This window comes from Mesoplodon mirus (assembly GCF_964341445.2).
Source record: "Mesoplodon mirus genome assembly, chromosome: 5".
In the NCBI taxonomy this organism is placed as follows: Eukaryota; Metazoa; Chordata; class Mammalia; order Artiodactyla; family Ziphiidae; genus Mesoplodon; species Mesoplodon mirus.
In genome coordinates, this window is record NC_138980.1 from 47,905,040 (window position 1) to 47,977,128 (window position 72,089).

The window sequence follows — 72,089 nt, forward strand, 5'->3', positions numbered from 1 at the left end:
ATTTCTTCAACAAATCTTTACGGAGTACCAACTACATGATAGGAGCTGGGACTACAGTAATGAAAATGACAGGCATGAGTAATTTCCAGAAGCTTCTATACCTAGGAATGGTAGAGAATACATGTTCGCTACATAAACAAGTAAACAAAATACACACACCTACTATGCATTTAATCTATCACAGATTTTCTCTGAATTCGATGATATCCTCAGAGTCTATCCAAAACCTCAGCAGAGAAGTGAACAGAAACCTGCATGCCTATGGCTACTAGCATCCATCCAGACCAATGTGTTGTAATGTCCCTGTTTTTCTAAGTAAGCCCCAAATACCTCAGGAGCTGTATTCAGGCAGCAGAAATCTGGCTGCATATTCCCAGGTCGGTACCATTCAATCTCAAACTTAACATGGTTCCAATGCAGTTCTCATTTGAGAGAGTGAAAGACAGAGGAGAAATGTGAAGGAAGAAGCAAGCTGCAGGGGTCGCAGAGAAGAAAGGTGATGCAAACAATTGAGGCAGAAGAATGTGCAGTACTTGATGAATTGTTGGGAATTCAGAAGCCTCTGTGACCTTTGAGAAACTTCACCAAAATTCTAATCTTCAGAGATAGGCAATATATAAGACATCTGTGAAGGTCAAGACACTCTCCAAGCTCATAACAGAAGGGACCCTTTCTCCCTGCTGGTCCCTAGCCTGACACTGCTCACGAGGAACTAACCAGCAGCCATCAAAGATCAGCTCCAACATGTCCTTTCCGCACAACCAGGACTGCTGGGAGGTGGTGAACTTCATTTTCTTATGTTTTTGTGGCTTCTGAGTGTGGATTTCCATTTGTGTCAAGCCAATGAATGGTAAATATCAAGTCCTTGACTTTCTCAGACCTGTGGGACTGGTGTAGAAAAAATAAAAGGGCTCTCAATAGTTTTATGCTCCTTTCTTAAGCTGACCTCTCCTCTCTGTTTAGAGTTCTATTGCCTGGTGTACAGAGAAGTAATAAAACACGGCAGAGCACTGTACAAGGTTAAGATGTCATACATCCACGTTGGGGAGTATTATGAAACGGTTCCATGAGACTCAGAAGCCTCAAACCTCAAACCTGAGTCCCTGGCTCCTCTTCTTCTGTTTAAATTACTGCCCTAGCATTTTGTAAACTGACACCATCTGCCCTAGGAATATAATTTATATTATAGTCTCCAGCATCAAACTGTTTTAGTTGAAGTCCCAGCTGAACAATTTAATGTGTGATCTTGGAAAAATCACTTCGCCTTCAGAAGCCTCAGTTTCTTCATCTATAAAATGGAAACCAATAATAATGCCTATCTCATAGGGCTGCTTTAAGGATTAAATAGGAATGAGCTTTAAAGCTCTTAGCATAGCGCCTAGCAAATAGTCAACATTAAGGCACGTTTGCCGCTATATTTATATACGTACACATGTACACACATAGCTATGTCCTGCAGGGAAGAAGCTCAAGAAGGTTGGTCAAGAGCTTGAGTAATACGTGTATACACACGATTGAATGAATACAGGTACATGTATGTGTGAATACCACCAAGCAAAGCATACCCTGGGGTGAGGTAAACCACTGGCATCTGGGCCAAGGGATGCCAGCTGAACTAGGAAGCAACAGGTCTATGAATTTTTCTTCTGCATCTGCCTAAATCTCTGTGAGTTTTTTGCCTACTAGATTATAACTTATTTTACCTGTGTTATATAATTTGCCTCTACCTTGGACATATATTTCTCTCTTCCAGAACACGTCGTGGTGTCTCCTTAAATGACACCTCACACTCTTTCCTGCTGATTCCCCGCAAACCGTCTCCATACCTGGCACCTGATCACATGCTCCTAGTAACAACCCTCCCACAAGTCCACTGGGGGTCTGTGTCTGCCGAGTCCCTGGCAAAGCAAACCCCAGTGGGCTCTCGGCTTTGCCCCAGCTCTGTGTTCTTCTTTCACATCCCCCACTGCTTCCTCCTTTGGTGTTCTTCCCACAGCATCCCATGCACCACACCCCATGTACACATCTGTCATCAACTTCTTTGGTCTCACAATTGTTCTGTTTTTTCTCAGTAAACTTGTGGCTCATTATAAAATTAGCATTCCCTAAACCCACAAGCATGCATTTCCATGTGAACACGCACATACCCATACACACGCAGAACTTGGCTTTACTTTAGAGAGAGAATAACTAGGTACAGCATACATAGAACAAGGAAAGAATCACAAATTACAAACTTTTTTAAAATTCCGTGCTGTGGGATCAACACATAGGCGAAGCCAAATCAGAAAGTAGTGGCTTCACTGTTTCTTTTGCTCAACAGACCCCTTTGAGAATATTATGAAAGTTATGAGCTCCAGTCCTCAGGAAATGCACATGTGCGTGAGACTTTGCATATAACTTCAGTGCAGGAGGATGAGTTTAGGTCCCTTATGTCTTTAAACCCCAGGTTACGACTGTCTGCTATAGAGATGCATTGGATGCTATAGGAAGTAAAAAAAATATAAATAAACAAGCAGTACACACCCGACTTGTGCCAAGAACTTCACATGCAATGCCTCTGCTTTTCTCAATATCCCTGCAACTTAGGTAATACTGTTCCCATTTTGTAAATGAAGAAACAAGGGCTCAAAGAAATTAAACAATTTATCTCAAAGCCAGTCATCTGGTAAATAACAGAGCTGGGATTTGGTCTAATGCATGCCCCTCCCCCAGCCCACCCTGCCCTCTGGTCTTTGGACCTCAATTGATCTCCAGGTTGGCACCATCAGCTATCCAAGCCCACCTTATACTGAGTCCCTGAGCGTTTAGAGAACTGATTCAAATTACAAGCCTTGGTTTAATGCCAGGAGGATGACTAGAATTAGCTGCAGATAGTTCTATACTAGCTGTAGTCATAAGCTCTGACATGCCACTCAGATCAGAGTTGTATGTTGCCTCCAAAACATTCTAGACAATGCGATTCCCATGCACCAAATCCTCCACATAATTTATGCAGAAACAGCCCTGCATCTTGGTTTGAGTTTTCCACAGACTTGTCTCAATAGAGTTAGAAAGCTTTGATGCAGTGCTTAATTTTCATTTCCTATTGTCTTTTTAAAAAAGAGCACTCACAAGTGTAGCCCGACACACCTTTGAAGCTGTCATCGTGTCAGCATTCTGACATGTAATGACCATAAGATTTGTCTTCCAATTCTAACTATTTCTACTGGAGGAAGGAACTTTACACAGTGGGAAAATATGTTGCCCTTTGCTTTGTTTCCTTCCCTTCTGGGGAAGAGTTATTCATGTGTGTCTTGAATACAATAAGAAATAGCACACGCCACTATCAGGATGTTCTCGGAAACATTATTTTGTGCTTTTGTTCTCATAGCTGGATTCCACTGTAATTCTCACGTGGCAGAAGTAAACTATTAATAGGATTCCAACATTTTTTTTTTCTAGCAAACCCTGGAGAAGTCTCCTTTGCCATGTGAGTGAATGGCAGATTGGATCTTGACGTGACACATCGATTTAGTTTCCAAAACAGTAACTTCACTAAATAAATCATTTCAGCGCTTGACTCTTATTTATACATGCAAATCTGGTTTTCATTTGTTGGACCCGGACAGGAGTAAAGCTAATAATCTCATCAAAAGCTGAATATTTTCCATTTTGGAAATGGCACAAAGTTCATAATCACATGACCTGAACTCTGCCATGGGCGGGTAAACCAAACACCTCCCTCATATGTCCTACAGATACACAGCACTGACCCAGGAGGACTCTGGGCAGCTTGCAAGCATGAGTCTCAACTCAGGCCAATGACTGTTGACCTTCTCCCTAGCATCATGTTATCCATTTCCAGCAGAGATATACTAAGAGGAAGAAAGGGGGGAAAGGTGAGAACAAAAACAGACAGTTTAAAATCTTGGGCAATGCACCAGTAATATGAGCTTCAAAATAAATTAAAGGAACTGAACTTATAAATTAGGTTCCTCTCATAGTAAGAAACCTGATTATATCTGGAAGAGATTCCAACTTTATAAGCTGGGATATATAGGCTCTGAGAAGATACATCTACCTCTGGTAGTCCCCACACTGGCATCAAAGTCCACCCGTAATTCCTTAAGCACTGTCCTCTCTTGTATAATTCTCTTTTAGTGTATAAGGAAATAGCAAGTTCCACACATCTTTGGTGGCCGGGTGGGTTCTCCAATCTCTTCCTTCCCTCTGATCCCCTTTATCTCATTTTTGGCGGGAGGGAGGTCTTCTAACATAATAATGCATCAGTTATGCTGAGGGAACAAGAGAGAAGCTTGTGAGTTTATTGGTGTACAGTTATTATTCTGATATTCTGAGGATCTGGAGCAAACTAACCTTGTTGGCTACAGAAGAAAGATACTGACCTGAAATGGGAGTGTCTCTATAACAAGGGATATGGCTGGGAACCTGGGAGAGTGTAAAAAGGATGCAAGGAATGAAGGAGGTCAAGGAGGAACACTCAGGGACCCAGGAAGGGTAACTTGAGGGAAGTAGGAAAGATACCTTTGCACCCTCCCAGGCACGTCTATCATTAGCTGTAGGTAAAAGTCTATCTTTCCCGTTGGTGGACCCATCCTACAAGGCTTCCAGCTATCATGGGACATGCCAGCAGCATTACTTCTTGCATTACATGGCTTCTCTTCCCAGACAGCTCTCACCTCACAGGCTGAAGCTCAGAAAGAGTAAAGAAGGAAGAAGGGGGTCCTAGAGTGGGGTGTAAAGGAAACTAACATTCCTTGTCTACACCAACCTTTGGTCCAGAGCTGGCCCCATTTGGAAATTTAAGTGAAGATCTTCCTTTTGCAGAAGAGGAAGGTTTTTTTCTTCATCCTCCTGGAGAAGTCCTTGGGGGGCTGATTCCAGGCTTTGGGGGCAACCTTCCACATTTAGAAAATACGTCAGATATCAGACTGTGTAACTGTAGCTTCAGGTGTTCACAAAGCTTCTAAACTTGTGAGAAGATGGCTATATGGCCCTAGTATGGAGAGCATTTGGGTTTTACAGGCAACTGAAGAAGGCAGGGTAACTTTGGTGTCAAGATCAAAGATGGAGGATGCTTGGGCACCCTCTTTGGCAGTGAGATTTGGAATTTCAGAGCAGTGTCCTCTCATCTTCCTTGCATTTGTGTGGTCGTTTTCTGCTTGATTTTATATTGCTACTTTCAGTTTAATTTGTTCCAGTTCTAAGAGGATTATGCTTTCAGTACCATCCTTGTGATGATTAATGTGTACTAATTGTTTTACCTTTGAATCAAGACTCTTTGGAGCTGTCTAGGCAAAATCTCCCTTTTGTAGGAGGCAGGGCTGATGAGCAGGAATCCCAGGGAGACCTCTACTCTGCTTCAGGTTGATGTAAGGAGAGAGATTAAAGAAAGTGCAGAAAGTAGCTTCCTTTTTGATTGCGCCCCAATGGAAATCATGTTGTCCCACACATTGTATTAACTATTCTGGTGGCTGAAAAAATAGAATCAGTCTGAGTAGTTAAAGAGGCCCTAATGAGAACCTTTACTGCTATGCGGCTTGCTTTTGTCATATTATAGGAAGCAAGGCTGTGATTTCTCATCTCTGTGGCCTGGCTCGGCCAAGAGAGCAGTGGTCTAAAGAGCAATGTAAATCCAATCCCCTTCTGGCCACTGTTTCTCAGGTGGATGTGGACTACGAAGGCATGAGAAGTAGGAGACCAGAAGGATGATGACAGTGGAAGAATAACACAGCTTGGGATATCCTTTGCTAGGAATAAACCCAGAGATCTCTTTCTTTCAAGCTTTTGTTCAAGCCTCATGTCCCTATAGACACTAAGTGGCAAATGGCCTTCTGAATTTTCAGAAGGCATATTTAAATTCACTTCAAAGATCTGTAAGTTTCATTCTATGAACATTTCCTAAAATTGTCGCCAATGTTCACATGAACTACTACCATTGAAGAAAAGAAAGAAAAGGAAGAAGAAGGGAGAAAAAGAGAGAGAAGGGAAGACAGGCAAAGACGAGCAATTTTGCAATTTCGTAAGGTTCTCTTTTAACAGTATAATTACAATTTTAGTTGTCACTCAGGCTGAATGACATATTCTAGCCAGTTGCTTCTGAAGCTGGCAGCATGTCAGGAATACCTGGGGAACTTTAAGAAAAGTCAAAGTCCCTTGGCCCCAAACCCACTCCCCATTCCCTATGCACACCTGCTTCCCAATACAGGCATTGTATAGGACCCAGGAATTTTAATTTTTTTTAAAGGGCCCTAGGTAATTCCTAATAGACAGTTCGAGACCAGCAGTGTATAACCAGTGAAGAGGCTGAAGTGTCTTTAAATACATATAGCTCCATGGGCGGGTTCTAAGACCTGCTGCCAGGTGCCTGTGCTGGGCTTGGTAGCAGACAGAAAAGAAGCAGAAGTAAAAGTTTACAAGGTCTTCCTGTTTGCCTTTCTTCACAATCAAGGGAAAGTATTTCTGAAAATTTCCCATGGACATCTTCAACAGTGGAAGAAGAAAAGAATATCTAAGATGTACCTGTGGTTCTCTTAATTTAGATGTTTTAATGATGGGGAAAAAATATCACAAGACAAAACTGACACATTGTTTACTGATTTGCTAGGAAAACTTAGGGGCCGGTAAACTTAGTACAGAAAAAAATGCACAAAAGCACATTTTGGCAGTAGATAGAGGCTTGAAACTAGAGTGACCAAATTGTCCCAGTTTTTCTGGGGCTTCTCCTGTTTTAAAACTGAAAGCTAGGACTGTTCCGGTTTTAAAACTGCAAGTCCTACATCCCAGGAAATCCCTCAGTCCCAGATAAATCAGGACCATTGGTCAGTCACCCTACAGGACACCATCTGGATCAACATGATAAAAAATGGGTCATTTCTGTTGACCCAACCAGTCAATTCATCACAATCAATTGACCTGTTGCCTAGATTGGCTGACTGCTGTTTTGTTGCTGCTGATTGGTCAGTGCAGAACAAATCATCAAATACCTTGGAACAAACTCACTAAAGAGTGTCAGAAGCCCAAGACCAGAGTTCTGACATTGCCTCTTCTTGCTGTATGATCTTAAGCATCATCCCTGGGCTTAAATTCCATCCTCTGACATAATATTGGTATAAACATGTAAGCATTGACATTAAATTTTTATAATACACATGTAAGCTCACTCTAATGTTTAAAGCTCCACACAAATGATTAAACGTACACAGATCATAAAACCAGAACCGTAGTAGGAGAATTCTTTCACAGGGATAGAATACCAGAATGAATGAAGCACAGTTTTTGTGTTGAACAGATTAGGACTGCATGCCCAGGTCTTAAACAAATAGCTAGGTTTCCTTAAGCACACTCCTAGAACTGACATCCTCCTTGGTTTACAAAATCCTAATTTGATCAGATGGCTCTGGGTGCAGTCTGAGGGGACAAATCACAATTGGGCTAAGCCAGCCATGGGTTCCCTATTACCCTTTCCTAGAGACTGGTATATGTATGAGTCATGTGATCCACAGCCAAAGAAACATAGGAGCAGACTGCTGCTTGGGAAAATTTTATCCTGCCTAATAAAAGAGATAGTAGCCCAAGCAGAAAGCTTTCTTTGCCTCTCCTTCTTCCTTCCGGCTTTGGACACTGCTGTGTAAGAATGCAGTGATGACCATGGCCACCATCTTGAATCAGGAAGAGAGACAAATGCTGAGGATCACAAATTGAGAGATGGAAAAAAATTGGGTCCTTGATAACATGGCTGAACAGTCAAACCTGCCTACCTCTACATTAACTGTTAGGTGAAATAATAAACATCTTACTTCTTAAAGCACAGCTACTCAAAAGTGTCATTCACAGAATGGTGTCATTCCATGGACTATTTGTTACTGATCCATGTTAAGTACAGAAATTGAGAATGTTTATGAACATTTACCACAGTTTGATGGAGTAATTTTATGTCTATTGAATCCAGTAATAAAAATGTTTTTGAATATTTGCCTTTTTATTTCATCCTCTGTTAATTCATTTTATTGTATTTTGCAAAAGTATCAACTCATGATATACTGGAACTTAGAGGAAAAATTGTCTGGTTATTGGTCACAAATAGCTTGAGAAGCATTGCTTGAAGCCAGGTTTCAACAAACTATGACCTGCAGGCCAAATCTAGCCCAATGCCTGTTTTTATAAATAATTTGTATTGGAACACAGCCATAACTTTTGTTTACATTTTATCTATGGATGCCTTCTTGGTACAATGGCAGAGTTAGGTGATCCTAACAGAGATGTTATGGTGAACAGAGTTCAAAATATTTACTATCTGGCTTTTCACAGAAAGAGTGTGCCGATCCTTGCTTTAACCTTTAATTTTCAATTGCATATTCTCCTAGTTTTAGTTGAATTCTAACTTATACATAATTCATACTTCTAGGTCTCAGTGTGCTCACCTATAAGATGGGATAAAAATCACACTGGCTTGTTGAGAGTACTGCATGAGATAATACATATAAGGTTCTCAGGAAAGTGTGTGCCTTACAATATACACATAACATGTAAAAGTTCCCTCCTCTCGCTTCCCTGCCACCAACCTCTGATTAAGTAGCTACCGTGTCAAAGGCCAACAGTTTCTATTTACAAACCACGGGATGTAGTAGCTCATTGATACTGCATTATTGCTCGCCACTGTCAGTTGGGAAAACTTCATCATCAGCTAGGAAGTTTGACCCAATGGTTGAGAATAATACACAGACAATAACCAATGACTAGATTTTAGGGATAAACTACAAGCCTTTTTAATAATGCCCAGCTTAAGGTTCCGAGGACCTGACATAATAAAAAACCTTCTAAGCAGAGAAGAAAATGGATTGAGTGCTCCATTTTTACTTTTTAATATTTCATGGGGGCTGATTCCCTGTGTTCTCACGTGCTGCATTTCAAGGCTATGCATTCTTGAACTCTTACTGGTAACAGGAAACTAATGGGATTTTTTTTTTCTTTTTAGGAAAGCTAACAATGATTTCAGAAGTGTGTGTTTGTTATCAGATTTAGGGCGCTTGTCACATTTTGGCCTGAAGGCAAGCCAGGGGAGGGTTTGAAAAAAAATATCCAAGAACCGTCTTCATTGCTCTTTCTCTCTTCTAATTAAAATGCAATTCATCTTACAGATTCCAGAGCATTTTGGGTTTGTGGTTGCAAGCATGAGGTCATTTTTCCTGCCTATATGACCACAGTGAATTTTTAAAGTCTTTAGTGTTTGGTAACAACAGACAAATAACTGTAGAAACCTGAGAGCAGAGCTCAAGTTCTTTCCAGAATGTTCCCATTATTCCTCAGCATGGGGTAAAAACGAGTCCACCTCACTGGGCTAGTGCCAGGATCCCTGGATGCCCTGGACTGTGAGGCCAAAGTATGAGCCAGTACCCCCAAAGAGGTCGGCCAACCAGGCAGTGCAGAGGTGAAGAGCATGCCTCTGAGGACTCTTGGGCCTGAGTCTATGTTCTGGTTCTGTCAACCTTGCCAGGGACACAGAGCAAGTAAGTGATTTAACTTCTCTGCGTTTCTCTTTCCTTATCCATAAAGAGAGCAACCTCAAAGGGTGGCTGTTAAGATCAAATAAGAAGATACATATAAAATGCTTAGCACAGTCCCTGGGATGTAGAAAACTGTAGTGAACATATTTGGCTCTCCTTTTCTTTATTTCTAGCTATTCATCCTTCCATCAAAACTCAGCCTATGAAACTCAGGGGAAGCTGGTACTATCCCCCAAGTTCAGAGATGGTTCTGGTTTGACTAACAGATCACTGAAATGAGATGTCAGTGATTGGATCAAAAACTCAGACTTCTGAAAAACAGCCAATCGATGCGTGTTATTATTCTCAGGGAAAGCACATGACTCATGTCGGCCCAATAAGAGTGGCTGGAAGAGAGTTATTTTTTTTTTCCCTCCCTCGCTGGATGTGAACAAGAAAGCATGTAATTTCAGCTATTTCTGTCAGTCATCTTGTGACCACGAGGGAAGCCAGTCTGAGGAGAAAGATGAGATACAGAGTAGGTCAGAACCAAGAAAATAACAGAAAAACAGAGCTGGGGCCCTGATTGCATCACTCCTGGAATCTCTCCTTTCTTTGGATTTCCTGTTAGGTAATAGAGTTTCTTATCATTTACACTGGTTTGAGTCAGGTTTTGGTTACATGGAGTAAAATCATCTAACTGATAAGAACTCAGTAAACGTTGGCTATTAGATCTCAGACTGTACCCAGTAAACTACCCTGCTGTGGATCCCAAGAAGCATGGAAAAGAGGTTAGGGAAAAATACAATTTTATTTTATCTATTTATTGGGCACTTGGCATTTTACATGCATACATTATCTCTTTGAATCCTCCTAATAACTTTATGAAATTGTTATATTATTAGTAACAAACTGAGGCACAGACAGATTAAGTGATTTCCCCTAGGTTTAACAGCTAGCATGCAGCAGAGCCAAGATGCAAACCCAGGTGTGTCTGGATTCATCACCTGTGTTTCTGCCACAACACCTTCTGTGTTTCTGCTACCTTCTATGCTGCCTCCCCCTGTCAGATCTTTGTTGCAAAATCACCCTCTTCACCAGAACTATTCCAAACCTGCATTTGGATGGGGAGGGAGAAGCTGCAGGTTGTGCTCTCCAACACAAGGACGGAGCACCTCGTAAGGCATGGGGTACTACAGAGGAGCCTTTGCTTTCAAACAAAACAACAACAACAACAAAAAAACCCTTAGGAGATGTTCATAATATTATCCACCACATCAGATAAGGTAGGAAATGTACTCAAATTCTGCTGCCCCAAATCTCTACCTAAAAAAAAAAATTAAATAAAAAACTAACAATGATTAATGAGAGAGTCCTCTAATTACCAGTTGCAAGTGTGATACTTATTTGTGGGCACAAAGAGAAGCAGGGCAGAGAAAGTGACTGCTGAAGTGTGAGAAGCCACTAACAAGGGAAGAGAAGTCAGAACAGAAGTTGGACAACATCCTGACTAGCGTCCTGACATCTGCATGTCCCTGCCAGGGAAGCATCCCTGTTGTCCCTTAGCTATGCACACTTTAATACACGCCTTCCTCTGGACCAGTGGTTCTCAAACTTTGGAATGCACCAGAATCGTCTGGAAGGTTTATTAAAACACAGGTTGCTAAGCCCCACCCCCAAAGTTTCTGTACAACAGGCAGTGGGTGGGGTCAGAGAATTAGCTTCTCTAACCAGTCCCCAGATGATACAGCTACTGATTGTCCAGAGGCTGCATTTTGAGAGCCCTAGCCTAGACTAGTTACGTTGTGTCTATAGGAAGTAATACCTGGTCAGCCTCTCTTCTGCACTGACCTTTTGCTTCAAAAGGTATAGAACACTGCACCTCATTCCCAGTGGCCAAATGCCTACAGATTCCAAGAGTGGATCTTTCTCTTCATTCCCCCAGTGCCTCAGGCTCTGGCTGAGAAACAGCCTAATAGCCCATTTCCTCTAAGACCTGGATCTTAGTTGACTCTCACAAGTCCTCCCCCAACAGGAACGGTGTCCTTGGTTCCCAGTCCCTGCTGCCAACAGCTTGATGCTGCTGATGCCAATTACAAGCTGGCACCTATATTTAAAATGCTAACACCAGCATCAACCATTTTAAGGGCTTCTGTCTATTGAATACTGGTTGGATACTGAGAGCAGTCTTCCTGTGAGTGCTGTCGGGCTCCACTAAACCTCTATGAGTGGTCACCCACCACACCATCCACCCCACACTGCATGACACCGACCCTGTCTGTCCTGCCCTATGATAAGGTCCACCCTATGGCTGGTTGGCTTAGTCTCAAGGTCCACTTGGGCCAAGTCCTGCTCCAGATAAAGCATCTCTGAGATTTCTGTCTGTAAGAAGGTATGTCTCTAAGAAAAATGACCTAACTGACCAAAGTGTCTACTGTATTTCCAAAAAGTGAGGCACACATTCAGTGCCATGGCAAGGACTGGCTTGCTTTCCTTCGATGAATTAAGACTGTATACTTTTCGCTTACATTTATCTAGGAAATAACGTTGTATACCCAAGTGTGGGAAACGTGCCACCAGTGGTTTGTGGATGTTTTTATGTGGTATGTTGACATGACATTATATACACTGTATTACACAGTGAGGAAAGTGTCTTCCTTTTCAATTCTCTTTGAAACCAAGCAATAGAATCAAGGAAAAAGTCTCCATTTGGTGTTAGCATATATTTTTATTCTACCTCTTGCTAATCTCTTTTTACTATAATGGAGATGAGGTCACAGGCTAGGAACTCCAGTAGACCAAAGTGATTATCAAGCACACAATAACACTGCTTTCTTACTATTCTATTTACTTCTATGTATACCTTCAACTTAGGACAGGTAATACTGACCCTCCATTTACAGTGGTGATTTAAAGTTCCATTTATAAATAAGTGTTTAAGAAAAAGAAGATTTTGTTTAAATAAGAATAGCATATAAACTAGGATATGGGTGTTACATGTGTGTGGCAAAAATCATTACGGTTGTGTAATAGTGAATTGTATATGTCAACTTGACTGGGCCACTGAGTGTCCAGACATTTGATCAAACGTTACTCTGGGTGTGTCTGTGATGGTGTTTCTGGGTGAGATTAACATTTGAATTGGTAGACTTAGATTTCCCTTCCTAATGTGGGTGGGTCTCATCCAATCAGTTGAAGACCTGAATAGAACAAAAAGGCTGAGTAAGAGCCAGTGCCTGAGTGCTTGAGCTGAAACATTGGTCTTTTCCAGTCTTTGGACTTGAACTAAAACATTGACTCTTCCTGGATTTCGAGCCTGCCAGCTTTCAGACTGGATCTCCTGCTTATCAGGCCTTCAAGAGGGGACTGGAACCACACATTGGCCCTCCCGCATCTCCAGCTTTCCGACTGCAGATCCTGGGACTTCTCAGTCCCCGTATTCACATGAGCCAATTCCTCATTATATACATATTCTGATTCTTTGAAGAACTCTGACTAACCCTTTCACTCATGAATGACCCAAACTTGGGAAACACTGATAACAGAAATGCACTGAGCTTTTTACCAACCCACCATGAGTGGGAAAGACTTAGAGCTGCATTTCTTTTTTTCTTTTGCCAGTAGTGGGAACAAATTGCAAGGAGCAATTGTATTTCACATCTAGGTCCCCACTACCTGTGTCCTCAGCAGGGACCCAGCCTGCCTCCTCACTTGTCTCCTGCAAAGCTCCCTGCAGTTCCCCACGCTCCTGCCATACTGGCCTTCCTCCAGCTCCTCAATATGTCTCATCCCTTCTGCCTCTGGGCCTTTGCGCACACTCGTCTCTCTCTGGAATGCCTTTTCCCCTCCCACCTTTTCCCTTTTCCCTTGACTAAGTCAGCCATTGGTTTAAATGCCTTAAATGGTGCTTTTTTCTCAGAGAAGCCTTGCTGCCCTCCAGGCCAGATGAACATCCTGCCTTATGACACCCCATTATTCTCCTCTGAATCATTCTCCCCAACTGTAAACAAATAACCATTTAAGCATCAATTTGTCTAATATCTGTCTCCCATGCTGGATTGTAAGTTTGTGAGAGCAGGGAACTTGCCTCATGGTTGGTTCTCAATAAGTATTTTTTGTAAACGACTGAATCATGACCCATCACAGAGTATTATGTAGGTACCAGGGACTTACAAAACACTTAGGTGACTAAATGAAAAGAACAGAATGATTTTTACTCTTAGGGATTGAAGTCAGGTACCTCTGACTACCAGCCATAACAAGAGGCCAAAAGTATCTGTGCCTCGAGTGAATCAAATGACCCAAGCACGCAAACCTGGTCCTCCAAATTTATTGCTTATAAAGACAAGAGATTGGGGACATTGGTTGAAGCCAGATGTTCCGTAGGCTGGAGCTCATTGTCCTAACACTGCAGATTCTCATGACTAGAACTACGTGTGTTTGAGATGCTGGGACATAAGATCCAACCCAGAAAATATTTTGAAATAATGTTGTTCAATTACTTAATCGTTGTTATGTTAGTGAATAGAACACTCTCTTATATACACCATTATAAAAACATTATGCCTGGGTCTCAAGTTCTGCAATATCCAATTACAATAGCTTTTTTCCACTTTTGTATTCTCTTTATTTTATTTAATTGCCTTAACATTTTCAACAGATTTATTGTATATGACAGTGAGCAACCTGAGCCTGTGTAAGAGCTAGCCATGCTGTTTCCTGCTCCCCACCCACCATTTCCCTCATGTCACTCTGTCCTGCCTTTAAAAATCCTCATGAGCCTAGCCCGTTCCCTGTGTGGACTGGGGACTGTTGGAAAGGCGCTGGGTTAGAAGAAAATGTCCTCTGGTGGACCCCATCTCTCCATCTCTGAACTGACCTGAGCTTTGGCTGATAGCAATTTGTCATCTTAACCTGAATCAGTCTCTAACATGGGGACTATACAAAATGATCTACATTTCCAGAATGTCCCATCAAGGAATAATAAGGGGACTATCACTGAGTGTTCAGCTTTAAGAGCATGTGTTTGTGTGTGGATGTGCAGCACAGGATGACTCTGGTTCAGCGTATGTGTGTGCATGTGGGTTTACTGCTCCATTTTTGTCATTCGACTGGTCTACTGAAGCCCTGGGAGATAAAGAGCCTTAATAAATGAGACTTTGAGTCACCTGCAGCTCCCCACGTCCTATCGTGGACAGCCTGCCCAAAGTAGGAGCTGCAGAACTGAAGGCATGACCATATCAAACATGGCAGTGGTGGGAACAAAGTGGCAAACAGATATGGGTAAGATGGAGACACACAAATCATCAAGAGCCCATTGCTGGTGCACTGTGAGCATGTCGTAAGGGTTCCAGAGCTCCAGACATTCCTTCCCCCTCACTCATTTTGACTGGCCCCATGCTCAGGAGTTCTGAAGATGTCAACAGTTAATAACTCTTGCCATGTATTGAGTATGTTCTATATGACACATAATAAGCCCAGTGCTTTATGTGCATTATTTCATTGAATCCTCCTAATAACCATTTGAGGTAGGCACTATTACTCTACATTTTACAGATTTGGAAACTGAGACCCAAAGGGACAAATTAGTAATTTCAGAACTGAAACCAAAGTCTTTTTGATTCCAGAGTCAGGGCACTTAACCATCATGTCATACAGAACATTTTGTTACCTCTGTTCTCACCTATGATACTAAATTTGTGCAATGACTCTGAGCTTGGTCTGCTCCTCTACAGTTGGGTGCAAAGTGATTTTCTTAGGAACTTTTAAAGGTGCCCAGTTGTTTTGAGAAGAAAGTATTTTGATAGAGGAACTTAGAGGTTTCTTTTTTGGGAAAAAACAATGGAGTCATCCAGGGCTGAATGGAAAAATATGTATTAAAAGGCAAGGGCACCTGGAGTTGCATCTTTTCAAGGGAGCAGGGACATTAAGAGGAATGTGGGCAGGGAGCTTTCCGCTAGAGGCTAACTGGCAGTCTCTCTGGAAGGATGCCAGAAGTGTCATCTTGTTTGCAGCCAAGGGTATCGATTTTAATACTAATGGAGATTTGAACAGGACCTTGAGGAGTTTACAAAAGTTTCTCTCTCTGGTCAGGAAGCCATGGACTTGGCCTTCAAGAAGAGTCTGGGATATGCTTGGTGGTTGTGTAGCAAGCCCCTGTTCTGCTAGCCTGTCGCCACAATGCTTCTCCGCATCTTTTCTCTCTCCACTCTTGCGCATGAAAGCATTGTCCTGTTATAGAGAAGTGCATTTACAGCTGAAATTACTGAAGTGGCCCATTATGTTGATCAAGACAGAAAAAAAAAAAAAAAAAAAGGAGGGGGGCTGCAGTTTGTCCCAGCTGTCTGAAGAACAGCTCTCCTGGCAAATGGATGGGTTCTGAGCCATATCTTTTTTCTCTCTCTTCTTAAAAATTAAGTGCACATAGGAATACCCTTAATGACGTGACTTCAGAAGAAAAGTGGTGCTTGGTCAGAGCATTCCAGAACACTGAGATTTTCACATAGCTGCATTTTAAGGTTCCATTTGAAAGCTCCTGCCACATGTGCTCCTTTCTCGCAGCGAAGGGTATGGGGGGGGGGAATCAATAATCCCGAGGGAAGGTTTTTCAGAGATGAATTCACACCAAACAGGAATGGGGTTGGAAAAAGGAAAAAGGAGGCTGAATTTCACTGACAATGGCTAATGGTTGTGACTAATTCAGCTTTGGGAAGGTAGAACTCCACGGAATGTGGGAGCTGCAACATGGTTCCTGTTTTAATTAGTGGCACCACAGGGAGAAGATGGGCTTATAATTGAGTAGTTCGCTGGTTGGTCAACTTCAACCCATAATCAGACATGCTGAGAAGTGGACATTAACCAGGAGCTTTGACTAGCAGGAAGTCTGCCCTATTAGTATGGCTGGTGTCAAATCACGTGGCTGTCTCCCCTCTAGATTCTTTCAGGAAGAGGGCACCAAACAAACTATATTCTAGACTCTCCCTCATTCTCCATGTACCTACCTTTCTGTTGCAATTTTCCTCAGCAAGTCTCGGCTCAGGCTTACTAATATGTCAGTTGATGGGCACTTCCACTGTTCAACTTTCCCTTCAAGCCGTATTGCTGGACATTTGCTGTTGGACTCTCCCTTGCCCACACCAACACCACAACCATCACCATATCTGATGTCTTTCCTTCCATAAGTGCACTTTAATTGTTGTTTTGAGAAATTATGTCTCACTCACTTCATGGAGTCTTGATGAAACTCTAAATTAAGGTCTCCTGTCTCCCTTCTTTCCCTCTCACACCCATCTCCCGCATAGAGAACTGGGTTCATGATCCAGATTAGGCCATTTGGACTTTACCCACCCCCCAAGACTTTGAATCTTGCAAAAAATGACAGGAAAGAAAAAGTTGAAGGTAAATATTCTAGTAACGAAATAGGACCAGACTATTAATATTTTTGTCTTGCTATATAGACCCCTAAGCTGTCAGATTCCTGTCTGATTCCTACCCTGATTCTCAAGACTTTCTCCAAATCCACGAGCCCTTCACTCTCCTATGTTACATTCCTTCCTGTCTAAATTAAGCAAAGTGTCACCTGCCATTAATTTACCTCAAATGAGAGGGTATCCAAGAGAAAGCACCTGAATGTACAGCTTGATGTTCATTCTCTACCTTCCTTTTCCTGCTCCCAGTAGGAAAATGGGCAGAAGGAAAGCAAATCAAACTTGTGGTAGATGGGAGGATAAATAAATGAGATAAAAAATGAAGCATTATTACTAATGAGTCTGGGTTTAAGGCCTGGCGTGAGTGTCTTCATCCCAGATGTTCTCATGGGATCTACTTGCAAGCTGCATTCCCATGGGATTCTCACTGAAGTTTGGAACATGAGAGTGATTAGTCTGGCTCCTCTTCCCGCTCAATTTTCTGTCAGGGGACCCCACACTCAGTCATGCCCTCAACCGTGTGGGGTTGACGGCCGATACATGCATAAACGTCATACAGCATCTAGCGCAGGAGGGAGAAACGCTACCTACCCTCTGTTTCCCGGCCGCACTGGGGGCGTGGTTCGTATTAGCTTGCCTTAAAGAAGGCGAGTCTTGGCATGCCTTCAGATGGGTGTGTTGTCCATGTGTGTGTACTCTGTTGCCAAGTTACCCCAGAAACAACACATCCTCTCTGCACTAGTCTCCTGCCCAATACTTCCTTGGTGCCTTTGCAGGGGTAGAAATACCCACCTGGCCCTATGGACCCTCTAATCTTTTTTCACCTATATGTACATATCAGGCCTTGGTCCTCAGTGCTAGTCTAGGGTTTAGAGGTTCCAGCAGCCAAAGAAGCCACAATTCCCAACCTGTAGATTCCAAACTGCATGCTCAGAATTCTAAGGAGCTGAAGCATTTCCCTAGTTGACAAGTATTTATACCTCTCACCACTTATGAACATGAAATTGTGGAAAATATACATAAAGAGGGAGTTCACCAAAGCTAGATAGGGACCAGGGGAAGGAAATCCACAAAATCAGGTCAGCTTCAACTGGACCAGCTTGGCCAACGTGCTCTCATAACCACATCAATTCAGCGCTTTCACGGGTTTGATTTTCTTTCAGCCCAATCCACCAAGGAGTTGCTCATGAGTTCTGTGGATTTTCTGCACCATTACAGATTATTGCCATGGCAACAACAGAATCATGTGACAACTGTGCTACCTCAGAGACCAGGAACAGCCACTTACAGGCACCACACATCATCTCGTAATGGGACTCTGTGCCGTTGGCCTCACATTGTTTTAAGGCTAATCGCTGCTTTTTCACAGATGTAGTTTTTCCCCCACCCACTCTATTTTCATGATCTTTTAAAACAGTTTGGATTTGCTCTAAAGCAGTTCCACATTTGCCTGTGTTTATGTGGTCATAAAAAAAGGTATTATTTGGGGGGTTGGCGGAAGGAAGAAAGTGGGTGGAGGCAGATGGGAGGCAACAGGCAGAGGAGCAGATGGTCTTCTCGCCACTATGTCACTGGGTTGAAGCCCACGACGGTGCTGAGATTCTGGGCCGGCCACACAGAAGGCCACCCTGGGAAGGAATAAAACTTGCTTTCTTTCAAATGTGCTCAACTCTCCTGTCCACTTTGCAAGCACAAGGAGAAATGGGACCACTGATAATTAAGTTAGAGATGTGATTGAGAAGGGGGACCAGGTAATATTTTCTCTCTGGCAAAACAATCAATTTATTTTTCAGAAACTTGTGCACACAGCCAAACCCCAGGCTCTTTCTGCCAAACATTCCCCCCCCTTAATTTTTTAACCTCTGGGCATTTCAAGGAAAATTGAATCCACATGTTTTCAGATTCATTTGCAAATGCAGTTTGCTCAGAGCTGTTTGATGACCAGTATGCCCTTTGAGTGTTTTTATGAGCTTAAACTTATTTTCCCCCAAGCCTCTTGCTTCTGAACCAGGAAGTGGCATTTAGAGTTTGTGGCAGAATTCAGAAGTGATCATTTTCTAAAGCCTTCGTCAGGGTCTCTTGTCTCTTTCTGGACCCTAAGAAAAGGTTTTTTTTTACAGCATCTATAAGAATAATGGAGCATAACTTACTGTTTTTACAACTGAAAAGCAGATCTGATATGAACACGATCCAATTCCCAGATCACATGACTTCCCCATCTTTCCTTATTACTGATGACATTTGTATGAAAGCAGATGCTTTCTTTCCCAGGGACATGTCTCCACCTGCGACATAATTCCTTGATTGGAATTATGCTTCAGAAGCAGGGTTGGAAGTTCAGATTCAGCCATCCCCCCAGACCAAATTGCAGAAAACAATCTTTGTTTATTATAGTGAATCGTATCTGCAAAGTAGATGAGGCCCCTTTTACTATGGACTCCTGGAATTTGGGTATTCTTTTCTAACTCAGCCATATGACCCAAAGCAAAATTTCAACTTCCAAGAAGGTGGGAGTATTATATGTATGTGTTCTAGGTATGGTGAAAAAAATACTTAATAAAAAGGGAGAAGAGTAATTGGGAAAGATCAACAGAGCAGGGGAAAAAATGTCTCTAAGCCTGAGATTTTTCTGAGTTAGCTCTCAAATTTCCTTCGAGGATGTTCTGATGGATTCCACCTACATTCCGGGATGAACTTGTTAATGAGGAATTAGTCTGAGGAGTTCTTTGGATAAACATTTGTGAGCAAATAACATTCTTCCAGGAAGCTCATTTAATATGGTGTCTATTATTTTTTTCTCTCTTTACTTCCCTTCACCAGACTTATGATCCCAGAGAAAGTTGCATTAAATTCACATGCCCTATTTTTAACTTTCATCTGGACTTCCTTTCTTCCCCCCCCCCCTTTAAGCATGAGAATCAAGCAAATAATGACCCTTTGTATTGTGTCCAATGGAAGGTCACAAGCTCAGGGAATTTACTTAAATTCCCAGGAGAAGTCAGGCCATAAAAAATTCGTGTGCGTGGCCTTCATACTGTGCCATTTTGGCTGTCGGTTATGCTAAGTATTTTCACTCCCATTCTATAGACAAAAGCAACCGATGTACAGCAGGGAACTCAAACGCCAGTATACACAGGGGCCAGGTAGGTAATCTAAATGAGCGAGGGGGGCCTATAGGAATGTGCTGACCTGAGGATACCACCTGTCCTTTCTTATATGGACAGTTGCTGCTCAACTCAAGTTGATTTTTGCCATATGGGATGGCAGGCCAAGGGTAGACAGATCTTTTTTTTCTTTTCCTCTTCAATGAGAACTCATAAATTTACATTTTTAGATGAAATCTCCTAATTTTAAAATATTGGGGATGTCTTCAAACTTATAAAACTGGATAGTGGGGCTTCCCTGGTGGCGCAGTGGTTGAGAGTCTGCCTGCTAGTGCAGGGGACACGGGTTCGAGCCCTGGTCTGGGAGGATCCCACATGCCGCGGAGCAACTAGGCCCGTGAGCCACAACTACTGAGCCTGCGCGTCTGGAGCCTGTGCTCCTGCAACAAGAGAGGCCGCAATAGTGAGAGGCCTGTGCACTGCGATGAAGAGTGGCCCCCACTTGCCACAACTAGAGAAAGCCCTCGCACAGAAACGAAGACCCAACACAGCAAAAATAAATAAATAAATTAATAAACTCCTACCAACAACATCTTCTTTTAAAAAAAAAAAAAAAAAACTGGATAGTGAACTAAAGACACTAGATATATGTGTCTAGGTGCCAAACAAGCTCAGTGGAACAGCCAAATGAATGGAAATGCAGTCAACACCATTGATTTCCTGGCCATTTTAAAAACTTCTAGTCTCAGTGCCCAAGTGTGATATAAAGTTGTAATCAGAGGAAGCTGTGGTTGTGTTCAAGATGTTGGGGGAAGAATGGGAAATGGGTACAGGGAAGGGGCAGGATGTAACCAGCATCCTTCTCCTGACCTCCATCCTAACTCAGATAATTCACCCGTATATTCAGTCCATAATATTTACTGAGAACCTCCATGCCTCAGCATCACACCAGATATTATACAGGTGGTGGTGAACGAGTCAGTCATTGCTGCCATCTTCACAGAGCGACTTCTGTGTGGACACAGACACCAATCACATAATCGCACAAATAAATGTAAACTGTCCAATGCATATGTCCTCCAAAAGAGAGGTGTGGGCTATGATAATATACATTTAGAGGATCTGATCCGGTCAGGGTGGTGGAGAAGGGGAATAAGGTTGACTACGATGGCCACAAGTAGGAGTTACCCAGGCCCAGGGAGAGGGACCGGCTAATAGGCAGAGAGCAGAGCCCTTGCAAAGACCCTATGGCAGAAGGGAACACATGAAGAACACAAGATACTGAAAGGCTAGTCTGGCTGGAATGCAGAAAGCACGAAAGAGTCTGCAGAAGTGGGCAGGGGCAAGACCCAGCAGAACCTTCTAGGTGGTGTTAAGGAGTTGTGACTGATCCTAGACCTAGGCAGGTGCAGTTGAGTGATTTTAAACAGAGGAGCATAGGATCGGGTGCACATTTTGAAAAGATAATTCTGGCTACAGGGTGAAGAACGGTTTGGGGAAAGCTTAAGCAGGGAGACAAATTAGGAAGCAATTGCATTGGTTCAGGAGAGATGATGGCATTTTGGATTAGGGTGGTGAGTGGGGTTACAGAGAGAAGTGAATGATCTTGAGAGACAGTAGATAGAAATGAGAGGACTTGATGCATATGATGCTTAATTTGATGTGTCCACTTTGCTAGGTTATACAGCTCAGTGACATCACCAAGCATTAATCGAGGTGGTGCTATGAAGGTACTGTGTAGATGAGGTTAACATTCCTAAACAGATGACTTGAAGTAAAGAAGATTAGCCTCCATAATGTGAGTGGGCCTCATCCAATCCTTTGGATGCTTTATGAGGAAAAACTCAGATTTCCCAGAATAGAAAAAATTCTGCCTTAAGACTGTACTATCGACTCCTGCCTGAGTTTCCAGACTGTTGGCCTGCCCTGTGGATTTCAGACTTGCCAGCCCTGCCACCATGTGAGACAATTCCTGGTTCTACTTCTCTGGAGAATCCTGACTGATACGGCGCCTATTAAAGACTCTTCACGCCATTCCTAGATATTCTTGTCCCTTTCGGGAAAAGATAAGATGCGAACTATATCAACTTCACCTCTACAAAGAAATGTGACAGGCTCATGCGTGCACATTTTGGCAACATGAATAATAGTGGAACGAGAAAGTATTTCTTTATAGGAAGCCCAGGAGTTTGATTGAGGGGACAGGGAAAACCAAACCCTTCAAAAGGAAATTTGGAAAGTCTGAAAATCTTACAAAACAGAAAAAAAGTTTTTCTTTGACAAACAGGTCCTTTCATCCCAAAGCTTTCTAGGTCTTTAAAGAAAAGGGCAGATATCGGTTACAGGAGATGCTGTTTTATACGGACAATCACTTGAGTCTCTGATGGGTGGAGCCCAGCACTGGCCACAGCGGAGCTGCGTTTTCCCAGGTCCTGGAGTGAGGGAGTCCTTAGGCTGGATGAGGCTGAGGTCCTGGGTGAGAAAGGCTGAGGACGCTGGTACTCACCACCAAGCAAATAGGCTCAGAGAGTCCAGAGGAAGAGCAATAAATCGGCGACCTCCAGTTTCCATTACTGTGAGCCCTTTAACCCCTGGAGCCGAACACAAAAGTAAATAAAGTCCCAGAATAGAACTGGCTTTAAAAATAAAAAAGGAAAAGCTTTCTTTTCTTCTTCTGCCTTCCCTTCTCCCCACCCCCTTCCTTTTTGTGGTTCAGGTTCTGATTCAGGCCTCCTCGGGAAAGAAGCAAGTCTGCTCTCTGCATGGGCTGGCCACGCTGGGAAAGATTCTGTTGTTAGTGTGGAATCTCAATCCTTCTGCACCCCCACTAAGCAGCCCTTTCAGCATGGTCGCCCGGTGACTCTCTTGCTTGATCACTGTACCCTGGTAATCCAGCAGGTTATGAAAGGAGGAGCAGAGGGAAAATAAAGGTGGAGGTGAGTTCAGTGTTGAAACCAGTTCCCTCAGAGGAGAGAAGAGCAGGGAACTGGTACACACAGCTTGGTCTGTGTTTGCTAGATGGTTTTTTCCCCTTTTTGATCAATAAATAGACCAGAGAGGCAGAAGTCCTCATCCAGGATCTGAATCCCCCTAAGGTCTATCAGATAGATGGGAAAGCATGCTCAGTCCCTTAATACAGGATGCAGGATATCAGGCAAGTCAATTAAATTCAGTGTCTCAGTTTCTTCCTCTGCTTCCCCTACCCCCTGTCAAACAAACAAACAAAAAAAGGAATGATACTTTTCATACACTGAGGCCACAGGAGGCAACAGAATTATAATGTCCGAAGTGACTTCAGGGACTTCACCTAAATTATGTGAACTCCCAGCTGAAGGAGGAATCCTCTCTCCCTCACCTCTGACTATTGGTCACCCAGATGCTCCTTTTAACACACTTATTGGTGCAACGTGGAGCAAAGGACCTTAACCCAGAGCTCATACATTCTACTCTTGCCCAGCTCTGGGTTTTGCAAACTTATTTTCTCTACAGAGCCAAAAGCTCTCTTCGATAAGCTCCACTGAGGAGGGAGGAGGTGCTCTTGGTGGTACTTAGATCCCGCATGGTTTATTACAGGAGCTGCCACTTTACTGGACATCGTCTGTTATCAAAAGCCCTGCCCTTCCAATACAACTCGCCAAGAAGTAATCCATCAAGTATAACTAGAGAAAGAGAGAGATGCACATATATATGCCATAAACACACACATAAAATATCTCAGGAGCGAAATGAAAGCATAAAATCAGCTAGCAGAAATGGCCCAACTTAAACAGGGCATTAAGTGGTATTAATAGACTAGTTCTAAAAATGATCAGAAATTCCCAGTTGAATCAAAGATTGATATCAAAGGCTCAGAGATACCTCAAGGCCAGCATCTCCAGAGAGAATTGGAGCTGATTGGAACTCAAGCTCTATCTCTTCCCTGTGCACTTGAGTGAACACTTTAAATCTCCAAAGATTGAACTATAAAGAGAAATTAGTTCATTAATAATTCACAGACTTCAAGGAAAAAAAAAATGTCAAAACATACGCTCAGGAACAAAGCTGATTTTATTTTTCCCGTTTAGAATAGAGTGCTGTGTAGAGAAGTTGTAGTGCCAGGCTCAAAAATTGAACTTGGTCTCTTTTTTCCTTGTCTTCATGTGTTTAAAGAAATGTTTCTAATAAAATATATGTGAGCATTTCGTCTGATTTCCCTCTGCATACTTCAAGTTTTTCAAATCCTATGAGGTTTGTGGGGAGTGTCAACAGCAGAATACTTTATCCAGGACATGAATAATTTGAGATATTTTCATGGTGAAGTTATTAGCCAAGCATACTTAATTGGAGTTTGTGAATTCAAGGCAGTATACTCAAGAATGGGTATTAAAAGAGAGGGGTTAATAAAAATCTGGATTTAAAATGACTCAACTAAATCACTAAATAACCAAGTCACTCTTTGAGAGAAACCTCTTGTCAACATAAGGAGAGGAATACATTTTTCCAGGAATCTACTAGACTGAGATGTCCTGGAGGACAAGAATTCTACCTAATTTTTCTTGCCATCCCAGGGCTCACTTGTGAGCCATCTACTGAACTGTCTCAGTTTCCCCAATGTGGCTGAAAATAGGCTGGCATGAAGAAACACAGATGGGAACAATAAGAAGCACACCTGAACTCTTCCTGGACAGGTTAGCACTCACGCATAGAGTGGCCTTGACCCTCCTCAAAAGAAAAGCTCTGTGCTGGTAGAGGTGCATAGATGTTCACTGCAACCCACCCCCTCATATCTCCACCAGGATATTGTTCCTACAGTTATCCCCTCTCTCTTTTGCAAAGTTTCTCCATCCAGTGGATCACTGCCATCAGCTCTGAAACCATCTCTTACCATAACAAAATCTTTGACCTCAATACTCCTACACCTTTAACCAATTCTATCTGGCATCCCTGTAAAACAAAACCCATTTTTAAAATTTGTCTTACATTGCTATTTTATTTCCTAACATCTCATTCCTTCTTGAACCTATTCTAATCAAGTTCCTGTCTTTACTACTCTACTGAAACAAATAATTTGTCATTATCTGAAATTATATATTTGTTATTTGATTTGTTCATTATTTATCTTCTTTATTAAAATGTAGTCTCCATGAAAATAACTTAGTTTTGTTTATTATAGAACATTATTGTTCATGACTGTATCCTCAGCACGGGGTTGACACACAGTAGGTTCTCAAAAAATACTGTTTGTATGAACGAATGAGTAAAAAGAGATCATGTTCTTTTATAGGAAACCCACGTGTGATCCAAGCTATAGTCCCTTCGATGGTTAAACAGTATGTTAACACATAAAATTACCGCCAGAGAAATCCCTCTATTAACAGTCATTTTTTGAGAAATGACTGCTGGAGAAATCTTTCTCTTCAAAAGTGGAAATTCAGGCTCAAAAAATCTCATCATAGAGGATAGTATAGGTATATGGTAGGCAGTTTAAAAAATGTTGAATTGATACCCTTGCAGCATTGACAATTACCCAATATACTGCTACAGCATTTTTTGCTAAGTAGTATAATTTGGTGCAAAGAGAATGCACTCTGGACCTTAGCCGAGTTGCTTCAAACGCAGCTAACTGAAGGAACAGCCCTGGGCTTTGTACTTTAGGGTGATGTCAAGACAGTTGTCTGTTCTCATCATGGATACACTTCTTAGGACCATCAGATTATTTGCTACTCTTTTTTGATAACAATTCTCTGAATCCAATTTTAATTCCTTATCTTTTTGCTTTAGGTCAGGGATGGCAAGTAAAATGTATCTCATATGCCAAATCCAACTGAGTCACTCATCAAATATTTAATTCAACAAATATTTATTGCATACCTACAAGCAAAAGGCACTGTTCTAGATGCAAGGAAGAAAACAGTGAACAAAACAGACAAAAATCCTGCCCTAAAGGAGTTTACATTCTAGTGGCTGGTGGTTGCTGGATTCTGTGATCTATTAATGAGGTCTGCCATGGGTCCAGAGACGGATGTGGCAGTACCAATGCTAGCCCAGGATTTTCCACTCTGGTTTTAGATTTTGTCCATAATACTGACTTAGCTTTCTAACTCAAGCCATCTATCTCTAGAAATGACTTACCCTCCACTACGGGCTCAGCCATACTCTAGGCTACAAGCTTAAAAATGACCATTAATTAGAGGAAACTTTAAGGACACCACGTCAGTGGCTTTTTGTCAAGTCAGTATTTACTGCTAAGCTCAGCTTGACATTTTATTTGGTCCCGGTAATTGTTTCCTTACTTAATTCTTTGTGATTAGAGCGTGACCTTATATCTCAAAGCTTTCTTTTTACCTACCTCTCAGCTCCCATCTTGGTTCCCCTATTTGTCCTATTATTCATTCGTTCATGTAAGAAATACTTACACAGTGGTTACTATATGACAGGAACTGTTCTTAGTACCCAGAAGGCAGTGCCAAACAGAACAGAAACACCTCCCTATTCTCAAAGAAATTTATATTCTAGAAGATAGAAATAAACAGGCAAATTTAAAAGATGATTCCAGATAACTTATGCGACTAGGGTAGTAATAGGGTAATTTACATAGACTGATTAGGGGAACATGATCTTAGAAGATAATATTAAAAATGAAACCTGAAGGATGAAAAGAAGTCAAACACAAGAAGGTGGGACACCTGGTACGGTAAGTCCGAATGTCCTGAGGCAGAAACCAACTTGGCCTGTTCCAAAATCATTATTGACTGGAGTACAACGCATGAGGGGAAAGTAGTGAGAGATGGTGTGGAAAGGCAGGCAGGAACAGATCAGGGAAGTTTCTAGAAATAGTAAGAATGGAGTTTGCCTACCTGTCTGGAATTTTTGCTCATTTCCTACTGTCAGACTTTCCAGGTACCACCATCAGCTAGCTCCCAAAATATCTACCCAGTGGCACCTGGGATCAGACATTTCCCATGACAATAGTTCGGTACTGAGACCTCTCAGTGTCTCCTGCCACATCCTTGTGAGTCTGGTCAGGAGCCTGTGCCGTGCACGCTCTGGTGTAACCCAGGTCCAGTGATACTCTGGTACAGATTCCACTGCTCAAAGCTGCCTTTGCCACCTCACTTTTATCCAGATTTCCAGATTTCAACAGATTAAAACCATCAGGTGGAAGGAAAGGGGATGCTTAAGGAGGATTTGTTTCTGACAATCACCTGAAGCACTTCGTGACAAGGCAGCCTCAGTTATAAAGTGGTCCCAAAGCACAGGCCCCAGGGGCAGTGCTACAGCAAGGCACTCATTACTCTTTCTGAGAAATTGCCTTATTTCAAAGACTTAGAGCCCAGGGGCATTGACTATCAAAACTCAGCTTAAAAATGCTTCTTAACAGGGACAGCTTATTCAGTGACTTAAGGGCCCTGAGCTAAGATCCCTGCCCCCAAATTATCCTCACCACCTGTCATTTGGTCTGATACTCTATTGTTACAGTCAGTCTTTTGGTTCTTAAAGATTTTCCAGTTTAGTAAATAAAAATATTGTCAAAAGAGTCAACACTTTAAGCCATTATTAATTTTGCGTTAGTTTCTCTCTTGCTCCAAATTGCCTTATGAAGCTACCTACTCTACCTCTTCAATTCCTGCTCTCATTTGAACTTCTGATATCCTATTCCTCTAGTCCTTTTTAACTTATAGTGTTGCCGGTACCTGGTGCTGTATGTTTAAATACTATTCCCAAAGTACAGGGGGGAAAATCTAAGCTATGAATTCCATTCTTTAGCTCTTTGGTGGGATCTAGCCGAATCCAGACTGGCAGAGTTTAATTTCAGTATCGACATCACATGGCAAAACTGAAGAGGAAAACAAAGAGGCAAATGAAGGAATTTTCAGAGAGTACCAAGGATTGTTAAACAAAGCTACTCAGTTTCTCTAATATGATGGGTGGGTTAGAATCATAAATAGCAAGCCAGATACAGATACTTTATATCTCATATATAGTAACTCAAAAGGTTGCTTTCAACATTGACTTCAATGCAGAAGGTTGGAAGATCTGTCATAGTACCATATAGGACGAAATCTTTAGAAGAGCGTTTTTTGTGTTGGTATTCACTGGGGGAGTGACCTGGAAGGAGTGTATCATGAGGATATGGTTCCTAAAGGGCTCCAAAGTTGCCATAACACTAGAGGAAGAACGATATAAGTATATTAATACAGAGATGGGAAGAATGTAAGTCCCATTCTTTGAGGTAGTTGATTCATAGAGTGGCTCTTAAAACAATGGTATGATACATAATTCCCACACGAAAACTGATTCTGGTTTTTCTGAATTAAAAAAAAAGAAAAAGAAAAAAGCATGAAGGTAAAAGAAGATGTGAGGAAAACATGCAAAACAGAAGTCTGTGCAGATGATGACAAGATTATGAAGGCCTCCTCAGCAGCTAAAAGGTCAGATATTTATGAATTTTTTTACATATTAAAAATTGATAGCAGCATGACCTCATTAAAGAGCTAATATTAGTAGAAAAGGATAGGTCAGTGTCAAAAACAATGCCTGATTGCCAGCCCAAGGTATCTGGCTTAGTCAACTTTTGTCAACCTCAACAAAACACGAGCACAGGCAGGATACAGGCTGTCATTCCCAATTAACACAACCTCTGGTTTGTCCATGCTCAGTGTCAAGAAATTATGACACATCCCTGAAGAGACAGCCATTAGATACCAGTGTCCCATTCACCCCTGTCTCACATACAACCCAATCTGATCACTTATTAATGTCACTATCTGGGTTTTGGTCACATTTTTCACATTTCTTTCTTTTTTTCATGTAATGCCAGAATGACCACCTTTGCAAGCAAACCAGGGAGATGATGCACTACTTCGTTTCCCTAACCAAATGGCATAATGTTAGCCAGAGGAAAAGAAACACACCAAAAAGCATGCATTCTCTGGTGATCCGCAAACACGATCCTGGCCCCAAACGAACACCTGGAGTGGCCAAAAGGCAAGGATAAGCATGGCTTTCCATATGGATCTGTGTTGACTCCCAAAGAACTCTGCCCACTGAAATCCCATGTCCTCTGGAAAGCAAGTGTTCAGCAGTGGGATATACAGGGCACATGGCAGATGCCTGCCCCCCAAGACAATTATTTATCTCTCTTATAAACAAGCTAAGGCAGAAGTGGTCCCAGAACTGCCCATATGAAGAACGTCAGGCACTGAAATGAAGCTTGTCTTCTGACAAGCTCCTCTTTTTCTATTTTTTATCTCTTTAGCAACCAGAGTCTGGATCAATTCCCAAAGTTCACTGCAATTTTCAGAGTTTATAGGCATTCCATGGTTCCTAAGGAACAGAGCATAAAAATCTGGTGGAGTGAACCAAACTAATAAAATTGAGAATGCAAAATACCCCCCCTTTACACTGTTTCTAGCACATGGGGGTTTTCCAGGTCCATTAACACAAGAGTGTTATCATTTTTTACCAGAGGTCAGTGTTAAAAGTCCCCTTGCTGCTCCAGACCTACAGGCAGAAATTTGAAAGATGGGGAGATTTGGCTTGGCTCGTCCTATTTAATTTGCATGATGCCTGGATCTGTCAGGTTCTGGAGAAAGATACAGCCCAGGAGATTTGGGAACTTCCTAATGTGACTCAAGTTGGCAGCCCACACACTTGGCTTCCACTGATTACAGCTTCAGTTTCTGACCCCCAGGAGGCCAAACCAGCAAGAAGGAAATGTGTATAGTAAATGTTGAGACCTAGGTCCATAATGAAAGTGCCCTCCTTTCATTACGCTTGTTCCTATCTTCTGGCAAAGTCCACTCTTTAGAGCCAAGGTCTTCCCTATGGCATGGAATTGAAGAGAAATATCAAAAACTCACATCAACCCAAATGCCCACAACAGAATTGTCTAAAACAACGTGGTCTCCATAAGACTGAGTATTAACTAGCAGCCCCTATAAATCAGGTTTTTGGATATTATTTAATTACATGAGGAAATATTCAAAAGGCTAAGTTAGAAAGTGGGATTCAATACGGGAATTTATAGTACAGTCACCAAAAGTGTAAAATGGTTATGTGTATATGGTGAGATTTAATTTTAAATTTAATTTTCTCATATTTTTTACATGAGATGGGATGATAACTGTTAATGTGTGTGTGGCAGGGTAACTCCATCCCTTCATCCCTCCTTGTTCTCTGAAAAAGAACTGAAGCTGTTTAGACAGATTCTCTCTAGAAAATGTCCTCAGAGCCACAGAAGATGAACTTCCCTCCTGTGGTGGGAGAAGCAAGGGGACTGGGAAGGCAATGGGCGGAGCCAGCATCAGTGGGACGAGAGTGTTCTGTTGTGGAGGGAGGGAAGGAGGGAGAGAGAGAGAGAAGGAAGAAGAGGGAGAGAAAGGGAGAAAAAAGGAAGCGGGAGGAAAAGAAAGAAGAGAGAGGGAGAGAGGGAGGAAGAAGGAGAGAGTGAGAGAGAAAGAGAAATGGAGGCCCTCGACATTTTCTGGTACTAGAGAAGAAATGTGAATAAGAGATTTAAATAAGAGCTCACATGTTGTAAGGTCTTCAGTGTCTTTCCATGTTTGATAGAAATGTGGGTGAAGATGGTTACTTCCGGCTGGACCACCCATGCCTCTTTAAATACAGCTCTGCTCTGTAGGAGGGGATATCACAACTACATAAGAATGACATACGTCTTCAAAAATTTCCGTAATGCCTAAGTTTTGCTCTTATACTCAGTAAAAACAAATAAATCAATCAATAAAACTGGCTCTTCCCAATAATTTATTTGGTTACTGAACTATGGCTACTCTCTTTGGCTATGACAAGTCACAATGTGTCTTTATGCTTAAGCCACAAGACAAAATAATAATTAGTTATTTTTTGAATTGTTTAACTCAATAAATACTTACTAAACATCATCTCTGTGCTAGACACAGTGGAATATACTTAAGATACAGTACTCAGCAAACCAGCCATAGCCCCTGACGTTAAGAAGGGTCAGAAAGGAAGAAAGAGGCTAAAAGAGCATCTCGAGGATCAACTGAGCAGGGCTCCAAACCAGCCCTGGATAACGCAAATCGTCTCCCCAAATATTCCTTGAAAAGGAAGAGACAAAGCCAAGTATAAAGTCAATACTTAGTTAAGAATCATTATGAGGGACTTCCCTGGTAGCACAGTGGCTAAGAATCCACCTGCCAGTGCAGGGGACAGCGGTTCGATCCCTGGTCCGGGAAGATCCCACATGCCGCGGAGCAACTAAGCCCGTGAGCCACAACTACTGAGCCTGCACTCTAGAGCATGCGAGCCACAACTACTGAGCCTATGTGCCACTACTACTGAAGCCCGCGCACATAGAGCCTGTGCTCCACAACAAGAGAAGCCACCACAATGAGAAGCCCGCACACTGCAATGAAAAGTAGCCCCCGCTCTCCACAATGAGAGGAAGTCTGCGTGCAGCAACAAAGACCCAACGCAGCCAAACATAAATAAATTTAAGAAAAAAAAAGAATCATTATGAATCAGTGTTAGTCTGGAGCCAGTGGCAGTGAAAAAAAAAAATCGAAAGCTCAGGACAGTTCTCTTAGAAGGAAAAAGTTCTTGTTATTCATTATAATGCACTTCCAGAAAGCGAAGGCTTTGTGAGGTGAATTGGAGGTGGGGAAAGAATCCTACCCTTCCAGGCTACGTAATTTGGAGGCTGTTCAAATCCTCTCACCCTTTTTTTTTTTTTTTTTAGGTTCTACTATTGCTTTTATTTTATATATTTTTAAACATCTTTAATGGAGTATAATTGCTTTACAATGGTGTGTTAGTTTCTGCTTTATAACAAGGTGAATCAGCTATACATATTTGTTACAGAGGAGCAGTCGCCCAGAGTTTGTCAGTAACAGCTCAGCATATGCAGAAAATCAATCCCAAACAAAGTTCAAAGAAATCCTTTCAAAGCTCTGTTCGAGGTGACAAATGGTTGCTAATGAGCGATGGAGGCCCTCTCCTCATTTGACTGACAGGTGAAAGGATAGCTGACTGGTGAAGGACCACCTGCTCACTCCTGGCCCAATTAAAACCTCCAACTGTTTGCAGTAACATGAGATTCACATTAATTGATTCCCCTTCTTAATCTGCTCCAGAAAAATCTGATGCGGGAGGAAACTCTGAGGAATGATCATAAAATAAACTGACATGGATTGTTGCAACATTTCCATAGCCTTAAGCTGCCAATGACTCCTCCTCCTCTGTCATCAACCACAGTCCTCCCTAGTTGTCTTTGAACTGTGCCCTCTACCACCTACCTACCCACCTTTTACAGAGAGACATGCCAGAGTTTGATTCAATTCCTGCCAGAGCTTTCTAGCCTAATGGATGTGGGTCATCTAGTACACCTGATCTGATTGGGGCTTGTTGCTCCTACAGAGGACCCAAGTTCTTTCCCCAGTTATAAAATCATGGCCATGAAATTGACTGTGAATTTCTCAGATATTCTTCCACTGGATTTGAGCTGACCTCAACTTGGATGAGAACATTTCCTTGTGTTTTGTGTTTATAGAACTCCACATCTGGGTCTGGATGGAATTTGTTATCATTTTTGAAATTGTATTTAAAAGTGAAGTTGGCTTTGCATCTCCATATTTTTCTCCCTTACGGTGGACTTTTTCTTGATTGTTGGAAACAACTGCTTATATCCACTGAAAGGGATATGCAAGAATATTCACAACAGGTTCATTTATGATAGTCCAAAAATGCAAATATCCTGAATATCTAGCAATAATAGAATGCGTAAATAAATTGTGGCATATTCACATAATGGATTATTATACAGCAATGGAAAAAGAATGAACCTCTGGTTCTTGCAAAAACACAGAGGAACCTCAGGGACATAGTGTTGAATGAAAGCATCCAGATAGGAGAGTAATTACCTGGGGGAACCCACTGGGAGGAGGCATGAAGAAACCATACTAAAGTACTGGGAATTTTCTATATCTTGATCTGCATCTGGTTACTAGAGGGTAAACATATATAAAACTTCATTGAGCTGTAGCTAAGATTTGTATGCTTTACTAAATGTAATGCACCTTAAGAAATGCAACAATCAATCAAATTTTGCTGTTCCACAGTTTATTTGGGCCTGGATGGAGATGGGAGAATCCACTAAAACAATCCTGTTTGAGGACAACTTGCTTTAGCTGACATATGTAGTGGGATTCTTCAGTAGAGTATTAGTAATGATAACAATGACAATAAACTGTGTGTTTTAATAGTCTTTACAGTATAAGAGTGATGGAAAACAGCAGGTAAACATTTGTTCATCTTTATTGCCATACACACACACACACACACACACATATCTTCAGCAAGACCGAAGGGCTTGGGCTTCCCTGGTGGTGCAGTGGTTGAGAGTCCGCCTGCCGATGCAGTGGACACAGGTTCGTGCCCCGGTCTGGGAAGATCCCACATGCGACGGAACGGCTGGGCCCGTGAGCCATGGCCGCTGAGCCTGCGCATCCGGAGCCTGTGCTCCACAACGGGAGAGGCCACAACAGTGAGAGACCCATGTACCACAAAAAAAAAAAAAGACTGAAGGGTTTGTGGTAGGCTGAATAATGGTCCCCCAAAGTTATCCACTTCCTAATCTCTGGAACCTGTGAATGTTACTTTATATAGCAAAAAGGACATTTAGATGTGATTAAGGATCATGAGACGAGGGGATTATCCTGGACTATCTGGGTGGGCTGAAGGTAATCACAAGAGTCTATGAGAAGGATGCAGAAGAAGATTTGAGTACAAGAGAGGAGAAAGCAATGTGACCACAGAAGCAGAGACTGGGATAATACAGCCAATAGAAGAGGCAAGGAACAGACTCTCCCTGAAGCTGCTAGACAGTTGACCCAGATGACACCTTACTTTACCCTCATTAACACTCATTTTTTCACTTCTTCCCTTTAGAACTATAAGAGAATAAACTTGTATTGTTTTAAGCCACTAAGTTTATGGTAATTTGTTATAGCTTCGACAGGAAACTGATAGGGGGCTCAAGATCACAGTGCCTATATCGCTACTTGCCCTTCAATCCTTTAACTTCAAATTCTAACTTCTGCAGTATCCATCACACCAGGCACTTGACACAAAGCAAGCCAGAATCCAAAGGCCCAGAGTTGTAGCAACAAGGCATGGGATCAGCCGGGGCAGGAGGCACAGTAGACTCCGCCCAAGGCATCCTCAGGCTCCCTTTTTGGGCATAACTAGGATCTTCCAGGTAAGAGTCGGTAAAACATTCTTGCTACTAAAACCCAGCTTGCAAGCAGTGAAAGAAACTGCGAAAAGAGCTGCCAGAATACTTTGAGTGTCATTCCTAGATGGGTCTAGAAACCTCCTGGGCAGGAAAGCCACATATTTTTAATGAGTTATGTCGATGGCATACAACTCAAACCCCAAAGTAAATTTTCCAACTGTGGCTTGAGTTATCTGGTTTGGCCACCTATGGAGATCCAATTTTCCGGTGGATTGTCAAGTCTCCCAGACACTTTGTGGTAATTAGAATATTTTATTCATTCATTCACTCACTCATTTAGTACTTACTGAGCTGTTCCTCTGTGCCAGGTAAACAGGAAGTACAGGAGAATCAGAAAAACTGAGTCCCTGCCCTCAGGAACTGCTTGCAGTCTGCTGAGAGGTTTCTAGAGATTGTAGTTGAAGGGGTGAAAAATGAAGGACCAGCAATTTGGGAGGAACTGCTCCTCTAAAGTTGACATTTCTCACTACAATATTGGATAACACTAAAAAGTCAGTGTATTGAGGGTAACGGCTCAGTCTTGTGCTCTGTTTGTTCACTGGTAATTGTGACAAATTAAGTGCTGAGTCATATGTAATGAAGAGGGAAGGAGGGAGGAAGGTAGGGAAGGAGAGAGAGAGGGAGGGAGGGAGAGAAAAAGAAAAGCAGGGGGGAAAGCTGTTCGTTGGGCCACCACCACCAACACTACCGTCATACTGGTCTTCTATTTTCATACTGTTCTCCTACCAATCTGTGATCTCCTTGAGACTGTGGGTCCCATTTTATTCAATTTTGTAACCGCCACACACAGCACAAAACAGCACTTCATAAAAATAATTTTGGATCAATGAACAATTCACAAAACACTGTGAGACAATTTCAAAACTGAGCAGCCATTCAACCTGCTTGACCTTCTCGTAGCCCCTCAGCACCCTCCCCCCACCCCCACTTTACCAAGTACTGCATCACCCTGGGATTAGGGAATAAGTGAATATTAGTTCCTTTTTAAATTTTTTTCGGCTGCGTTGGGTCTTCGTTGCTGTGCACGGGCTTTCTCTAGTTGCGGCGAGCAGGGGCTACTCGTTGTTGCGGTTCGCGGGCTTCTCATTGCGGTGGCTTCTCTTGTTGCGGAGCGCTGGCTCTAGGCGCGCGGGCTTCAGTAGTTGTGGTGCATGGGCTTAGTTGCTCTGTGGCATGTGGGATCCTCCCGGACCAGGGCTTGAACCTGCATCCCCTGCATTGGCAGGCGGATTCTTAACCACTGTGCCACCAGGGAAGTCCCTGAATATTAGTTCTTTAGATCAGCAGAAAAATGTGTCCTGTGGCCAAAGCAGATAGGGTATAAAATTTAAAAAAACGATGTCTGAGGGTAAGCTCACCCCAGGTAAGTACAGTATCACTTGGCCATTTTAAATTGCCAGGATAAATATTTATGGAGGAGGGGGTCAGATTAAAAAAAAATTAGAAGGTAGTGACAAAATCTGTTTCTTGCTAGTTTCAGAAAAGAGAAAAGCAGCCCTGATCTCTATGACTCCCTGCATCATTTAAAAGAATTAATCATTTCACACCAGACGGAGACCAACAGTGAAGTTCGATGAGGGAAGTCTGGAAACCTGAGGAAAACAAGGTTTTCCAGCTGCCACTGCGCTTCTGAGCTTCTCAGAGGAGCTCTCAGCTCCGATGATCTGTTTCACATCTCCTCATGTGTGATTTTCCAGGCTCTTCACTGTGAACTGGGGACTGACTGGGAGGTGCAACTTTCCCATCACTTTCTCCTCTCAGGAGAAATTGGAAATATGTCCTTTCTCTAAGCTGCCTGAAAATTTCTCTAGATGGAAGATTAACTGTGTCACTGCTGCGGTGGATGTTCATGGATGAGCGGCAGGCGTGCTCCTCTTCCCTGCCTGAGCTCTTCTGTTATCCAACAGTGAAGGACTCGGGTGGGGCTGGGGGTAGGGGTTGGCTGGCAGGCTGTTATCTGCCTTGGTTGGCCCCCAAGAGCTATATTCCTGGCCAGTACCCTCTCAGAGCCAATGAGTCAGGGCCAGGCCCTGTAGCAACCCGGGTAATGTAAATAGGTGTTTGGCCTTCAGGTAGTGTGGGAATCATTCCTGCAGGTTTGCATTTTCCATCATTAAAAACTTCGTAAGAATATTGGCCAAGATATAAAACAAAGCCACAACTGTTTCTCTAGCCCAAAGACGAGAATGGTCACCTGCATTTGCCTGAAAGAGGAGCCAGGACTGCCCTAAGCAAGCTCTGCGAAGCATAATATTTTCTTCGCAATAACCAGACTGGCTCCAATAGCTTCCCTTCACCCCTATGGCTTCCAACCTCCATCAAAGCCAATCGTGACAGTCAACTTTCATCCTTCGTCTTTGAACATGCTTCGTCTGGTACCCACAGGTTCAGTCCCTCATTTCTTCAGGCCTCTGCTCAAATTGCCCTTTATCTGCAGCCTCTCTGGTTATCCTATCTAAAAGAGCACCCCTCTCACTTTCTGGTTCTCTTATCTAGCTTCCTTTTCCTTCACAGCACTTAGCACCACCTGACACATGTTTATTTGTTCACTGTCTGTTTTCTCCCCCTAGAATATAACCTCCATGAATGTAGGGACTTAGGTTTCTTTAGGAAACTTCTGCATGTATCCCAGCAGGGAGAACAGTCCTTGGGGTATAGCTGATGCTCAATGTATTTTGTTGAACGAGTGAAAATGTGGCCCTGCCAGACCAAGTTTCTTCCTTTTACAAGGAACTTGTGTTGAGAGCCAGGTTGTCCTACAAACACCAATATCAAAAAGATGGAAATGGACCTGAAATGCACTGAGCTTCTTAATAACCCATTTTAAACCTAGCACCCGTGAACTTAAGCCCTGTTAATCTTTCACACAATCATTCCTTGACATTTACACATTGGCCAGAATGTGCCAGCAGTAGGCTTGTTGCCAGTATGGGAACAATGATGAACAGAACAGACACTGTCCCTGCCTTAAGGGGGCTGAGAGTCTGGCAGGAAAGACAGAAATTGAAACAAGTCATAGCAACTAACCCTCCTGAGGGTTATGGTGGGGAAATACAGGGAGCCACAGGAACACAATGCCTAAGGCCTAACATGCTCTGAGGCCTATCCTCTTTTAAGAAATCATAAAATAACTGTCCTTTCTAAGAACAAACAAGCAATCAAGCAATTCTCTGGGAACACCACATATATAGTGCTCAATTCAAATACAACCATAATGCTTTATGATAGCCCTTGAGAAGTGTTTTATAGTCAAGAGTGTCAGGATTAATAGCAGGCCAGTTTTGAGGAAAGAAAGATGGAAATGCTGTTTCTCTCACTACTACCATGTACTAAACATCAACTAGTCTCTCTTTCTCTCTCTTCTTTCTCTTAACCTCATTCTCCACATATGCCCACATTTGTATATACAAGTATAGGCTTGCTTGTTCAAAGTTACAGAGCTGGTGAGTGGCTACCGTGAGATTCAAAGCCAGTCATAAACGGCTCTTCAGAGCAGGTCCTTCTAAACTCTTCCAATTCCATTCCCTAGGCTTGTGCTTTTGCTGTCAATATGGTAGGTCCCCTTTCGGTACCTGCCAGTATCTAGCCTTAAGGATTCTGTACACAGTGAATATTGATTATAATCCTTATGTGCTGATAATGTGTTGGTCTTACAGGAAAAAAGTCTCTGCCAGTCAAACTGAGACAAGGAGGAGGTCAAACGTGTGTCCATGTAGGGATAACCACGGCCTCTGGTCCTGGCAGAAAGTAGGGCTGAATATCAGAATATCCGGGACACTTTGTGGGGTTTCCTCTGGTGACTGGGGTGGAGAATGAAAAATAACAATTGACTCTTTCGGAGACTCCATCACTGGCTTTCTGGGTGACCTGGACAAATCACTTAATGTCACACACTTCCCTTTCTTCTTTGGTAAGATGAGGCGGAAATAATACTCAGCAGCCCCACACAGGGACAAAGATTCATATAAAAGTCAAGCTCCTAAAATGAAGTGACACAGGCATGAACACAGGATTTTTTATTACTACAGACAGAAGTTCATGGAGGGAAATGAAAAAGGGGAGGGCCTTTAAATTTTCTGTGACAGAATTCAGCTGCCTTCCATCATCACTGCCAGGCAAAATCTTGTACTTTATCCACTTCCCCCCAAAAGTGAATAATCAGAGGGCTCCACCTGCAATGTCTCTTTCATCCCATCTTTGCATTTGCCATGTAAAGAGTTCACCATGGGAAAACAGAAACTAATAATAATGGCAATGATAATAATAATAAACCCTACATTTTGTAAAGCACTATGCAGGCTACAAGTACTTTCATACATATCAATAATGTGAACATCGCAATAACACTCAGTGATGGATAATTGGTCTCCCCATTTTACAGATGAGAAACTGAGGCTCAGAGAACTAGAAACTTGACCTAATGGCAGAGATAAGACTCAAAACCAGTTATGCTGACTCTTCATTCAGTGATCTTTCTATACACTGGACTAGTCAATGATGACAAGCCACATGACTTGTTAAACGCATTAGCCCCCAAATAGTCCAAGTTGTGAAATGGTCACCTTGAGAACAAAACCATTCCTACACAGTGCTATTACTCAATTGGTTTTCATTTCCAAAGACTACATGGTTTCTTTTATTTTCATAAAACTCCAGGATGCCTATTGCCAGCACATTCACTTGAGTTTCTCTCCTTGCCAGTTGGGCTTGGAATTGAAAGCCATGTTCTTGGTATTATTTTCCAAAAATGAAGTTAACAGAATCTGACTGTCAGAGCCTTGGCTCTCTTTTCATTACTTTTGGATGAAAGAAAAACATTTGAACAAGGGTAACGGAAGGGCCTGGCATAAGCTTGGGGCCTGAAATTCAGGAAATGATGGACTAGCCATTCACAGATATCGGCAGTCAGTGCATTCAAAATCACACTGAGGATCTATGTGGACTATAGATCCAGAAATCAGCCCCTGAACCCGTTTTCTGCACGGGTACTCCACTGGAGTCCTTTCTAAACAGATTGTCCCACATCACCAGAATAACATATGTGCAGCTGTAACAATTTTGGTATTCACACGGCATGCTTACTTTTATTTGTTTGGATATTGAGAGGATTTTCAGGAGGTTGTGGGAAGCAAGCAGAAGAAGTAACTCTACTCAGTTTAATCTTAAAAAGTATCATTTTTGCAGGCATATGATTCCTTTTAGAACCCCCAAGCACACCAGCTCTCCATAAGCCATCACCCTGCTACTCAGAGCTCCCAAAGCCAATACTTTAACTGTGCAATGACAAATGATAACGTAATGATAACCTGAGACACCCCCAAATTGTCTTTGACTCCTGAATTACCAAATAAGAATCCAACTATTGTCATTCCTATAGAAAGATTTACTGTGCCCCATCCTTTGCATTGTCCATCCACTCGTAATGCACATGTTAACCTTCTACTTATCCCTTGTGGGCCGGCTTCCTGGGTGTGCAACTTGTGCAAGTCACACTGGGCCCCAGACCTAGAAGGCTCCCGCCTTTTGTTTAATACTCTGCTGTGGCTGTCTTGAAAGCCTTAACAATTTTTGAACAAAGGGCTCTGTACTTTCATTTGCACTGGGCCCTGCACATCATGAAACTGGTCCTGATCCCAAGAATGTAAGCTTCAATGTAAGCTGAGATTCTTCTCTGTTTTGTTCATAGATAGCATCTAGAATGGTGCTTGGCACAATTCTTAATAAATATTTGTTGAATGAATGAGTGAGTGAATGAATGAACACCAATATACTCAATTAATGAGCATCTCCCAGTCCCAGGCCAAGCCAGGGAACCAAAATGCTCTTATTTATCATTTTTGTACCCTGAGTTCTGAGTCCAAACATTCCAAAATTAGGTTATAGGCCTCAATAATTGTTTAAGGAAGGACAGCTGGCAGGAAAGGGAGAAAGAGGAGGCCCAAAGAGAGATACAGCCAAGCCTACTGAGAGACACTGCGCAAAGACATTGAGAGAAGTGGCCTGGTGTGCTCCTGGGCCAGGGAGCAGGGGAGCAGGCAAGTCCTGCCTCCCAAACCACCAGGGGGGATTTTCCTTAACGCAAACCAGACTGCAGGCAGAGTTGTCTGACTTGCAACCTCAGGCCTACTCCATGTCCCCAGGGTCTTGTAGGAGGACAGCCGCCCAGCTGTAGGCCCAGACACACCCCAGGCCTGTCAATGGATTTCCTCGGCTGCTAATCCTAGTCTTTGAGCTCCAACAGTGAGGCTGTGGATGCAGAAGCTACCCTCCGGAATTGTGCAGACCCTGTTAGTAAAGACTAAGAGAAGAGAGAAAAGTTGGGACCTGAGTAAGTCCATTCCACCCAGAGCTGCCTTGTGGAAGTGGAGGTGATTGGGGAATGGGTAGGTACATGTTAGCCCTGTTCACACAGAGAACACAAGACTGCACTCGTCCAGTTCAGTGGAGGGTTTAACATGGTCAACACCATTTTTCATAGATTTAATTGATCAGCTTTAGTCTTTGTGGATTTAATTGCCATGTCAATACACCGTCATTCATTTTCTGTTTGAGGACGTCAAGGTAACAAACAGATCTCTCTTCATGAAGCCTTTCATGATTAATCCTAGAGAAAGGGGAATACTGAGAAACAACCCATTTAGGCAATGGGTTGTTCTCTTGAGTCTCTATTTATTACCCTCATTATTTATTGAAAAAATAAGTTACAGGCAAAAAATCAAGTTATCTGAGGTCTTTGGGGAAAGTGAACGACTTGGGTCGTAAGGAAAGACAAACAAGAAAAGTAAAGCCAGCGAATAGTAGTTCTCTGGATCACTTGGAGAAAAAGCACAAAATGAGAAAGAGGAGGAAAAAAATTCTGCACAATGTCCAAATTTCAGGCACTGCCAAAGTTTGCAAAATATGGCTGATTCACTTTGTTGTACAACAGAAACTAACACGGCATTGTGAAGCAATTATACTCCAATAAAGATGTATTAAAAAAAAAAGAAATGCTTTATGATTTAACAGCAAAGGAGGATGTTTTGTTGGCACGCCTAGCGTAACAAACACTTTTCTCTCCATTTAACAGCACTCTCCTGGCTTCATCTTGTGAAGATGATAATTTGGATGTTTTGAATTATAGCAGTAATACTAAAGGCACTCTAGGCCCACCCAAATTCCAAGTGTTGAACGTGGTGTCAGGGCTCAGTAAGAATGCAGCGAGATTACGGCAGGCAACTGTTGCTTTTAGGATATGGCACGGTTTGCTGCAGTCGTGAGTGAGCAGAGCTTTCTGTAGGACTGCACCCCTGTTAGTAGCCCTTTTGCCAGGGCAAGGCCAAGACAAGGATCTCTCAGCTGAGAAGTCCAGGGCTTTGGACCATGAGCAAGACCCAGAGGGAAGAACGTGAGTCTGAGCATCTGGAGGCCTTGGATCTACTCCTTGCTCTGCCACTAACGAGCCCAGTGACCTTGGGTAATGCTCCCACCCTCTCTGGGCCTCCTTCCTTCATCAGTACCACCTTTGACTTTGAGAGCTACAAAGACCCTTAGAGATCATTCAGGCTTATATTCCCCAAACTGTGTCCATTCACATTCTGCCTGACTGATTTATGCCTTTTCCATGTCCTCCTTTTATTATTATTCACTTTCATAAATCTAATCTTTAAAAAAAAAAGTGTCAGTTACAATAACAAAAGGTAACTGTAAAAATGTACTTGATAAAAGCAAAGCCATAGTACTAAATTCGAACCAGATAAGTGTTGCCTGTCTAGGAAGACAAGAGCAAACAAAAATAATCAGATGCAATATTTATTGAGACCTTAGTATGTCCCAGGCCTTGTTCTGAGTGCTTTACGTAAAATTTTTTATTTAATCTTTACAACTCTATGACTTAGTACCTATTATCACCCTCTTACCCTCACTGGGAAGATGAGACAATTGAGGCAGAGAGAGAGAGACTCGAGACCTGTTCTCTCTGTTAAAGGCTGTGTGAGTGTGCAAACCAGCACAAATCTAAGACTTTCTCCTTGACATAATCAGAAGGATTAAAAGAGAATTTCAAAAGGAATAACTTTTTCAGTATTCAGCCTTATCTGACGCCGTGAGTTTGTGCCACCCACTTAAAATCGCCCTGTATGCCTTAGGCAACAGATATCCCATAACTCTGGTAGAGACTGATCTAGTCATAGAATAATTTGAGAAGTGGAAGGTTTTCCCATAGCCACACTCTTGGGGGCCTTTGTGGTATTGATTCCATTACTTCCACCACTTGTATTGTCCTTTTTCCTCTTGTCTGCCTGAATGATTCCTACTGGTACTTCAAGCAGCACCTCACCATGAACCCTCCTGACCCCCAAGGCCCCTGAGGTCCGTAGGTCACCCCCTCCTTGGTGCCTCCATTGTAACTACACACATTTCAGTTACAGGAGAGGCACTGCCTTACTTTTGATGACCTCTACTTTTGACCCAATTGGTTCTTTGAAATAGAGGGTAAAGCTTGTTCTAAGTAAGCCCATAAATCTATAAAAATTCCAAACTTCATATGAATAAGTGAATTAAAAAAAATGATTTTCGTAAGAATGCATTGCTTAAGAGTAAAACACTGAACACAAATGCTTCATTCTGAAAGTGCTTTGGGGGCACTGTTTCATCAAGGGTTAGACTTGATGAGGCTTCTTAAAACAAAGTCCAGTGAGCTGGATTGGACATGCTCTCTTTTCCTGGTTACTCTCCTTGGAGTAAACATAGGTGCTGTTTGCTGCCGTGACCTGAGTGGTATTCACAACTATGGTCACCAGTCTCAAAACCCTAGGTTTCCATATGTACTAAGGACTCTGAACGCATTTGAAGGTGTCGGGGACAAACAGCTTCTTGGTGGCACGGCCCCATGTTACTCTTCCTCAGCTGCTGAGACTGCTTCCGCCTCCTCCCCTCCGCCCCAACTCCTGCCTCCTCCTCACTGTCCCTTGATCTCTCACTTCAACCAGAGTGCCCTGAATTGCCTTAGACCCTGACTACCATTAATTGATGAAAAACTATGTCTTTTGCAACCACGGAACAACCCCAAACACAAGTTTTAGTTGTTTCTGAGGGGGTACTATTTAGGGTAAAAAGGGTCATGAAAGCAGAGCTCACAAGTTAAGCGACTGTAGGTCCAGGATCACCTGTAATTTGTTTACATATCTTTCTCTCTGACTAGATTAGAAGAGCTCCTTGAAAGCAGGGACTCTGTCACATTATTTTGTGCAAACCGAAGTGTTTCAAGCATTATAGACAAATAGATCGACTGAGTTATTCAATTCATGAATTACGAGCCCAGTAAAAGGTCAAAATGTTACCAACAGTTGGAACCCATGATCATGTAGCCTCCACCTGAATACTCTGAAACAGAGAGACAGCGAAAGGGAGAGAGAGAAGGAGAGGCAGATTTAATGAGGTTTCTCAATCCAATTTGGATTAGTCTAGCCCTTAGAAAGTCTTTCCTTACATTGAATTGAAATCTTTCTCCCTGTGATTTCCACTAGCTGTTCCTAGTTCCACGCAATAAACTAGCATAGCAAGAGTTGAGTCCTCTTAAGCAGAAGAGCTTCTGTATGTTAGGAGACAGTGCTCATTTTTGGCCCTTTCATCCATCCAAACAGCATCACTCATGTCTTCAGATCTTACGATTCCCAGATTTCTTGCCATCCCGGTAGAAGTGAGGCTAATCCAGGTTCTGGACATAGTCCACCTGCATTCAAATCCAGGCTCCACAGCTTACTTTTGGTGTGCCGAGCCTCAGTGTCCTCATCTGTAGATTGGAAATGATTATAATAACAGTACCTGATGCGCCTATTGTGGGAACTAAACCAGATAACACACACAACATGCATAATAGAGCGGCAAGCATTTAACAAGCACTCAAAAATGTTAGCTATTAATACTCCAGGTGGCAACAGACCAGAAAGACCAGCCCCAAGGGAGCCCATAGCTCCCTCAGAATAGAATCATTTCTGTTAATAAAGCCTCACTGCGTTCAGTTTTAGAGCTGCCACATCCTTTGATAGCTCATCTTGGACTTGTGGTCAATCAAAATCTTAAGATCTTTTTCTTTTTTTACTTAAACTGCTGTCAAACCTGCTTTCCCATGTCTTATACTTTAAAAATCAGTTTTATGAAACTAAAAGCAGGACCATATATTTATCCTTATTAAATTTTCCGCAAATCCGTTTGGCCTACCATTCTAACATGTCAAGACAAGTTTAAGTCTTAATTCTGTCATCTGACCTATTAGTCACCCTTCCCAGCCCTGTGTCATCTCGGATGTGATAAGTATCTCTTTTCTCCGCCGAGCTCACTGTTAAAATTCTGAACAACCTCAGGGCTAAGGACAGAGTCCCGTGGTACTGCTGACATTCTTTGGGCAGCAGGCCAACACTCCCATTTCATGAATGAGAAAAGTAAGATTCAGAAGCCCATCATCATACAATACAGTCTGCTGACTGTTTCCCAAAGCATGTACCTTCCAACGATTCCCTGAGAGACTTTCCATGACAGTGGGTTTCCATGGCTAAATAAGTATGGGAAATCATGCATACTCTGTTTCCTCTTGGAGATTTGCAGTGTTCAACAGCATAGTACAGATTTTGTGAAGTACTACAGTAAAGAATCCCATTAAGCTTGTTTAGCTCAGAATTTCCCAAACAAATTTGACCACCAAATCCTAGTTTCATGTAATAACTCTTAACATCTCATAGAACCAGTGCCCCATAGTCAGCTATGAGCAGACACACCTAGGGCACAAGATCAGTGCCTCTCACCTGTCATAAAAGTTAAGTCCTAAGATCCGCGGGTTCAGAGTTTTGTGACTTCCAAATGAAAACTAAGAAGGGAAAGAGCTTTGGAAAAGAAGAGATTAAAAAATGAGGGCTTCCCTGGTGGCGCAGTGGTTGAGAGTCCGCCTGCAGATGCAGGGGACACGGGTTCGTGCCCCGGTCCAGGAAGATCCCACATGCCACGGAGCGGCTGGGCCCGTGAACCATGGCTGCTGAGCCTGCACGTTCAGAGCCTGTGCTCCACAACGGGAGAGGCCACAACAGTGAGAGGCCCGCGTACCGCAAAAAAAAAAAAAAAAAAAAAAAAAAGAGAATGTACTGTCAATCCCAATCTTCCAGTTTATCTCTCCCCCTCCCTTCAGATTGACACATACACACTATTATATATAAAATAGATAACTAATAAGAACCTACTGTATAGCACAGGGAACTCTACTCAATACTCTGTAATGGCCTATACAGGAAAAGAATCTAAAAATGAATGGATATATGTATTTGTATAACGGATTCACTTTGCTGTACAGCTGAAACTAACACAACATTGTAAATCAATTATACCCCAATAAATATTTTTTAAAATGGGAAAGTAGGAAGCTTTCCCCTGGCCTCCAAAGCAGCAGCGAAAAGTGGAGTCCAGAGTCGAATGTTCCTTGAAGATCCCTACCCCCTGCCCTGCCTCCTGCCCTTACCCCTCACAGCCTTCCCCCATGCTCTGTCTTGAGACCATCAGTACTAGTCTCATTATGCTTTTATCATGTCAGTCATCCCAAGAAACCAGGGACTCCCAGGGGGCTTAATCACCAGTTTTCAAGAAGACACCCCTGATTTAAAATTGCAGTTTCTCCATCCAGCATCCCTTCCCTTCCCCTGGTTTATTTTTTTTTCCATAGCATTTACCTCCATCTGACATAATATATATTTCGTTTATTTGTTTCTTGTATTTGTTTGTTGTGTGTATCCCTCTACTAGAGAATAAGCTCCATGCTGGCAGGAATATTTATTTTGTTCACTGCTTTATACTCAGCACTCTGAATAGTGTGTAGCTGATAGTTGGTGCTCCATAAATATGAAAATACCATTCAGCTCAAGCCAGGGGGCCTAAATGAATTATAGCCTCACAAAGGGCAAGGATCACATCTTGAGTTCGCTTTGGCTTATTTATGATGTGATACCATCTGCTGAGTGGGTCTTTATTACACTAGAAATGAATATGATTACTCAGATAGATATCAATATACAAGGAGAGGCTATTAGTCTCAGAAACCACATTCCCTCTCCTCTGGTGACCTCATCCACCAGGCCCTACATGGGCACAACTCATAAATCCACACCACCACACTGACCCTCCTCCAGGCCACAGCCTACCTTTCCTGTGGTTTACTGGACATTTCTACCACGCTAAGCAGCTCACTCTGTAGGCCCAGAGCCAGAAACAGTATCTCTCCCCTGCCAGAAATGAGTAAAGAAATGAAAACAAAAAAACCAACCTTCTCCAACTCTATTACTTTGGCATCAATTTATGTTGGTGGCACAAAAAAATAATAATTATGAAAACTGATAAAAGCCATGAATTTTTTTTTTTTACTTCTTCTTCCTTACTGTCTCTATATCTGAAACGTCTCTGCCAGCTCTTCCCTCTGCCCTTTCCCACCCTAGTATTAGATTTTCATGACCTTTTGCCTAGCAACTGAAATATTCCCCTCAATCACTTTGGTCCCTCATTTCCTATGTCTTTCATATCCATTAATGGGTTATAAATCATCAAGTATATCACGACCAGCATTTTAAGAACAGAACAGGAAAAAATCAGACTGCATTACATGCAACATAAAAATTGTTTGTAAAAGTTTTGTTAAATGTGTAGTTTTATGCCCTGAACTATTATGTAAATAAATCTCTTATAATAGTTTGAAAGTCACTGCCCTAATCTAATGTATTCCAAAGCAGAGATTTAGTTATGTCTAAACTGTCTAAACTTTTCAGTGACTCCAAAGTACCCTCCAGATTCAGTCCAAACAAATGTATCCACCATTCAATGGTATCCAAACTCAGTCTCTCATCTCCCTTTGTAGCTTATTTTCCAGAACTCCTACATTCGTACCTGGAATACTCATCATGATGGACCACTCATTATTTCTCAAACATGCCCTGAGATTTCTACTGCCATAATTTTTTATATGTTCTTTCTTCTAGAGCAGTGAGTCTCAACCAGGAGGGGGGCGGTGGCGATTTTGCTCGCCGGGGGTTTCTGGCAATGTCTGGAGACATTTTTGGTTTTCACAACTGGAGAGGGGCAGAGGTGCTCCTGACATCTAGTGGGTAGAGCCCAGAGATTCTGCTCAACATCCTACCACACAAGGGACAGGCCCCACAACAAAGAATGATCCTTCCCAAATGTCAGCAGTGCTGAGGTTGAGAAAGCCTGGTCTAGAGCAGCAGATTGCAAATGGTGGCACGCATCTGTCAGTTGAAGGACTTAGAGAACTCAGAGTGCTGGGCCTCGTCCCCAGAGCTTCTGGTTACATAGATCTGGGATGGGGCCCAAGAATGTGCATTTCTACCAAGTTCCTCAGTGAGGCGGAAGCTGCTGATCAGGGACCACAGGACCACTGTCTAGACTAAGACGACCTCTGCTTTCATCAGGGCTTACTATTACCTAAATAAGGCTTTTGAGGCTTAGATCAAGTGCCATCTCCTTCACAGAGCCTTTCCTGAAATCAGGTCATGCTTAGTTATACTCCTCAAATAGTTGATTTTTCTCTCAACCTCTCTCTTCCACTTATCCCGACTCTCACTTGGGCTTTCTTTCCCTCATGCTTCACCCAGCCCCGCACAGCAGGTGCTTCCTAGGCCAAGAGTTACACTCACTTTCTCTCTCTGGCTTCTCCAGAGCACTTTGGGCAATCTCCCTGCCTGAACAAATTCCATCATCCAAACACAACCATGGCACGCATCTCCCCAGCCAGCTCTCGGCAAACCTCTTTTTGTCTGTTCCCACTCTACACTGGGGACTATCAAAGTGTTAAGGAAAGTGTTGCAGCATGAAAGGATATATAGCCTTTTTCAGGCACCTGTGTGGGAAACTGAGTAACCAAGGGACAAAATGAGTGTAGTGACAAAACAACAATAAAAAGGGTAGGGGGGTCACCTATAAAGGAAGTGAGTGCACTGTGACCTAATTTTTTGTTCTTCACTATTTTGCCCAGAATCAGCACTGTCTACCACCTTCATGCTGTGCAGTGATAAAGGACACAAAGAACAAAAAGAGAGATAAGCCCCAGCTGTACTCTTAGCATACCTTAGAGACTTACGTGCACCAGGCATGAAATAACTGCATTCTGAATGTGGCCCTTTAACTAGTCAATTTCCTGTACCGTTACAACTCCACTGTAGGTTATTTTCACTAGGATCCTCATTGTATGAATTTTTAAAAATGCAACGTGCTTTAATCATCATCAAAACACATGACGTTTAAACATTCTCTTCTCTCCAAAAGAAGTATCCTTACCATAGTTATTTCAAATCCCTTCTTAGCCAGGAAAAGACTGGTCACACTCTAAATTAAGTGTCAAGAGCAAGAATTTAATTTAAACCTAATAAGACAGTTATTATATGTTAAATACCATATGGTTATTAAAAACATATTTATTGAGGTTCAACAAGTATGTCAAGACAGTACTCCATAAACAGCAGGGATTGCTAACAGGATGCAGTTATAGATTCTTACATCAGGCAATGTATCTTGTGAATAGATACACTTTATATGAGACCATTAAAAATGATAATAAAGAATCTCTGAGGGCCTCTATCTGGGAGGGCAAGAGGGACAGTGAATTTGTATACCGCTTGCTCACCCCTGGAGCCCTAGGATCAGTTCCTGTGTGAGATGGGCATGAAAAATGAGCTTGGGGGTCTTCCCTTCACCCTCATTTGTGCTCCGTACAAAGCCAACTGTACCATTTGGCATGATTGATGAGGGCCATTTAGGGGAGCTCGCTGGGGTGGGGGAAAAGAAGAGTTTGTAGGAGTCACTTGGAATAAGTCAAAGGGAAAGGACTCATGGGGAATTGGGCCAGGTTTCTGACGCTAACCAATTCTCATTATGTTTAAAAGCTTTAAAATGTGTGTGTGTGTGTGTGTGTGTGTGCGCCCATGTGTACATTCATGCAGTCACACATACCTAATATCCTGTATTCGGTGCAGAGAGTTGATAATCACCCCCAAAGGAGTGTTTGAAAACATTGCTCATCTACGTCACGTACCAAGTGTGGTGTCCTCTAAACTTGCCGTGTTGCTGAAAAGAACATTGGGCTGAAAGGAAGGAGCCTTCTCACCTACCGCCAGTTCCCCTCCTGCTGAAAAGGCAGGGATCCGCCAAAGCCTGTGTTTACTCCCAGTGTGCCGACGCTATGGCAATGGCCCTGACACGACGGCGCCCATTCAGCAGCATGACTTCACAGGAGGGTCAGGCCAGGGGACTTCAGATGGGCCATGAGTAAGAACCGGCAAAAACTCATATGCTTAACAGTTAGCAAACATGTCAAAGGAAATTATTCATAAATATTTGAAGAGCAAAGAGGTCCGAGTTCTGAGCGGGCAGCTGTTGGTCTCCAGGTTTTCCTCAGTGTGTCAGCCCCCTTTTTAGAGAGTCAACGTTCTGCCCTGAGTGAGAATTCCAATCCCAAGCCCCAGACTTCCCTCAATTGCTTGGCACACAAAAGGTTCCTGGATGCCTCGGTGTAGTTATGAAGCTATGCAGCAACCAGCCAGGTCTCTAGCTGGTGACCTAGAAAAGGTACTTGTGTGGAATATTCAGCTGTCTTTAGAGCCATCCTTCCACTCCTCTCTGAGGTTGTTTTTGTATGTGTGTGTGCGGGTGCGCGTGTGCACGCATGCATGTGTGTGGGGGGGAAGAGAATATAATCATCACATCAGCACAGTGAACAGGCCCAACTGCATGAGGATAATTATGTTTTACAGTTTTGCTAAACACAAGAAAGTATTTTCTCAGACCATTTAATTGAAACAACATCATGGGTTATACCTTCATTGTAATAAAACTCCACTGTGTGTCCAAGTACCAGGGGATTTATTAACTTGCTCCGAGCTCTGAGAATCAGCAGGCAGGGTCAGATGCAGCTAGTGATGATGACATCATCGGCTTTGGCAGCTCTTTTCAACTGGTGTTGAGTGAGGTAATGTCCCCCAAATTAAAACTGACAGCAAGATTAATGATGATAGATTCACTGACTTTTTTTCATGATTTAAATTGGTGTTCTGTTTCTTCCATTCTGGACGGCCAAGAGAGCTTCGCGCCATTAGCTTAGCACACCAGCAAAGCCAGATAACAGGAGCCCCTTCTCCCTGCCACCTGGGGACAGGCTGGGACTTCAGGGCTACAGGGGATTTAGAGATGGGTCCAGAGGGAGACACACCCTCACATCTTTCACAGAGGTTAGGACACTGAGATACACTGCCTTTTTACAGACCAGCATATACATGCATCCCATTCGTTACTTTGGGGCAAGAAAGGTCATGTGCTCTGTGCGGGGTTGCTGTGTACAAGGACTACCTCATCGAATCTTGCCCCACTGAGTCGAGTTTGTAATCCCTTGAAGTGGAGCTGGGCTGATCTTGCCCTTTGTACTTTGCATAACAAAAAGATTTGCTGAGGATGTTAAGAGCATGCAGAAAATTCTGAGGCAGAAGACCGGAAAATGTTTCAGATGCATGGAAAAGCTCCATTTTATCAGCCATTTTAGAGACTCTAGTATCATGCAAACAACTATCATCTTAATTAATTACTCTACCCCCACTTTACTGTAAACTTAAGGGCAGAGATTAACTGTTTTCATCTTTGTAATTTCAACAACAATCACAGCAACATATAGCAGGCACTAAAAGTATTTATTGAATGTGTGTTACTTAAGAAGACCTTAATGACCTCTCATAAGGAACTGAGTCTCCTAACTGGGTTTGTGGAGCATACTTTCAAGTAATGAAAACACTCTTCTTTGAAAACATGGTCAAATTTGTCATAGTCACTAGTCTACGTGGATATGTCTCACTAGTCTGAAATAATACGGTTTATTGTGTTAAAAAAAGAAAAAAAAAGAATGAAAGAAAAAAAAATTTTAAAGCCAAAATGCTATATGATGATACAATAAACAGCCATACTGCAGAATGGCAAAATGGGAGAAAGTTCTCAGAGTAAGTCTCATTGTGAGTGTGATATTTGCTTCAAATATCTTCCCTGGTGGAACAGTGGTTGAGAGGCCATCTGCCGACGCAGGGGACACGGGTTCATGCCCCAGTCCGCGAAGATCCCACATGCCACGGAGCAGCTGGGCCCATGAGCCATGGCCGCTGGGCCTGCGGGTCTGGAGCCTGTGCTCCGCAATGGGAGAGGCCGCAACAGTGAGAGGCCCGCGTACCGCAAAAAAAAAAAAAAAGTGAAATCCATCTGTTGGTTCAGTGGTTATTTCACAATGAGATTTAGGGTTGACCCTGTTGGAAGTGAGAGTGGCAGTTGGGAAGGTAATGTACTTGTGTCTTGAAAGAGGGGCTCTTTCTGGGAAGTCGTATTTCTAAGTAGAACACTCACAATCTCCAAAGTCAGGGGACATCGCTAGTCCCTGCCCCACCCCTAACTAGCTGAGACATTTATTTAGCAAGTCCCTTCCCCTGGAGGGGGGTTTCCGTTTCCCCGTTGGTAAGGTGAGTGATTGGAGTTGACAGGCACTAAGGCCCTTTGCAGGCCAGGCATTCTCTGATGCTAGGGGTTTAACTGCTCTTGGGAGGGGCATACCCAGACAGATCAAGTGGACTAGACTAAATCCGTACTCCAGATGTTCAAAGTCAGGGTTTTCTTCCCCCCTGAAGTTTACGGTACTGGTTGGGATAAGGGAGTAGGTTTCCCTGCCCTCTGTTCTTTTGGCAACTTGGGCTCAAACATTTTGTTTCTAAGCAGGTTCCAACACTTTCCCAAGGCCCTCGCAGCCTGTCACCCACATTTTTTTTTTGCCATATTTCTCCATTATTTCTTTCTCTCTCCTCCCAAGCACACTCTTCTCTTCACAAAGAACAGCAAATTGTGGATGAAGGGTTTGGAGGGGCTGTTAGGTTTCATTAATGAGAAGTATAGGAGATGAGACCCCATTAATGTCCCGTTTATCTCCACTAATGGCATTTCTTTTTGGAAAAGATGACTATATGGACACTTTTGGAGTGTTTATCCAACTCTCAATGGTTCCCTTGACTAGGCACTGCCCCCAGATCCACAGGGTCAGGCTGGGGCCCCAGTAGCCAAGCCCACACTAGATGATGCCTACCTTTCTGGACATGGTTGACAGAACACAGTGGACACCTGAGCTGTACTGGGAAGTTGGAAAATCTTCATTGTTAGGAGGCTGGACTTCTCCCCACTCTGCAATGCAGTGTTTGGTCCTTTACACCAGAGATGCTTAACCTGGCTGCCCCTTAGAATCACCCAAGGAGAATTCTAAACACAAAAACCTGAACTCCTACTCCAGCAATCCTGATCCAATTAGTCTGGTGGGAGGGAAGAGGCACTGTGATATTTTTTGGAAGCTCTGTAAGTGATGTTAATATGCATCCAGGGTCAGGAGCTACCTCCCTAAGTTGAAACTCTAGATTGTTAGTTTGAAATCTTCCATGATGGTGATACAAGCCTGAATGTTAAAGGGCAGTGGTGGAACCAGAAGTGAGATTCTGTCTCTCTTTTTGCAGGTCCCTGAGTTCCAGAGAGGGTCGGTGACAGCTGTGTGCCCTGTAGGAGACCAAAAGGCCCAGGGAAAGTCACACCATGAGATGCTGTCTCTGCCCCCACTATGTGCAGCCACCTTCTCTCCATTGAGTCCTACATCCCTGACCAAAATCAGAAAGTGGTCCCTTTTTACCAGTTCATAAACCTAGCAGCACTGCATTCATTAGTTACACAGAAATGCTAATGAGCGATTACTATTTTTCGTCCAATGGTACAGAACACAAGATGACCCTGATCAGAGGTACGAACAAGGAGAAGATGGTTGAATGCCTCTGCATGACTCCTGAAACCACAATTTTAGTTGGAGTCCCATGAAGCTAGCTCCCTGTCCTAGTCTAGGAATAAAGACTCAGCCTGCCCCCAGCAAATCGAGGGTGACCAACCATCCAGATTTGTGTGAGACTGTCCTGTCTTTAGCACTAAAATCCCTTGTGCTAGGAAACCCTGCAGTCCTGGAAAAACTGTTGGTCCAGCTTGTAAAGGACTGACCACAGATGACTCTTGTCAAAGTTAGAAATATTTCTCCAATGGACATGACTGCCCATCTCTGTCAATGCTGAGCATGCCTGTCATGACCCCTGTTTCTAAACCTCTGAGAAACGAGGGGTGGCGTTGGGGAGAGGGGGCACTAATCAACCCATTCTGAAGCAGAATGTTTTACATCCAAATCTTCCCATGGAGCTCAGATAACAGAATTTATTCCTAAAACTACCCAGTCCAACTCAAGCCATTCAGGGCTTCTCTCCAGTTGATTTGGAAGTAGGATCTAGAGAGGCTGTAGTTCATCCCTTCCAACAACTGGGGTGTAACATGCACACTTGGGAGCTGTTGGTAGCCAGGTCCTGAGGAGGTGACTGTTGAAGAGAGGCGGCCAGTCTGCAGTGAGAGAAGGGTAAAAAGGCACCCAGGCAGAATCAGAGTAAAGAGAAAGAAAAAGAAGTCTGCTTGGAGTTCTGGATGGGTCTCTATTTTCTGCTTCCAGGCCCTTTCTGATCCCCATCAGCGCTCCTGTTCTTTGGCTTCATAAGATCCCCTCCACCCTCTTGTATCTTTCAGTTGCAAGGACAGAAGAATTCCATCCAACTGATAAAGCAGGGAGAGAGTTTATTGTTTCACATTAGTGAACAATTTGGGGTTATACAGCTTCAGGCACCACTTGCTCCAGGCCTCAAGCAATGCAACGGTTTCTTTTTCTCCATTGCTTCCTCCCAGCTCTCTGGCAGACTCACCCCTCATACTCACAAGATGGTTCCCAGAATCTCCCCACACTATATTCTGCTAGGCTTATTCTCAGTGAGACCCTTTTTCAGGATTGCCAGTAGAAGTTTGAACGCTTCTCAATGGCTCAAATTGGCCATCCTAAGCCAATACCCAGGGCCTGGGGAAATGTGAGGCACTCCTGGCAGTCCTGAATCACACGGCCAGGCTGCTGCCAGAGCGAAAGCCAAGCCAGCTCTGCTGAAGTCCATGGATTGAGGTGGGGAAGAGGTGATTGCCCAGAGGGCTTTAATATATGGTTTAATATATATACAAGGTGGATAGATAGTAAGGATCGAAAATCATAAGAAGTGTCCCCTACTCTTATTTAAATACCCCCCATTTTTGTCCTAAGCTAAGGAAGACTAAGTTTGTTACAACTAAAAAGAATTCTAACAATTATAATAATACAGCCCACAGTTACAACACAACATTCCAGAAATCTTCTGCTTCCCTACAGTTTCACATGGTCCTTTCACAGAAGCAGACACCAGGCCCTCAGCCATATCGGTATTTTGCCACTCATTTGCAAAAAGTTTTACTGTTTATTTGAACTTCTAAATATGGCCAAAATGACAATATTATGAAAAGATTTTTTTTATAAAGTCCTTGTTCCTTAAACAGAAAAGCCACATGTTTGTCCAGAATATTGATCAGGCTTCTCTAGTACCAGCCAAAACCTAGAAGTCTGAGGCTTTTTGAGAAGAACTACTTAATTAATAACACTAATCACAATACAAAGCATTAGCAACATGGAAAAATGATCTCTTTGATATTGTAAACCTCAAAGGTTGTGTTTGTTTTGTTTGCATTCATAAGCAAACCAAGTCTATCTTTCGGGCTCTGTTTTCACTGGGTTTTATCTGAGAAGAAACAATGAGTACTTACAAACCAAACCATAGAAATAAGAAAGCATCAAAGAGGAGCAAAAATTAGGTCCTTCCTTCCTCTGTCAATCATACATCCCTGGATATTATGACTCTCCATTCTCTACAGAAATTTGGACTTTGAGTCCCACACTCTGACTCCAAGGACAATTCCCAGAATGACCTTCCCCCTGCACCCTCTGGCCTCAGCATGAACTCTCCTTTCCAGCAGCACGCAGTTACCTATCCTGACACCTGTTCCGTGGTTCCCCCACTCTGTGCCTTTTTTTTTTCACTTTACTTTTTTTGGTATGTCATTCTCCATCTTTGTTAATAATAGCCATCCTCCGTGGCTCAACTCAAACACCTCTCTGCTACCCTTAGGATCTAGTTTACAATCAATTCATCCTTCTACTTAAAAGTCTTTAATGGCTTCCCATAGCATTGAGGGAAGGGTCTGCGGATTCTTTGGTTAAACCTACCAGGCCCTAAATGATCTGCCCTGCTGTCTTCCCATCTCATCTCAAGCCATATGTTCCAGCTTCCCTGGATCCTCTTTACTTTCCAGGATTTCCCTAGCCTTTTCTAGTCACAGATTCTTTTCCCCGTGTTTGGAATGTTCTTTCCTTGCTTGTTCTCAAAGCTGTCTCCTCAGTTGTTAGGTCTCAGCTGAAATGTTACTTCTTCAGAGATCTTTCCCTGGCTACCTAGGGCTATCCATCTGTCCTACCCTTGTACTGTTTCTGCCTACTATAGCAATGTGTTTCCTGTCTTCACAGGCCTTTTCCTTCTTTCTTTTTTTTCTTTTGACTTTTACGGTAGTATAGTTGATTTATATTGTTGTGTTAGTTGCAGGTGTACAGCAAAGTGAATCAGTTATACATATACATATATCCACTCTTTTTTAGACTCTATTCCCATGTAGGACATTACTAAGGATTGAGTATAGTTCCTTGAACTATACAGTAGGGTCTTTATTATTTATCTGTTTTATATATAGTAGTATGTATATGTCAATCCCAATCTCCCAATTTATCCCTCCCCACCTTACCCCCGGTCATAGGCCTTTTCTGATTGTATGTGTGCATATATATATATAGATAGATAGATAGATAGATAGATAAATAATATATCTATATACATACATATAATATATATATTTGTTTATTTGTTTAATGCTAATCTTTCCCACAAAATATAATTTGCAAGAGGTCAGGGACTTAATTTATTTCATTCCTACAACTCTACACTTGGCATTTAGCATGATACCTCCACACTGGAGGAGATGGTCAATAAATATTCACTGAACAAGTGAGTGTATCACTCCTTCTTCTACACACTTATAACACAGTTGGGACTGCTTAGCATGATAGAGTTTATATTAGTTGTGCATCTCATCCTAGATGACAAGATTTTGAGAGAATGATCATGAATAAATGAGATAGCACTTGCAAAGCACCAGGCCCAGTGTAGGTCCTCAATCAGCTGCTACTGTCATAGGGCTGAACATCACAGATTTCAGAGTGGTCTTGAGTTCTCACGATGCTCCATCACTTCCCAGCTCTGTAACCTTGGCTGAGTTTGCTCAACCCCTCCGGGCCTAAATCTCCTCATTTGTAAATTGTTAATAATAATACCTACTTTACAGGGTGGTTGTAAGAATGATATAAATGCAATGTTTGGGAAGTAAAAATTGTTCAATCAGTGGTGGCTATTATTACTTTACTGAGAAAGAGACAAGCCACCTCAGACATCCAGGAGCTGGTCTAGCTCTGTCAGCCAGGCCATGATGTTCTCCTATGTAACATAAGCCATTTCACAGAGAATCAACATCAGACAAGACCACTCTGTGACCACAGTGGATCAAGACAAAAATAAGACCACTCCATAATTATGTCTGAATATAGAAAAAACATGAACAGCATCCAAACCAGAAAAATAACCAAACTTCCCTCTTTCCTGGCTGATACAAGTGACTGTTACTTCTTAACAAGTTACAGCCTTAGCATCGTCTGGTGTTCCCTACTTCTATATAAGATTCATTTAGCTATTCAACTATAGTCTCTCCTTCTAAATAAGACTTCTTTATATATGCAATCATAGGATTCTCCCTACTTTCTCATACCATCCATCCAGAGCAAAACCCTGCTTTCTTAAACCCTCTCCCAAATCTCCTAACACAAGTCCAAATCCTGTAATAAGTTCTTTCTAATGCCCTCTTACTGAGACGACCCATTGTTCCTCATGGTGTGTGTTCTCCCTCACTGCAATGAGTAATAAACTCAACTTGTCCAACTACAAATGTGTTCTTAGTGGTCCTTGGCTGAAGGACATTGATAATAGTAATAACAATTATAATAGCAACCATTTATTGATCATTTACCAAACACCAGGGCCTCTTCCAAGCGATTTACATGTGTTAACTTACTCAATCCCTAAACCAAATTTGGGATGTAGGCATGATTATTAGCACTGTAATATCTGAGCTTTGGAGAGATTAAAAAATTTGCTGAAGTCAGACAGCTAATGAGTAATGGAGCTGGTATAGAAGCCAGTGCAGTCTAACCCTTATGCACCACTTCTTACTAAGCCCTCCTGGGGAATCTATCACTGTGCCTTGAAAAGTGACAGAACTTCAAGTTTATGAAGATTATGAAGTCACCACAATGTGTAAGGCATGGAGAACCCAACATGTGAGTTCCTTTAATAGGTTTCATTGACAACGTACTGAATGTCAATATGGAGGCTGCAAAGAAGAATAAATCATAGTCCCTGACCTCAAGGAACTTACAAGCTCATTGAGGAGACAAGACTTAAGCACGCAAAAATTTAAATAACAATACAAGCTGCAATATGAGAAACACATTAAGACAGAAGAATGCATGATTCAGTGTTAAATGAGGTATGCAGATGGTACTGCAGAGAGCACACTGTGGGCTGCTGGTTCAACCCACATACTCTAACTCAACTCAAAACCACAGACAGGAAATCAGCTAGGGAGCTGCTTTGTTAGTAAGAGAAGAAAAAAAACAACAACAAACAATGAAGCTTTAATGGAATGAGAGCTATTAAAATTATACTTGCAGGATATAAAGCTGAATGACATTTAAATTTTCCTTTCTGGTAATTCATTGTTGAGGAATTATCAAGCAGTCTCTGAAAGGGTATGCCTTTTGGGTATTTCCAATGGACCCCATATCAGGAATGTTCTGGAAGAGTACAATACCAAGTTCACTTCTATTCAGGAGAAGTGAGTCCTGGACCGACCCTATCTGGCCTCTCTGCTATGAGTTACACTTGGGTTTGTGTCATTGCCCTCTGGTGTAATAGAAAAACATTATTGACAACTCCAGATACAATATCCCAGAAGGATACTCAGCCACCAAGAGCCACACTAAGACGTGGGTTATTTCTGTAAGGGATAAGCAAGCTCTTGTAGTGGAATCTTCTAGCACTTTTAGACCTAGAAGAAAGAGAGCTCAAGTACTTCTCTTGAGTAACTCAGTAAGTGTGTGTGAGCATGGACTTTGATATAAACTTGGGCAATGACATTGGCAAGTTATGCGACCCCTTATCTGCAAGAAGAATCTAGTAACGGGACCCAATTCATGGGGTGACTATGGGCTTACATATCATAGTGCTATCAAAGGGCTTAAAGTGTCCAATGTACATTCTCCAAATGTATTAGTAAACAATATTATTGTCATTATTCTCCATACTAATACTGTCCAAGGGTCTTGAAAAGGTACAAAAGAAGCATGAGATACAGTCTTCCTGGATACTCCTAAAGACTCTGAATTGGGGATTTACCCTTCCCGATTTGGTCAAGTCATTCAATTATATTATTTCGCCACAATCCTATCTTGCATAAGCTAAGGAACTTAACTATTTGAGTTTGATTCACAGCTCCACTACTTACTTAGGACTGTGGCAGTTTCCTTAAACTGTTTCTGACTCAGTTTCTTTACAGAAACAATGAGAGTAATAAGAATTCCTACTGCTTAGGACGGTTGTGGGGAGTAAAAGAAATAATGTATACAGAACCCTGAGAACATTGTCTGGGACTCACTAGCTTTCAGTGAGCGCTATTGTTTATCATCATCATCATCATCATCATCATTACTATCATCACCATTTTCACCATTAGGGATATTCTAGACTTTCCTCCTACCTCAGGGGATTCAAGCTCAATGATCTCCAACATGTCCCAGGCAGCCAAACTTTTTAGGCCTTTATTTTAGAACAAGTCATCTTCTGTTGGCAAAGACAAAGCTTTTGATCCCACTCAAAGTGCCAGGGAATGTTACACATTGTGGGCATAGTACACCTTGCTAGCTACTCCCATATCATAACAAACGGCCTACATTTGCAGGTTTGCTGGCTGAGGTCAAGAGTCTAGTCCTTAGGGAGAAGGAGAAGAAGAAGAAGAAGAAGAAAAAATAGGAGGAGAAGGGGGAAGGGGGAGGAGGGGAGAGGGGAGGAAAGAGGGAAGAGATGGAGGGAGAGAAAGAAGAAGAGGAGAAGCAAGTATGGCAAGCTACCAGTGCCTGTTAGGGTTGAAATCATAGTTGAGTCCTGGCTGAGGGATTCGGGCAAATTACTGGACCTCACTTTTCACACCCAGAAGCAGCGCTAGTGCCTCTTTCCTAAGGATGATATGAGCATCACAAGAGAGACTACATGCATTAACATAGTGCTTGGCACATATTATAGCCTGAGAAACCTGTAGGTGTATGATCATTATACACGTGAAATAACTGACCGGAGACCACAGCAGGATAGCATGAAATCAGCTAAGAGGTTTCACATTATTCTTTTACTCTTTCTTTTTCTAAAAATTTAACCTTGAGTTCAGACTGCAGGGGAGAGCACAGCTGTGTTCTGTTTTCAGGTTTGAGTGTGAAGACCACACAAGTGCAGTGGAAAAGGCTTTGGACAGAGTCAAGAGACTTGGACTCTAGTGCTGGCACCAACTGCATTCACCTCTGGGGCTGGGTCCTAGTCTCTGCAACTGTGAAATAGATGTGGGGGATGAAGACTGGACTAGATCATACGTAAAGTTTCCTCCAGCTATAATTCTCCAGGCCTCTAATCCCTTAAACCAGTACTTCACGAAGAGTAGCTTACATTGATTAGAATTACTGAGTTTCTAGTGAAAAATGTATATTTTTTAATTTCCATCTGGGTTTATAGGAATCAGAATCCTGGAATTGGAATCAGAAAGTTAAAGCCAGGAACTGTATATATGTATATATATGGTTGACCCTTGAGAAACACGGGGATTAGGAGAATCCACCCCCTCGCGGTAGAAAATCCAAAATCCGTATGTAATTTTATGGTGGGCCCTCTGTACCTGTGTTTCTGCATCCACAGAATTAAGCAACTGCAGACTATGTATTACTGTAGTACATATTTACTGAAACAAATCCACAGATAAGCGGACCTAGGTGGTTCAAAACCATGTTGTTCAAGGGTCAACTCTGTGTGTGTGTATGTGTGTGTGTGTGTGTGTGTGTGTGTGTGTGTGTGTGTGTGTGTTGGAAATAAGAAAAGGGAAATGGTAAATGGGAGGGAAGCCCACGTCTGCTCAGGTAGATCACTGTAAACTGAAGAACATGTAGAACATGCTGGGCACTTAACCCATTAAGATTACTGAAGATGCCAAGTGGAAATATTTATAAGTACTTTTTAACATAGTCTATAAAATAGGAGGTTGATTCAAACATAAATTACCTACCACATCATTCTTTAACCTCGAAATCTTTCCCTAATGGCTTGAAAGGCAGCTTATTAAAGCAAAGTGAGTGTTTAAGTACTACATATATACCGGTTTATAAACATCTAGAGAAGCAGAAGTTACCAGAAGTGACAGATTTGCTAATAAAAAAAAGCAAACAAAAAAAATTTAAGGGATTTTTAGTCTGGGGGGAAAAGGCTTAAACATCTTGGGAGGTGTGATTTCTCTCTCCTCGTCTTTGTCCTGCCTTCTGGGTTGGCTCCACTCTCTGGATGAATCTTCCCATGTGGTAGCAAGATGGCAGCCTGAAGCCTCAAGGATGCATCATAATCTGTTAGTAACCCTAAAGGGAAGACCAAGTGCCTCTCTAGGAGCTTCTGGGAACTTGGGTAAAGCTCTCACTGGACTAGCTTGAGTCACGTGAATGCCCCAGAGCCAATAACTGTGGCCTGAGGATTGGCATTTGCTGACTGGCAGCTTATGTCACATGCCCGCCCCTGGATCTGGGGAGCAGGATTCACCACACTTAGAACACATAGACTGAGAATGGAATAGCATTGGTTTCCCCAAGCAAAATTAGGGTGATATTACAAGAAAAAGGAACTTACACTGATCAGGAAAAACAACAGATGTCCCTTGCAAAAATCTTAAAGTAGCAAATATTTTTTAAGGGGTGAATACCCATTTTTTTAACTACATGACAAATTTTGCTTTGCCTAGTATATTTTATTTTCTGTGTGTGTGCATGTTTTCTTTTTGTTATACGTATGATCTTGTATATACTTGTCACACAAACAGTGTCTTAACGGTCATGGAAAATTAGATGACAAATACTGGTGGAAAAAATGAGCAAAGTTTTGATCAGTGTTTAATTTGCTAAAAGAACAGCTCCACCTAAGATTCTTTCTGCTTATTGCCAGCAGTGACAAAGGAGTTGGAGATACAGCAAATGTGTTTCTGAGAAACTTCTGCAGCTGTTGCAAAACTGGGACTGAAAGCTCACGGAATGCATTTTCTATGACTCTTCAGAATCTCTCTGAGAGAAATCTTTGAATTTTCTCACCTCTGAATTCTCATTACCCAATATAATGGTTAACACATAGTGGGTACTCAATAAATATTTACTGAATGAATATTTATATGAATGAATCAATGAATGGTTTCATTTTTAGAATTGGATTTTAGTCAGAAACATATTTTCTAAGTTACTTAACGTATGGAGTTATTTTATGGAACAGGATATTCATTACATTAGTTTTTGCCCTTCTTCATCATTTACAAAGGAATAAGCCAAATTTTGGTATTTAGCAAAATAAATTGACCAGGAAATGGTAGAATATTTTTATTCACAAACTGAATTTTATATGATTTCCAGATGCTAAAAAGTCTGGCACTATTCAATATTGCCTACAATGTAGGAGGGCAAAGATAATGAAAAGCAAAACTAGAGGGTAAGGGTACTTTGACTTTAATGAGCTATTTATTGTATAAAAAACTGATTTAAAGTTTGTCCATTAAGTAAAATCTCTCAAGACAGATATAGAGAGACACAGCACTGAATTGAGAGAATTTCAGAAAAAGTTTTAGTTTTTATATATTTGAAGAGCTATATCTTGTTCCTCCAAATTCTAGAGGGAGGAAACTGAACTCAATATCAAACAGCTTTTCTAACCAGGGTGTCTCAAATTACATCAAAGTTTGAAAGGAGGAGTCATGAAATATACAAACTCTTCTCAAAATTATTAATAGTTGCTTTTATTTTAAAAAGGAAGCCTAGGCCATGAGCCACTAAGCTTTGAAATCAAACTAAGAATGACAGGTGTTCCAGTTATTTATTGACGCATAACAAACTATCCCAAAACTGAGTGGCATAAAGCAACCACCATCTAGTATGCTCACAAATATTATGCGTCAGGAATTCAGACAAGGCACACTGAGGATGTCTCATCCTTGCCTCATGATGTCTGGGGTCTCAGCTGGGATCATTCAAATAGCTAGGGGTGACTAGAACAGCTGTGGGCTGGAATTGTCTGGAGGCTTCCCCTCTCATATGTCGGGGCCTAGGCTGGCATGACTTGAAGGCTGATCTCAGCCAAGACTGTTGACCGGAGAACCTACACATGGCCTCACCATGTGCCTTGGGCTTCCTCATAGCATGGCAGCTTCAAGGTAGTCAAACTTCTTACATGGAAGGTGAGAGTTCTAAGAATGAGTGCTCCAGTGAGCACAGTGGAGGCTAGGCCATGAGACTTTTTATGACTCATCCTCAGAAATTACACTGCATTACTTCTGTTATATGTACTCTGTTGATCAAGTCACAAGCTCACCCAGATCCAAAAGTTAACATAGTCCCACCTGATGGGAGGAACGTCAGAATTTTCAGCCATGCTTTGAAATCTCCGCAACACAGAACTAAGAGTAGACGTGTGGCATGCTGCCTTTTAGGTTTCTTACCGATTTTCAAGTAGAAACTTTGAATAAATATTTGGACAGAGACATAAAACTTAGAATTTAGGAGATCTAGGTTTCAGTTCGAAAATGACAGAGGGACACGTAAGGAGGGTGAGGTTGACTCTGTGAAACAGCTGAAGAGGCAGCGTATATGTTATTCATCTAATAGAGGTTTCAGAGAGCATAGTGGGAAGGGCTGGGAAAGAAAAGAGAAGAGGGATGTTTGGCCAGGCATAAAGCATGGAGCAAGAGTACCTAAGAGGACAGATGACAGAGGAGGTGGCCTCACATCTGGAGGTGGCCAAAGATTACAAGGGATGTAGGACATGTTGGGTCTAGCTGGCTGCAAGTTTCCAAGGTAAGAAGTCACCACATCCTCTAGCAGCCAGTGGCAGGTAGCAGGGGATTGGGGAGAGGGGCTGTGATAGCACAGGAAACACTCTTTGTTTCTATGTGCTATCCTCAACCTGCATAAATCACTCATCAGTGGGTGCAGAAGACCTTTCTTGGTCCTTTGTTGGTTGTCTCCTTGTATATGAGTTCCTCTTTTCCCTATTCCAACAGCTCCAGTTTCCCAGGGGAACCAACACCACCTTGACTTCCAGCACTGGAAGGTGGGATAAAGGCTAAGCCAATCAGAGAACCCTAGCTGCCTGGTTACAGTAATTAGCTCAGGTGTAAACACACAACCTAAGCTGGTCTAAAAACAGCAGTTCTCTAGATTTTGCTGAGAATATTGGGACAAAAATACAGTCTCATTACTGCAGTGTGTGACTAAAGAAACAGGTAAGCCAGAAGCTGCTGCAAGCCATCTTTTTAATATGAAAGAACACAGTCTTAGAATAAGATGTCACAGTGGAAGGCAGACCACAAAGAGAGAGAAATAAGACTCTATTGACATTGTTTGAGCTGTTGGATCAACCCTCATCTGAAATAAATCCTTACCCTGGATTTTTCATATACATGAACCAATAAGGTCCCCTTACTATTCAGCTTAAATTGAGTCAATATTTTGTTATTTTCAAAAAAAAATATTTGAAATACAATATAGAGAGATTCTAATTTCTGGTAGTATTTAATTGATTATTACAGATGTAGAAGACAGACTCTGGGCTAGAGGCTTTGGGCATGCAGGATCCTGAGAGTGGTGCATTAGACCCTTTGTGTTGGTTTGCTTAGACTACTATCTCATAGTCCAAGTAGAATTCTTAGAATACTATTTGTATGACCATAATTAGGTATCAAATACATTTGGATGATGCTTTAAGAAAGACCAATAAGTCCTTAAAATTAGTGATTTGGTGGAGACAGCCTCAATCACTTTGTTGCCATCATGAGCTATGCTTTCTCCTTGGAGTCATATTCCAGACAAAGCTGATATTGAGCCACTGACATTTATGAACTTATTCCTTTGACATTTATAAACTTATTGCTTTTTGACATTTCTAAACTAATTGCTTACAAATGTGTTAATTTATTAGTTAACAGGAATCCACGGTTCAATGAAATAGAAAAATTTAACATCAAGGCTGACATCATTACGCATAACCTATTTCCTCCATAAAGTAGAAGGTGTATTCAGGAAGAATACCAATTAGTATTAAAAAACTATTTAGTGGGCCACCAAACATTCTTTTCAGGAAAGAGAGGGCAGCATAAGCACTAGTTCTAACTTTCAGTGAGTTTAGTATGATAAGCTGTTTTACTGGACCAGGGGTCATCAGATTTGGTCTGTGAGCTCTTTTGGTAAATAAAGTTTTATTGAAACACAGCCATGCTCATTCATTTACAAATGTCTATGGCTTCTTTCATGCAACAACAGCAGAGTTGAGTAGTTATGAAACAGAGTAAATGGCCTGCAAAGTCCAAAACATTTACTACCTGTCTCTTCACAGAAAAATCTTGTGATCCCTAAGATTAAACTCTGAGTGCCTTGAAGGTAGAACTATATGATTTTCATCTTTATATAATAATCCCTACTGTACACTGGATACTTGCTATGTGTCAATCACTGTTACCATGCTTATTTTAAATCCTAAACAACTTTATGAGGTTTTATGTTCTTACTTTGGTTCTATAGAACTAAAAAAGGTAAACAATTTTCTTGAAGACACACAGCCTATAAGTCCCAGACCTATGAGTCACACCAAGATCTGCCTGTTTGACCCAAAATTCATGCTTTTAACCATTGCACATCCTATACTGCCTCTCCATCCCTCTACATGGTTCCAGTTTCATAAAAGGTACTCATACTTGATGTTGAATTGAAATGGAATCAGAATTCTTTTAAAAAGATATTTCTTACTTTATTTGAGCCTTAAGAGATCATTTACCTGCCAGGGTGCTTTCCTAAATGAACTGGCCTGAATGGCCTGAAGAAAACCGAAAGGAAGGAAGAGTTTAATTTTCCCCTTTTCACATAGACTTTGTCTTCAGTTTTGGTCTCCAACAGGAAGCACTAACAAATCAATGAACTTGACAAGAAAGAAGAAATAAACTGAATTGTTGTTACTTGGATGATGTACTTGATTTATGAAAGAGAGGATGGAAAGGCCCACCATCACTTCAAATGGGATAACTTCCAGTTTTCTTGCTGCCCTTGTGCTGGGGTTATCTGAACCAACTGAAAATGCTCTATTGCTCAAGGTTCTATACAGGTGAAGACCTTGTTATGTTTCTAATGACTGATCAACAGCTGCAATGCTTTTCACCTGTTCTTATCCAGCATATAGACTGTTGGTGCATGTGGATTGCTATATTATGGATTGCAATTACTCCTCTCTCTTCCCACCTTTCTCGTTCTAGGCCTTTTCAAATGTGATCTTTATAGATAAAACTACTGCCTCCACCACAGACAAAATGCAAAGATAGAGGGTTGCCCAATAACGATGGGGAGGACACCGCCTCATATAATATAATCAACAAAGATAATTGTTACTATGGAAAGAATGAAACAACAAAGTTTTCTCTGCCAGAGAATATTTTAGATTATATCTTGCTTATTATTATAGAATAGTATTGTTCTTTAGAAAAATATAAAGCTCTGGGCTGAAGGCCTCAAAACCTCTAATGAAATTTTTCAGTGGAAACCACCACTCCATGTGCACCACAGCCCCATTTCCAAAGGAAACCTTGTTGTGCCAGAAGCCAGAGTTGTTTTCTGTTATTAAGTATGCAGTAATATTACCAGGGTGCCTTGGAGAGTTGGGGGTGCCGCTGGAGGAACGTTCTGGGAAGGAGAAGGGAAAGACAGTTGCAGAGGTTTCAGGTCTCTGGGTGTCTTGGTGTTACTGTCAATCTCTGCCTAGTCCCAGCTAGCCTGTTTGTTCTTTATACTTATTTTTTGTCCAAAGGCAGAAGTTAGCACTAGTGGCTGCAAAGTTTTTAGTTCCCCAAACAAAGCTTATCTCAGACATTAATCTTAGAAACAATTTTCTTCAGCTGTCATTGTTCTCTTCTGGACAATTTCAAATAAGCGTAGCTGAGCTTTTCTCATCCATTTTTGGGAAATAAAAACATTTTTCTACTAAGGCAAAAGTTCCAGAAATTACAGTTTAGTTATCACATAACTAAAATTCCCCATCTTCTGTAGGTCTTCTCTAATAAGTTTAGTCAGCCTCGATCTCTTCTCTTTCCAGATGACCCAGATCATTTACTTCTTACATCTTTACTTCTCAAACTATTGTTCTTGGATCACCAGCATCAGAAATACCTGGGGGAGTATGTTGCGGTAGCAATTGCTAGACCTTATCTTAGTCGACCTGCATCCGAATATCTGGGGTGAAGTTCAGACATTTCTAACAAGTTCCCAGGTGATTCTTCTACTCACTGAAGATGGAGAATGATAGTTGTATTGCATCTCTGTAGACGATGGATGATTCCCAGATTAGCCCTTTACATGTCTTATCAGCTAAAACGGTGCAGTCAAGTTGTGTCCAGCATAAGGGCAACTGGCCAAAGGGAAGGGGGATAAAATCAAGATTTGCACCCTGGAACAAGGCTGTACCCACCAGAGAAAGAGGTGTTTTTTCCCCTAAGTTCCACAAATGTCCCCTGTGCTCACTGGTTGCCCACAAGGCCACATCTGCTGGGAAGGGGCATATTTCTCTAGTTTACACAAGGGCACTGTGTGGGCTGGCAGTACCCTACTTGTAGGTCTATCTATAAGGCTCCTGGGACAGCATCATGGGATAAGTTCTTTGCCTCCCCTCCCATGGTACCTCACATGCCATTAAAACTTAGTATTTATAGAATCAAAACGAAAATGCTAATATATTAACACTAAGGGAAATAAAGACAGTTTTATCACTCAAACAACAATAGTCCCCTTCATTTTCACTCCTCCCCTGAATTCAGCAAAATCAGCAACATTTTCCATTGCAGACCACAAATTGAACATACAGTCTGTGTGGGGGGCAAAATGAAACTCTTCTCTTCCTTCCTAGTGGAAATAAAATTCTTTGGCAGTAATTCTTGGATTGTTTTCTTTGGAAATTGCATTCATGTGATTTTTCAAGATGTTTCCCGGGCTTTGTTGAAATTTGATCCATTTAACAAGAAACACATAACTCAATTCATGTTAAAATTCTCAGGGTTACTTAAGAATAATTATGAGTTGTCCATGTGTGCTAGAAAAACAGTCCAGACTTCCTTAAGAATGGGAAGATTATTTGTCTCTCTGGGGTAATGTTTCTCCCGGTTAAGCATGCCCAATGCGAGAGTTTGCTCAAGAGGTGGCCCCAAATTTTTCACTGAAAAGCAGCAGACAGGTTTCACTCATTTCACCCTAAAGCTGTTCTCAGAGGTGATTTATGATGTATGAACCAAGACTCTCTATGAACTTCTATAGAAGTGACAACAACGTCTCACACACCTAAAGAGAACGAGACTTGGGCCAAACTCTGAGATGTAATGGTTGGATTTGGTTTAAAACACACATTTCCTGAGCTTCCTTTGTTGGGTAACCTTTCTTTCACTCGCGCCCTTCTCTTTAGTAAACCCTCTAAGCCACAGCTAAATCAAACAAAGCCCCACAAATCTCCCTTGCACTCATGCAACTCCCCTAACACAGAAATGGATCTTCCTGAGATTTCACAGACACCTGGGCAGCAAAGGCAAAGTAAAGGGAGGAATGGGATCCCAGTCCAGAGACTTGCCAGCCTGTCCTTTTGCCAACATTCAAAGAGAGGGCTGATCCCTATTCGTCCCTTTCTCAGTTGAGCCTCTTCTTTTTGGCTGCAAGTAACAGAAACCCATTAACTATAAACATACAGGAGTGTCTCACAGAAGCCGAAATCCTCAGGAAGAACTGGAACTGGGACTTAGAGGCCACTGAGGACACAGTGGTATCTCCCCACCACCTGTCACCCTTGTTTCTCCCACTCCATGCACTCTGTCCCTCTGTCCCTGATCTCCACCGTGAGCACAGCATTCTTCGGTTTAAATTTCCCGTTTAAGAGACCAACCCAGACTTGCTTTTCTTCATCCCAATTCCAAATTCTGGAGGATGGGAAGCGAACTGACTCATTTCGGATCCATTAACTTTTCTGGTCTAATTGTTTACGGCAAGGAACAGAGTCAGGCTGAACCAACATGAGTTCAGAAAGGTTATTCCTGTGTCCTTCTGGATTGTGGCGAGGAATGTCCCAGAGAAAGCAAACCACAGAAAATCTAAAAGGGATCCTCTGGAGTCTTTTCACCTGTGATCCTACAAACAAAAGAGAGCTTTATCCCATCTACCCATTCACAGCAGAATCTGTTCTGCAACAATACCGACTAACAATAATCCTTCAGCCCTGCCTAAATACTCCCAGGGATGGAAAGTTCCCCCTCCTGAGGCAGCCAGTATTGTTAAAATTTCTTTCTTAGGTTATAGGAGAAATTCTTCCAGCAATGCCCACACATAGATACTAGTTTTAACTATTTAAGCAGCATGCGCTCTAACTTTGCAGTGAAATATATACATAGACGTAGACATATACATTGGTTTCCTTTTTAATTAAAGAGCTTGAATAAAGATTAGTAAGAGGGAGGATGGTATGAGAGAGAGAGATTAGGCTCTGGTGAGGATAGACTGCCAATTTTCAAGAAACTACCAACTAGCTGTGCAACCTTCAACAAGCAATTGAAGGTCTATTTCCTAAACTATAAAATGGTCATAGTGTCATCAAAATAAAATAAAGTGTGTAGAGCATTCAGCTGTCTGGCAGAGACTTGAAGCTTAACTTGTCTTTGCTGCCATTTTATTTTAGCATTAGTTACTTACATAAATACCATGAAATCACATACTTTCTAAGCCTTGTATCATTCTGTAACTGATATTTCTCCATTTAACCAGACAGATTTTCCTCAAAGGGCCTTGTTCATGCCAATGGGTAAGGGTAAGAATGACAGTCCCAGAGTGTTCTTTTCTACAGTCTGGAACTTGTTTCTGGTGAGGGGGCTGGAGAAACATCCACAGACCGCCTGTCAAAGGGGTGGATGCCATTCTATTTGTTATTCAAGCATGAAGCTGAAGGTTTCTTGCTCAAGCTGTAGAGATGGGGATTGAGTCGAGGGCTTTCTGCATGTGCAGTTTACAGAGTTGAAATACAGAAGCTGACATTTCTATGACTTTCATAATCTTTTAAGTTAGTAGCCAGAGTCGAGGTGCACTGAGTCCACCGCCACCTCCTGGGTTTAGCGTAAGGTATGGTGAGAGAGGGGAAAGGAGCTGAAGCGATTGGAACTACCTGAGGATGGATTTGCTATACTTTTGCCCTGAGGAGCTGAGGACAGCCCCAGGATGTCGGGCTACCTAATGCCTGGGAACAGCAGTACTGTTCAGACTGCAGGTACCTTCAAAACAAGGGATACTAAGGAAGTAGTGAGGTAACACCTGTGTAGAAGGACTATCACTTTATTTCCTCCTTCCTGCAAATAGCTTGCCTTATCTTTTGGGCAGCAGAGCAAAATAAAATCGAATGGGCATCTTAAGCAGGACTTCTTCCATATTCTGGAGTCACTGAGGGTTCGGGAACCAAGCCTGGACCATGTGCACAATATTGATGGTCCCCATAATACTTGCTGGTTAGCCAGCACTCGCCAGACCTACCCTGAAATCCTGCTGCTGCCCAGTGATTTGATTAAAAAAAGAAAGGAAGAGGGGATGGAGGATGTCACATGTTCATCTTGACTATTTACTGAACACAATCTCTGTGAAGCACCATCTCTAATGCAACAAACATTTACTAAGCACCTACTATGCTCTCTGTATGTGACACAAGTGCCATTATGCAGGAAGACAGAATGTACCCAAGGGTACGAAGAGTGTAGAATGTACCTAGATGGGGTACATTCTTCCTGGGGTCAGGAAGAGCTGGCAAAGTTTCTCAGAAATGGTGATATGTGAGGTGTACCTTAAACAATGGTATATGTTTCCAAGAATAAGTACTGCATGACAGATATCCAGGGTGTAATGCTGAGTGAAAGTGTGTATATATACATATATATATATGTATACATACACACACATACACACTTTTATATATAAATATATATGTGTGTATATAGTATATATATATGGTATATATATATATATCTTTTATAGCAAAACCTGAATGATCACAAAAAACAAACATAAATACAAATTTAAGACAGATACTGTTTAACCTTTTCCATTTGTCTTCCATTTACACCTACTACACTTATCTGCATTATTATGTAATTAGAAAAAAACAAGAAGAAATATACTAATATGTTGATCTGGGTAGTAAATTGTGATGAATTTTTTACCTCTTTATATTCTGTTATAGCTTTCAAGATAACAGACCAAAAATAATAAACCTTTATGTAATTTTAAAAAATAGTCTCTCACCTATATGGTCAAGTGACTTTAGACAAGAGTGAGAAGAGCACTGAATGGGGAAAAGATAATATTTTCAGCAAATGGTGCTGGGAAAACTGGATATTTATATGCAAAAGAATGAAGTTGGACCCTTACCTCACACCATATACAAAAATTCACTCAAAATGGATCAAAGACCTAAACATAAGATTCACAACTGTAAAACTCCTGGAGGAAAGTATAAAAGGAAATCTTTATGACATTGGATTTGTCAGTGATTACTTGGATATGAAACCAAAAGCACAGACAACAAAAGAAAAAAGATAAATTGGACTTCATCAAAATTAAAAATGTTTTACATCAGAGGACACTATCAAGACTCTAAAAAGACAATCCTTAGAATAGGAGAGAATATTTGCAACTCCTATATCTGATAACACATTAATACCCAGAATATAAAAAGAACTCCTACAACTCAACAACAACAAAATCAACAACGCAATTCAAAAACAGACACACAGAATGTGGCATATACATACAATGGACTATTATTCAGCCATTAAAATGAATGAAATTCTGATACATGCTACAAAATGGATGAACTTTGAAAGCACTGTGCTAAGTAAAATAAGCCAGACACAAAAGGGCAACTACTGTATGGTTCTGCTCATATGAGGTACCTAAAATAGGCACACTTTTTTTTTTTTTTTTTTTTTTTTTGTGGTACGTGGGCCTCTCACTGTTGTGGCCTCTCCTGTTGCAGAGCACAGGCTCCAGACGCACAGGCTCAGCGGCCATGGCTCACGGGCCCGGCCACTCCACGGCATGTGGGATCTTCCCGGACTGGGGCACGAACCCGTGTCCCCTGCATCGGCAGGTGGACTCTCAACCACTGCGCCACCAGGGAAGCCCTAAAATAGGCACACTCTTGAAGAGAGAAAGTATAATAATAGAAGCTACCAAGGACTGGGGAAAGGGGAAGTGGAAGTTATTGTTCAATAGGTACAGAGTTTATATTTGGGATAATATGAAAGTTCTGGAAATAGACAGTGGTGATGGCTACAAGAAAAAAAAAAAAAAAAAGATACTTCCAGAGGA